Source organism: Nicotiana sylvestris, chromosome 7, assembly GCF_000393655.2.
Source record: "Nicotiana sylvestris chromosome 7, ASM39365v2, whole genome shotgun sequence".
NCBI classification, from domain to species: Eukaryota; Viridiplantae; Streptophyta; class Magnoliopsida; order Solanales; family Solanaceae; genus Nicotiana; species Nicotiana sylvestris.
Window position 1 is genome coordinate 172,129,813 of NC_091063.1, and position 72,089 is coordinate 172,201,901.

Below are 72,089 nucleotides of genomic sequence, written 5' to 3' on the forward strand. Positions count from 1 at the left end.
TCAATTTTTGCTGTAGCAGCATTTTCTATAGAAAGCGTCTCTTTGGGTCCAGCAGAAGCATATGTTGAAAATGCTTCCCTCACAGCACAAACATAGCGAGTGGCTCTAGAATCAATCCACCACTCCTTAGGATTTCCTACCAGGTTGCATTCAGAAAGCATAGCACATAAGTCATCAATATCTTCGTGCTTTTCAACCATGTTTGCTTGACCCTTCTTCTTGTCTTTCTTTGGAGCACGACACTTTACAGATCTGTGTCCATCTTTTCCACAGTTGTAGCAATTTCCATTGAACCGCTTCTTGCTTGGGTTATTTCTTGGCCCAGAAGCCTGCTTCCTCTTTCTCTTAATTTGAGAATTATCCTCAACAATATTTGCTCCCATTATTGTTGAGTTTCCACGGCCTTTCTTTTCAGCTGCTTTGTTGTCCTCTTCGATTCTCAACCGAACAATGAGATCTTCAGGGACATCTCCTTTCGTTTGTGTTTCAAGTAGTTCTTAAAATCCTTCCACAAAGGAGGCAGCTTCTCAATAATTGCTGCAACTTGGAATGCTTCATTGATAACAAGACCTTCAATGAAAATTCCGTTAGTAAAAATACTAAAAATTTTACTTTCAACATCAGTATTCATTTTATATATACCTTCAGCAAGTAGATCATGAATAATCACTTGCAATTTCTGGACTTGGGTAATAACAGACTTGCTATCTACCATTTTGTAGTCCAAAAATTTTGCGGCAACGAATTTCTTCATCCCGGCATCTTCAGGTTTGTATTTTCTTTCAAGCGTAATCCACAGTTCTTTTGACGTCTCCACATTACTGTAGACGTTATACAAATTATCCTCCAGTCCGCTAAGAATATAATTTTTGCATAAAAAGTCAGAATGCTTCCACGCCTCAAGAACGAGAAAGCGTTCATTCTCTGGAGTTTCATCGGGCAGATCAGGAACATCTTCCTTGATGAACTTCGGTAGACATAACCTAGTCAAGTAGAAGAAAATCTTCTGCCGCCAGCGCTTGAAATCAATCCCAGAAAATTTTTTGGGTTTTTCTGCCGGTGTTCGGCTTGTCGATGCGTTGGCAGTCACCATCGGAACAGCTCGGTTTCCGTTGTCATTTGCCATTTTTTGTGTAAAAGAATAACACAAACAAACGGTTAAACTTGGAGTAAAAAAAATCACGTAGATTTTAATCTCCAACAAACTGCCACGAAGGCTTTAAAACTGGAGTAAAAAATCACGTAGATTTTAATCTTCAACAAAACGCCACGAAGGCTTTAATGTCCAAAACGGAGGTAGACAAAACCACAAAGATTTTAGTCTTTAGAATTGTAAGTATATCACAAATACAGAAATAAAGATTAAATTCCTTATGCTTGTTGGTTGTATCTTCTTACTTGCTGTATTTGTAAATAATAATTCTGGAGAAAATAAAATTAGCGAATAAACGTAAATATAAACGAAACAGTAATTAATTCGAGCCCACTGAATTCACAGTGTCCTTAAGGAATTTAATTCCCTCCTAGTACCCAAGGTTATGGATTATTTTCTCCCAGGATAGAACGAATTACACACTGGTGTAGCGGTTCTTCAAACCCCAGTGTTTCAACGAACACAAAGTTCGGTAGCAAATTACACTTACGGTTACTTTGGTTGTAGTTAAAAACAATGCAGAACAAATGAGGAGAACTCAGAAGTCGAATGGAAATTCCGAGAGGAAGTACTGCAATTTATAGCCAAACGTTGAGTGTAAAATGAAGAGAAGGCAGATTGCTCTTTTTTTTCTGTTCGTTTTTCCAACAAGCTGCTACACATATTTATTGTGCAACCAGCTGATGAAATGTCATTCATTTGCTCATGGTGGAGCATGCACTAGGCTGCTATTGGAGCAATCACTTGCTATTATGGAGCAAACACTTGGCCATGGTGGGAGAAGCACTAGGCTGCTGGAACACTTGGATTCTATCCACAGATTGGAAAACATTCGTTACAAAAACGGATAATATTTACTATTAACAAATAAATTTGGTCCAAAAAATTAATCAATCGATCGTTTGACCGAATCCGAATCCGTAGTCGTAGCCAAGTCGAGCGAGCGACGACGACTACGACGGCGCGAGGCTTACCTTCTTCTTAACTCTTTAAGAGCTACAAGAAGAGCAATTGTATGTATACCCACCAAAATCCCCTCTTCCAATATGGGACAATGTCTCATTGTCAAGGAAGGGAATCTTAAAATTTTACTCAAAAATTTCATTTTCCCTCCATTTCCCATTCACCCTCTTTTTAAGACTTTTTCATCTTAAAAAGAAACTCAACAAACATTGTCAACAAAAATTTTGGTCCTGAGACAATGTTCAGTACCAAGGATAAAACATTAAGGCTTTTTAATGATTTCTAAATTTGATACAGGGTATATCAAATAGTGTATCTACGTGATGACACGTTTAGGAATCACCTATGTAAGTGTGAAGTGTTAGCCGCTTCAAGGAGAATTTTGCAAGGCCAATTCTCTATGCACTAATGAAACCAGGCGGTGTTCATGGCTGAAACGAACACAACAATGAGAACCAAAGACGGTTAAGGGTTGATTGTGTGACTTATGGTTGTCTAGGTATACACTAAAGTTCGACGGTTCAAAGATATCAAATCTACCGATCGACCGAGTATATCCGACATAAGTTCACTACGGAAAGTTCAGAGGGAAACCTACTTATCCAGATGCAATTAATCCTTGCTTGCGAATCACACAAGTTTTTCATGCATACTTCCGTGATATAGCCATTCCCCGTTCATGTGGGGGATTGTTGAATTTCTTTTTAAGATGAAAAAGTCTTAAAAAGAGGGTGAATGAGAAATGGAGGGAAAATGAAATTTTTGAGTAAAATTTTAAGATTCCCTTCCTTGACAACGAGACATTGTCCCATATTGGAAGAGGAAAAGGATTTTGGTGGGTATATATACAATTGCTCTTCTTGTAGCTCTTAAAGAGTTAAGAAGAAGGCTAGCCTGGCGGCGTTGTTGCTCGGCTCGGCTTCGCGGATTCAGATTTGGATTTGGTCAAATGATCGATCGATTGATTAATTTTTGGGACCAAATTTATTTGTTAATGTAAATATTAATGTAATATTATCCGGTTTTGTAACGGATGTTTTCCAATCCGTGGATAAAATCCAAGTGTTCCGGCAGCCTAGTGCTTCTCCCACCATGGCCAAGTGCTTGCTCCATAATAGCAAGTGTTCCAAGTGATTGCTCCAATAGCAGCCTAGTGCATGCTCCACCATGAGCAAATGAATGACATTTCATCAGCTGGTTGCACTATAAATATATGCAGCAGCTTGTTGGAAAAACGCACAGAAAACAGAAACGAGCAATTTGCCTTCTCTTCAGTTTACACTTAATGTTTGGCTATAAATTGCAGTCCTTCCTCTCAGAATTTCCATTCGACTTCTGAGTTCTCCTCCTTTGTTCTGCATTGTTTTTAAACTTCAAAAAACAAAGCAACCGTAAGTGTGATTTGCTACCGAACTTTGTGTTCGCTGAAACACTGGGGTTTGAAGTACCGCTACACCAGTGTGTAATTCGTTCTATCATGGGAGGAAATAATCCATAACCTTGGGTACTAGGAGGGGATTAAATTCCTTAAGGAAATACTGTAAATTCAGTGGACTCGAATTAATTACTGTTTCATTTATATTTACGTTTATACGCTAACTTTTTTTTCTCCAGAATTATTATTTACAAATAAAGCAAGTAAGAAGATACAACCAACACACTTTACCTTAGTATTACGTCTTCATAGTGTTCTTGTTGATATATGATTGTACCTTCGTATTTTTTGTCCCCGAGGACAAGTATGTTCATCTAGGATGATGACTTACATGCTACAAAGAGTTGACAAGTAATGTCACGTATATGGGTAATAATCCACAGACTAAAAAGAATGAAAGGTGAGGTTTAATTAGGGAAAAAAGAAGGGAGAGTGCTCCAGCAACTATTTGGAATATTTTCTTCAATGAAATGCAACTGCTTTTCTTTCAAAACATTTGGAATTCCTATCCTTCCATATTGTCCATATTAAGCAGAGGTTTCAAAAGGAACCTCTTTGTATATGTGTGAGTTTTTTCTGTCGGCTTGTGTATATTTCCATTCTAATTGTCAGTTAGGATATGTATTATCTCTTATGTAGCTCTTAAACTAAATACTTAGATTTTTCTGGAAGCCAGGACCCATCTTGGTTTTGCATAATCAGGGTCCATTCGTCCATGAGCAAATCATTGATGTCTAAAATTTTATGCAAAGTTTCATTTACCAGCAACTTCTTTTTATATTCTCGATCTGATATGTTTTTCGGATCTTTCAGATTCAGTGGGGTAAATCTCACCTTTACAGTGTTTATGGCATCAGATTGGATCATATGGTAAGTATCAGATCTTCATTAGATAAATTATTATGCATGAGACAAAGCTCTGCATGTGTTTGTTATCAAGTTCTGCTCTTTTATGATTCGCAGATCGAGAAATGGTGACTGATTGCTGAAATGCAATTTTATGTTTAAAACAGTGGCAAGCTGTCGTCTTTCCTCTTACATTGACTTCCTTAATGTACGCTGGCACCTTGATCCTCAAGCTGTTATTGTTGCTAGACTCTGGCCAAGAAGATCGGGAAAATGGAAGAAGCTTGTCACTTGACAGTATTAAAAATATTGTTTGTGAATTTATTGAATCGACCTTTTCACTGGCTTCTGATATTTCAGCATGGCGTAATTATCTTGTGGTCAGTAACTTTAACGTTAAGCTTGTTACCTTCTCTGTTCACTATGTTAATGCAGTTGCCTATCTGATTTTCGTTTCAGGATCAAGATTTATTCTAGTCCTTCTATTTCATGATCGCGAGATCAATAATTATTGTACCCTCAAACTTCTATTCTTACTAGCTTAGTTTTCTTGTAGCTTTTGTACCAAAATTTCCTGCATATTTGGTATATAGATATAGATGCATTTTCGTATATAGTGTGTGGTAACATCAAACTAGAAATATATCGAGTCTTTTGTTTCTTTTTATTTTCGGGGTGGTGGGGGCTAAGTTGCTCGGACTCTTCACTTTTGGTACCGCACCCGTGTCGACACGACGTGAGTGCGGGTGTGGGATCCGTACTGGAGTCAATCGACCTTTGGTACTTTGACCAAAAAGGAAAATTTGGGACATATATAATGATTTCTGAAATCAAAACAAAAGCTAGGTGAAATTAAAGAAAATGGAATACCTTGTATATAGAAATTTCTATGTCAGTCCTTTTCCTTTTGTCTTCTTTTGGGATTCTCCTCTTGATCAATATTTCAGTTATTTCTAAACGAATCGCCGCACCTGTATTCATACTCGGATCCGTACCCCCGAATCTTAAAATTTAGATCATGAAGGATCAGACCTCTAGATCCGCACTCATATTCTGACATCCGCACCCGAGTCCAAGTAACTTAGAGTGGTTGGGGGGGGGGGGGGTAAAGATCAGGTCTTCTTTATAGTAATCTCTTTGAAGCAAATATTACGTACTCCATCAACTCCATTTTAGTTTGTCTGATTCTTTTTATGAAGTTAGGGGATTTCATTAACGGATGCAGAAATTAGAAAAGAGTGGCTCCATTACAAGAGTGCAGACAAACAGAATAAAGGAGCCAGCAAAATCAAGGAGTTGTTTTAATATTAGTGACATGTTGTAAATTGCTCCAGAGAAAAAGGTTTAAGAGACACCTAGCACTTAGAGAGTGTTTAGGATTTGAAGTTCCATCAAAACATTTGCTATTTCTCTTTGTCCAGATACACCAGAAAATGCAAGCAGGCATTGATTGCCAAATCTGGGGAAGTGGTTTTCAAGGGAGAGTTGCCTATCCGGCTTCCTAACTCCTAGACCACCTTGTAATTTTAGCGACATAACTCTCTCTCATTTTAGCAGTTAGTAGTATTTATGCTGCGAGCTATTCCCTTCCGATAGGAAATTTTTCCTGATTCTGTCTAGCCGCTTGAGGACTTTGCTGGGGATGGTAAAGTGACATGAAGTATGTGGAAATATTGTCCAGTATGCTGATGAATAATGTCGACCTGCCTCCCATTGACAAATATTGTTTTTGCAAGTATCTAACCTTTTCTCAAAACTGTCTATGACGCATCAGCATATAGGAGGTGTGATACAGTGACTATATCTCAATTTCTGTTGCCTACACTAAAGCCCTTAAGCCATTGACTTTGCACTGCCTCAGCAAGAGGCATGCTTAAATCTTGAATGGGTTATCATGTCAGAATTGGGATACTTAAGGATCTCTCTAAAGAGCTTCCTGTTTGTTTCGTCCTTATGTCAAATTTATGTTCAAATAAACTAAATACGTGTTGTCTGAATGCACTCTTTTCCAGTCCTTTCGAAGGGGATGTGCTTGACATGCAGCCCAAGATGTTTTGGTATTAAACTTCTTTAATGTCATCTTGTAGATTCTCCTGTCACATAAACAAAATAGATAAAACATGACTTATTTTTATTGTAGGACAAAAAGAATATCTAGAAGTGGTGCTGCAGGATAAAACAAGATACTTTATTAAGAGTTAGACCAATTTTAAACATTAAGATTCATGATGGTATTTAGTATTTTCTAATGTAGCTTATATGTCCAAGTCTCCCATTATAATAATTTTTATTTTGAGAGTTTAGCTTTAACTTTTAAGAAGATTAGTACTATTGTAATTTAATTGCAGCGAATGCCGATAACTATAAATATGTGGATCTTGATCTCCATTTCTTAGGTGCAACCAAATAATCCAACATGTTTTGAGAAATTGCTTCTAGTATGTGAATATCTTTTCGAAGTTATTGATACATGGTGTGTACTTTTCCTTATCTTTCTTTCAAGAAAAAAATAAATAAAAAAGAATCACATGGTGTGCATTTTCTGCGTTATTCATGTCAAAGCAAAATCTCACAGAGCAACAATTTATAAACATGAAAATATATTGTGTGCTTAATTCTTGTTTGGACAATTTTCTTTTTTAACAGGCCCCACTTACAGAAGAGCTGGTTTTTAGAGCTTGTATGATACCTTTGCTTCTTTGTGGAGGATTCAGCACCTATACAGTGGTGTTTCTTTGTCCTATATTTTTCAGTTTAGGTAAGTATAAGGATTTTCCATTTATTCACTGATTCTTGTGATGTTATTTTCATGGTTTTTATTGATGGTACTGATATAGTGTCTCTTTTCGTCTTCTTGAGCCGAGGGTCTATCGGAAACAGCCTCTCTACCCCGATGGGGTAGAGGTAAGGTCTGCGTACACACTACCCTCCCCAGACCCCACTTGTGGGACTATACTGGGTCGTCGTTGTTGTTGTATAAGGATTTCATTTTCAGATAAAACTTTCAAGAAACACCAGACATTACTTGCATATATTATTAGGATTTAAGAGTTAAGGTATATGTCTTCTGGGAATTAATACCACATGTCTCGTCAATTTTTATTCTTATATTTCCTGCTAAGAAAGAAACTAAATTTTTTGAATCGTAGTTGTTATTCTCCTGTGTATTGATCTAAATAGTGGCTAACTGGCTCACTCATACATGGAATGTATAATTAGAACATCAAGCTAAGCTAATCTCCTATTTTCGCATGGAGACAATGCAACGACACAGACACTATTCAACATAGTGAATGGCAAATATTTTCATAAAAATAAGGACATTACATTGTTATATCTAGTCCTATGAAACAGAGTGATTCCTCAGATGAATTCTAATTTATTTATATTCACATTAAAGAGGTATTTGAAAAATTAAATAAAAAGAAGAAGTTATTCATTGTTTGTTTTATAGTATTTGCTAACTTTTATTCTTGAGGATGAAGTATGTTAGTTTAATTGAAACTGTGGATGGTTTTTCATTACCTCATTTGGTGCAACTATTTGTGTTATCTGCTTGCAGCTCATTTAAATCATTTGTTAGAATATGCTCAACGAAGTGGCAGCTGGCCCAAAGCTTTTGCGGTTGTAGGTATGATCTTTGTCTCTATGTTAAATGTTTGCATGTCAGAAGTCTAAGATCTCAAAGTAGTAGTAGTAGTGTGAACTGAGTAAATGAGATAGATCATCACATTTTTGTGTCTTGTATGAATGGACCATTATGATTCTTTGTTGGGAATAATGTCACCCCAAAAAATTCCATGCCTAGCCTTTAATGCTTCTTCCTTCTGCTCTCCAACACCTGTTACATATACAAATGTATATGCTTGCTTAGTTTTTGGTGCAACATGTCAGTTCCAAATGTGTGCGAAGCCTTGCTAGACTTTGCCTGTGCATTACACTCTCTGTGATGTTCTTACTACTTTATGGATGTAATTTTTTCCGGCCTTTAGCTGACATATATCAATAAACTTGCTTCAACAAAAAAAATAAAGTTCGTCTGTTCACCACATATTTCTTTCTCCATATTTGGATGGATTAAGAAGTTTTGCCTTTTTACTACATAGGGAAAAGTGATATTTAGTTTGCGTTCGGACTTGGCTTTTATGTTTCTTATGTTTTCAGGCTTCCAGCTCGGCTACACGGTCATCTTTGGATCATATGCTTCTTTTCTCTTTGTTCGAACAGGTTAGCAATGCTTACGCTGTGATTTATTCATATGTAGAATCTCCTCTCTTCTTTTATTCGTTATTTCTTTCATCTCCTCTTTCTCATGGGGGTCAGGGGTGGAGTCGGCTTCATTTTTATTGGGCTTTTAAGAATGAGCTCTAGCTTAACATATCTTGGGCTTGAAAAGGCAGCTTTTCAAATGCTTTGTAACATCCTATTAACAGAAAAGCAATAAGAAATCAAGACTTCAAATGGTTTTCCTTTGGTCCCTCTGTTACGGTTCCAAAGCTCTTCCCTGTAGGCTCCATGCTCCGCTACCATGGCACTTTCCAATTCAATCGACCCTTCTTCTCACTGAGCTGCCCCTTGATTGCCACGTAGGCAGAAGATGACACCTTGTTTAGTTCCCCGTTTTCATAATAACCTTTGTGGTTTTCAAGTCAATTTCATAGTTCCTCTGTGGCTCTTTTTAACTTTTTCCTTGATTTTTTCTGCTAAATCAAATCTATTTCTTGTTCGAGTTACTACATTTAAATCTGTAATTTTAGGGGCTAAAATTGCCTACACAAAAAAAATGCACATTTTTCTTCCGATAAGAGCGTGCTAATGTTTAGTAATTGCTTTATTGAAGTCCTTAGACTCTAGTTTTACATATTTTCCCGATTATTTCCTGTTAAAGTATTTTCCACATCATAATCCACATTTGAAGGGGATCCTTGGAGCTACAGTAAAGTTGTCTTCGTGTGACCTATATAGGTCACGGGTTCGAGCCGTGGAATCAGCCAGTAGGTTGCCTACATCACACCCTTGGTGTGCGCCCCTTCCCTGGATCCTGCGTGAATACGGGATGCTTCGTGCACCGGGCCACCGTTTTCTTTTTTATAATCCACATCTTACTTGGACCTCCAATGTACGAAGTTTGAATGCATTGAGTTAGTATGGGAGGTGAATCCCCTGTTTTGTCACAATGGCAGCCCTTGCTAATGTTTTTCTCTCTTCTTTCTTTTGTTGGTTTATTTTTCCTATAATATTCTTTACATTTGATGCTTTTGTATAATACACTGTACATATATCAACTGCAGGACATCTTACCGCTCCACTAGTTGCTCATATTTTTTGCAACTATTTGGGCATACCTATAATAATTTCGCGGAGGACAGGTATGTTATTCTTTTCACTATACATATATCAACAGCAGGTATGTCATTCTTTTCACTAGCAAAGGTTCTTGTGCATGATAAGAATAAATATAGTAGGAGAAGTTAAAAATGTCGAAGTACAAGGCAATCAGTTCTTTGGTTCCACTAGCTCCGATTTCTTACCTTTGTCCGAGCGTGTTTGGCAAGGCTACAATACAACTTTTCGATTGGGATTTCGCACATAATAGAGGAGATTGCATGATTAGGCATATGGTCTCAATCAGACAAATAAAGCAGTTTTATCTTTCTTTAGGAGAAATATTGTGCCTGCTTCAAGAGAATATAATGTTGGATTAAAATGAGCTTAAATAAGGCAAATTGGACTATGAGGATTCATATAGTCTAACCCAATTTGCTGGTAATTGAGGCGTAGCAGTAGATGTTGTTCAAGAGAATATAATAGATTGTGACCCGATGATAGAAGTATAATTGTCAACAAGAACTAAAATGCATGAATATGCATAGGTGCCACTTCGTTCCTAAAATTCATTCGGTATCAAGCATCTTTATCGCACAACCAAGCATGTTAAGTTACATATCAGTCCTTGCACCCAAGGCTGAGGTAAATGAAGTGGGTGAAAGAAAACCATGGGAGATCGGGGTTCAAATTCCAGTAAAGATAAAAAATCGTTAGGTGATTTATTCTCATCTACGTAAGCTTGGTTGGCAGAGTTAAACTGTTTTTGTGTTGGTCGGGAGGTATCAGGCGGATTCAGGATTTTAATTTTAAGGGTTCAGGACTCATGTTTCAACTGTTGAACCTATTATCTTATTTGAGTTATGGGTTCATCGTTCGATATTTTCAACAATTCAGTGGGTTTTACACAAATAAATCCCTGTCTTGACTAAAAGTTATGCGTTCAAATGAACCTACACCTTGGCTACTAGATCCTCCCTTGGTATCTGGTATTCCATATAATTGTCGAGGTACACACGAACTGGCCTGAAAACCATTATATTATAAAAATGAAAAAAAGTCAGTTGCATATCAGTCTCTCAATCAGATCACCAGTGTGTACATTTTGGCCTACTTTCCTTTAATGGCTTCATTTGTTGCTTGGTATGGGAATTTTGATATTTAGGAATGTTCTTCCTAAGAATACTAATGTTAGTTTTTGTTTCCTCTTTTATGGTGGCTTAGGGATGGTAACAGTGGCATCTGTAGCTGGGTTGCTAGGTTTCATCTGGCTTCTTTTTCCACTCACCAGTCCTCATTTGTACAATGCCAGAACAGATAATTGCATGTGTTGGCATAGATATTGTAGTTGGAGCTAATTTTCTGACTTCCCAGAAAATCGTCGAGAGTAAAAAATAACTCAAATAATATGGAAATTTCTGTTCCTTTTTCCATTGTATTGGTGAAGCGAGGCCTTGAAGCAACAATAAGTTAGCTCAATGTGACATATATAGGTCATGGATTCAAGCCTTGGAATTGGCCACTAACCTCGTGTTAGGGTAGGCTGCATACGTCACACCCTTTGGGGTGAGTCCTTCCCTGTACTCTACGTGAACGTGAGACGCTTCATGCTTCGGGCGGCCTTTTTCTTTCCCATTCTATTTGTATTTAATTTTTCCTTTTTCTTTTAACCCTTTATTTAGCAATCATTGTCACGTATTCTGAAAAATCTGAAGGGAACTTTATCATGAGTTTACTATTGAAACATTTGCTTGAAATATCGTTGGTTCTTTTCTTTCTTGGCTAAAAGAAGTTAAAGTTATTTCAAAAGACAGTTTATGAAAGCACTATAACCTCAATTTTAGGGGTGTCAATGGTTCGGTTCGAACGGTTATTTTGTAAATTTTGTACCATACCAATTTTTCGGTTATTCTATTATATATAACCAAATTAGATTTTTCGAAACCGTCCTAATCATATCGGTTTCTCTTCGGTATCGGTACGGTTCGGTTAATTTTCGGTATTTTTTTTATATGTCATGTAAAAGTCACTAGTAGAAGTAGAATGGAATAACATACGTACTTTTATAGGACTTAGCAAAACTTTCTAGATATTTTTACATTTTAAAGGGTGATGAATTAAGAAAATATGAAAGATGACTAGAATATAGATTCATCAACTACTCTACAACAACGTAAAAGAAATTAAATAAATTAATATAAAGAAAATATAAATCACTCGAGTGGAAAGATATTAACCAAGCTGGGACTGAGACTCAAGAATAAAGTCTATAGAAGATTAAATATTTAAAAAGATAAATCTAAATTATACGAAAGAAAACATAGTCAATACATCGTAGTTTGCTACTCATAATTGCTACAAATATCTTATGTCTTGCTGGTGAATATACTGGAAATAATTTAGTTTCAATGGGATAGCATAATAGGTTTGGGAATTATAATTTTGATTTTATTACTTTTTGGCTTGTAGTTGTTTTCATAATTCTAAGACACAAGGAAAATTTAATAACTTATTATTTTTAAACTCAATATATGATCAGTCCGAGAGTGCTGGAGAGAAGAGAAAGCGGTAAAAACCTCTCTTATTCGGTCACCGAGAAGTCGGACGACTCTTCAGTAACCCAGGGTGATCCGACCCCTTCGACGCTTTTTTCGCTGTATACCCCCTCCATCCTTCGGAAGTGGAAGAAAGGGTACTCTAATTTGAATACATAGTAGGGCCCCAGAACGCTAAAAGGTGGGGGAACTAGAGTTGTCACGATAGAAAAGATAAATAAATAAATGACTATAAGGAACCAACGACTCTCTCTTCTTAAACAACCTATATCCTCCACACTTAATCAGCATTTGATAGATTATCCAACCCCGAGCAATCTTAGTTATTGGTGGGGGTTCGGTTCGTTAGCTGGTATTTGTTTAGTCATTCAGATAGTGACTGGCGTTTTTTTAGCTATGCATTACACACCTCATGTGGATCTAGCTTTCAACAGCGTAGAACACATTATGAGAGATGTTGAAGTATTTTGAATTAGTTTTAAAAGATGAAATCATAGAAAGAAATATTTTTCTATCTTTGATATGATTGTTATTTATAAATCTAAGTTGATTTATTTCGTAATTCAGTTAAAGATTAGGCTTTTAACATATTTGGCCGATCGGCTGAAAATAATTACAATTGCTAGTCAAATATACACTAATTAAAACGAATACAGATAAAGCTCATTTGCTTATCACTCTCTTAATTTCGTTTTATATGATAGTCATATTTAACTTATGTGTTATAGTAGTGGTAATGAGATAGTAAAAGAACATTAGTGAAGTGGTTAAAAAGTTAAATTTATTAATAAAACATCAAAATAAGTCTAATATTTGAATAGTTACATTTGAATTTTTCAAAGTTTGAAAAATTCTGTAGAATAATATAACTAATAGAATGGTGTCAAACATTTTAGAACGCCCCAATATGGAAAGAGCATTATATTGTAAATACACTAAATTTAATTGGTCTTGACCTTATACTAACTATAATTACAAATTCTTTACAAATGCCGTATCATTTTAATAATTCATCTCAATCATAGTTCAACAAATTTGTAAATATTTTCCAACTTAACCACTTTGAAACAACAATAAAATTATCTTCATGCGACCCATAGGTCACGGGTTCGAGCCGTGAAATTAATCATTGATTTTCGCATCAGCGTAGAATGCCTACATTATCTTAAAATACGGTTCTTTCCCCAATCCTTCACGAATGCGGAATGCTTCGTGTACCGTGCTGCCCTGCCCTGTTGTCCAACTTAACCACTTTGAATGATAAAACAAAATGAAAAAGAAGAACAATGATTATATTGGAAAAAACAAATGGAGGGGAGAATGGGGAGTACATGTTGAAGTGATGGAGAAATATTACTTAATTTCAGCTTGACTTTTTTAACAAGATCATCCCATTCCAATGAAAATCCATTCAACAAAATAATCAATGAGTATTCATAAATTGAAAGAAGAAAAAAAAAGTTTTCCCTCATAATTATTAGGTGTATGCGTGTAAGACTATTGTTATAAATGTGTAGATTTCATTTCTTGATGTTTTTGAAAGGATGTTTTTAGAAGAGAAAGAAATGATGTCTTTTAGATATAGGTTCTGATAACCAAGATCTTCAATAGTATATTCTCATCAACCAAAGATGACCTAAGTCTTTTACAAGTGAAATTTTAAATAATTAAATACCCAAAAATATATATTTAAAATGGAGTGTTGAAATTAGAAATTGAAATTGCCATCATTTCTGAGTGATGGGAATGGATTTATATAATTTATTGGAAGATTTTGGCAGCTTGTTATAAGGACATTTTTTACAGTAATCATAGCCTATATGAGGCTTCTGTCTTTAGCTTCTATAGTTTGACTTGTGTTCAAAAATTTTGTTACTAGTTGGGATTTTACTGGAGTGACCTGCAAACCCTAGATATTCAGCTTATAATGATGAAGAAGAAGATCAATATAATATGAAATCTCTTGGAAGAAATGAAGAAAATTGACTATAGGATATGATGGCCAAAATTAAATCATTTCCTTTGGTTGCATATATATATAGAGAGAACATTAGAACAGACAGATATAAGTTACCTGATAAAAGAGAAGTAATAAATAGAATACAAGGAAAAAGGATATTCAGTAAGTTTGATTGTAAATCACGATCCTAGCAAGTAAAAATGCATGAAGAAAGTATAGAATGGATAGCATTTACTTGTTCTGAGGGCATTTCGAATGATTATATATATATATATATATATATATATATATATATATATATATATATATATAAATACACACTTTTTTAGTGATACTCTTATCAAGGGATGAGGGAAGTGTGGAGTAAGGAAAAAGTGATGGTAGAGGCGGACCTATGTTCGGAATAAAGGGGTTACCGATTCAGGTAATTTTGCCAAATTGTTTATATATATGTGTTGAGAATGATCGTATATTTTATTTGGAACCCTTAAGCTCAAAAGTCAGATTACGATATTGTTTGAATAGTTCGCTCATATTCCCCAACAATCTTCAAATTCTAGGTACGCCTCTAGGAAATAAATGGTTAAATGAAAATTGAATTAATTACCTCTAGAGTGCAAAGTAGAAATTTTCTCACTAATTTTCCACAAAAAAAAAAAAATAATAATAATAATCTTGGTTATATATGCAGAGTAACTTTGTTGTACTTAAAAAAAAGTGACTTTATTAAGTAAATTTGTCAATATGAATAATCGTTTAAGAAATTAACACTAAAACTTGTGGTGCTTCATTTTCATCGAATCATAAATTAAGAAGTTATATGCAGCGACTCTTCAAAGATCCAGTATATTTTTTTTGTTTCTTACTCGATGTCCGGTACTCGTATTGGAGACTAACTAAATTCGGATTCGCACCGGCAAATCCCGCGACGGAAAAACCTCTTACTCATTCCCTTATTGAGCATTTCACGTATTTTTACTTGAAAGTTATGTTGGATAATGTTTTGAACATGGGTTCTTAAATCAATAAGAGAAAATTACCTCAAAAAAAATCAATAAGAGAAATATAAAAGAAAGGAAAAAGCTGCGCACGTATATTAGAATTATGGAGCTCTTTGTTTAATTATACCTAGTGACAATGTGCATTGCAGATTTATAATACACAATAAATTAATTTTATTAACCTTAGTCCACATATCATAATAATATTTGCGGAACCATTTTTTTTTCACCCGCTATTCGGTATCTGCATTGGGGCCCGACTAAATCCAAATTCGCGCCGGAAAGTCTCACATTGGGTGGGGGAGGGGGAGGGGAGTAAAGTGCTCCCTAACAAAGGCGACTCCATACCCAGGGCTCGAAACCGAGACCTCTAGTTAAGGAAGAAAGAGTACTTACCATTTCACCACAACCATCGTTGCGGAACCATGTTGAATGTATTTTCATTGTAATATTCTACGAAAATTCCCTTCTTTAAGAATGGCATGATCACTATTTCAATTTTGTCTTAAATATAAGGATATAATCACACAAGTCCAATATTTAAAAATATTTGTTAGAATAATTTTAACATTCTAGTTTCGACACATGCATGATATTGGAGATCTCTTTTTTTTTTTTTTTTTTTGAGCAAAGATATTGGAGATCACGTATGCAAGGGAATAAAGAAATAACCATGAAAAACTCTCACGTATTATAATTGTTTAAAGAGTATAAATTATATACGTAGAGAGTACAATAAAAATTTAAGAACTTTATTGCATGTCCCAATAAAGTTTGTTTTATTAAAAATAAGATAAGTTACCTAACAACATGCATTGCATCACCAAATTTAAATAAGGATTCGCGTCGTGAAGTTTCACATCGAAAAGTCCTACACTAGGGAGTAGAGGTGTACGTAGGCCGGGTTGGTTCGGATTGTCTAAGTATCAAACCAGTTCAATTGTATATCGCGTTATTAAATCTAAAAACCAAACCAAACCAATATATATCGGGTTTTTAAATCTCGATTCTTCTCGGGTTTTAGAATTTTCGGATTTTTTCAGGGTTTTTTTCCATAAAGTCTTCGTAGCACAAAACATAGAATTTATACTCCAAATATTTCTTTAATCCTAGTAAGAAGGAACCATATAAAGAGTTTTTCAATAAAATAATATAAATATGAGATCGATTCATGGCATTGTACTAAAATATTCAACAATAAAGATAATAAAATCGCATAAAATAAATATTATTAATAAGCCATAATGAAAATAAACATAATTTAAAATGACTAATAAGTTGCTAAAATAAGTACGACTAATAAGTACTATTATTTACATGATTAAATACTAAAAGAAAAATAAGTTATGCATTTTATCTAAACCATGGAAAAACTAAAAATAGATAGCCAACACTACTTTTATTCATAATACAATTAAATTGAATGTCTTTTATTAGCATTAGTACTGATTTGATTTTGGTTTAGGATTTATTTGAGTTACTAACATTTATGGACTATAAAACTTATTGGAGCATCCAAAAATTATAAGTCCAAGCTTGAAATAATACTTTAAAAGATAAAACTACAAAAAAGTTTAAGAAATATTTATAAACTACATTACAATAAATATTTTTATGTATTAAATATATTTAAAACTTCTATACATATAATGTTAAGTTGGTTTAATTTCGATTTGACTTTTTTTTAGTTAAAACCAAACCAAACCAAATATCATCGGGTTTTTTTATCCAACACCAAACCAAATCAAATCAAACCATAGTCGGTTTTTTTTCTCGGTTTGGCTCGGATCATCGGGTTGGTACGATTTCTCGATTTCATTTGTACACCCCTATCAGGGAGTAAAGTACTCCCTAACTTTTATTTTTTGTTTCCCATCTGGTGTTTGGCACCCTGTATTGGGACTCGATTAAATATGGATTCGCGTCGTGAAGTTTCACATTATGGGTAAAAGGCTCCCTAACAAGTAGGGTTGTTCATTCGGATCGGTTATCCGAAATTCGAACCGATCCATTTAATTTTGAATTTCGGATTTTGGATTGGATCGGATTTCGGATTATGTTTATTAAAATTTCGGATTTCGGATTGGTATATTTTAATCTATTCCAATCCGAAATCCGAAATTATTAGGACATGTATAAATACTACACTTTAATTTACATCAATCTCCAAGTTATTACCTTTAAAATTGCTAGATTTAGCTATATTGGCACCATAGTACTCTCATAATTGCATAAACATGAATTTTTCTTAATGTATTGCCTCTTTTACAAAGAAAATATACATATTAGTTTAACTTTGAGGCATAATAATACGATCCGATATCCGATCCGATCCAAACTTTAAAATCCGATCCGATCCGATATAATTCGGATTGCATTTTTTAGAATTCGAAATCCGAAATTCGAATCCGAAATATGCTAAATCCGATCCGATCCGTGCACAGCCCTACTAACAAGAGCAACTTCATAATAAAAAGGTTCAAACCCGAAATCTCTAGATAATAATGAAGGAGTGCTTATTACACCACTATACCCGTGTTTGGTATTTAAATTCTACTCTATTTGAATAACCTATAATGTGTACTAGTTTGAGGATGGTCAACCTGAGGTGGATGGCATCAGCAAATGACAAGACGCCATGTCATATCCAAAAGGGATTTGAAGATATGGTGGGTCCTACTTACTAATAGTAAAAACCTAAGTACTAAAATCCTCATTGACTTTATAACATATTCTTAAATCTTTTCTATGACGTTTCCTCTGATTGGATTTCCCCTCACAGAATCTCTTTGATTTGCCTATTTTTTCATATTTTTTCCCTTTTCTCTGTTTGCATAGACTGTTTTTTTTTTTTTTAATAATAATTTGATATCTAGAATTTACAAGTTCGAGAGAAAAGTAAAATTTTCCGATAAACGTAAAATTTTAAAAAAAAAAAAAAAGACAGCATAGTGCATTAAGTTTTTACTATGCGCGGGGTTCGTAGAAGGGCCGGACCACAAAGGTCTATTTTACGCAGCATTACCATACATTCTATAAACAGAGGCGGAGCTAGGGTTTGCACCTTATGTGTTCGGAATTGTAATCCTTTTAAGTTACTAGGTTCTAAATTAATAAGTTATACACATTCAATGGATTTCTTAAGACAAATACATGGTTTGAACAAAAGCTACTGGGTTCAGCCGAACCCACATCCCGCACTCTACCTCCGCTCCTGTCTGCAAGAGGCTGTTTCTGGAGGATTGCATATAGGTGTTTGTAACACGCAGCGGAAGACAATAACAATCTTAGGCAGATTTTTTCGTGTTTAAAATTTATTTACATGTCAAAGATGGAATTTAAGATGTACCCGGTGAAGAGAGTTTCGTTTCAAAATTTCTTCGATAGTGTGAAGACTCTATGCGTATCCACGCCGAGACCGATCCTTGCTATCAACTCTTTGATCAATGAAACCTACGAACAAATTAAACGAAAAACTTATGTTGTAATTGTATTTTTTTCTCTTGGCTTTGTATTGCACTCACTTTCACAAAGTGTTTTTCTTCTCATGAATTAATCATACGGCAAATTTTCTTCATCAACATTTATATAACATCACCTATAAATTATTTTCCTATTTGGTTGAGGTGATGATTTACTTAGGGTAAAAGTTTAATTCCAAAATTAAACTTAATTTAATTTTTATGAAAAATTTTACAATCCCATTATAATGGAAGATGCCGCAACATCCTTAGGACTTTCAGGTAATGTCCTTATGGACTTTAACGTAACGTCCTTAAGGACTTTGTGTCAATCCAATTTCAATTAGAATTCATAACTCTTTATGAATATTATATTTTATATACATCTCTTATATAAAATAAATTAATTATATATATCACATATGTATATTTCAATCAAGAGATATAATTTAATTTCTATTTCAAATAGAAACTTTAATTTGTTCACAATATTAATTATATTCTTTGTGCTAGCAAAGAATACGATAATATTTCATTTGGACTAATAACTCTATTTGACTAATTAAATTCTTTAATTTAATTATCAAATAATAAAGTAACTAATCCTTTAGCAAAGATCAGAATACTCTTTAGTGTGCGAACCCATAGGTTCAATACTAAGCCGATAATAAATTGATCATAATCAATATACTAATCATGGGTGGTGTCTAGCAACACTCCTTAATGATCGGATAGCATGAAGTATACAATTTACTTTCAAGAACCCGTAGAAGAATAATGTAGTATTTCCTTCTGTCCTTATAGCTCTGGTCACCCTAGGATATGGTTCAACTGTCAAATCCTAATAGGCGACCAACTATGTATTCATGTCAAATATAATCGACCATTGCATGACCTAAGAAACTATTTTCTTCTTTCATTCAATTGCCCTGGCCAAGGTCTTAGTTTAGTCGTTTTTAATTCATGACAACATGGAGCTTAAACTCATTACCAAGAGTTGACAGATTTCATCTTGATCAATCACTAATCCTACAAGTATTTAATCGTACCCAATATCCTTTCAACTATAACCCTAGGGCCATATGTGTCTAGTATCAAAGCACAATAAATAACTTGTCAATTACTATGACGATCTCAAGTCAAAGGAAACTCTTACATCACATTCTTCAAGATAATATCCTACCAACAGTTTATGGTAATTCTAACCATTAGGAATTATCCAATGAGTCGGTTCAATGATCATATCTCTATAAATCGTCTATCTATGTGATTTAGTTGATGAGATCAACTAATCTTTATCCCATAAAGACAATCACATAAATATTGATCTAACCGGATTACTAATGTCCAAATTAATAATCCTACGATCAACAACAAATTTAGATTAAATTATAAGAAACTTAACTCTCATTATCATGATCTCCATCACAATGTCAAGTCTCAAAATTTAATCAAGGGCCTTATCAAATTAATCAAACAATTAATAACAATGATAAAAGAATATCAAATGATATATAGTATATTTTATATCAAATAACGTTCACAAAAATATGTTCAAATTATCAAATATGAGACTGGATCTAGGGCATATCTACTATATCTCTAACAATTTCTACGGCTCGAACCCGTAACCTCCTGGTCATATGACAACAACTTTACCAGTTTTGTCAAGGCTCCCTTCAAAACAAAAAAATGTTATCGAAAAATGTTAGTACTCAAAAATTACCTTTATATTTATTTTATTGTGTGTGACCTCAAACTAAACTACTTTTTCCAGCAAAGATCTGTTAAAGAGATTAAAGTGTTAGAAACTAAAATAACATCACCTAAATACTTGACTTGATATTAATTAGTTACATCAATTAAGTCCTCTCCTATTTGTTTTTATTTTGAACTGGATTAATTAATCCATCCAATCTTTTCTTCGAGAATTTGTACAATATCCCCATCAGCAAAAAATTGAGAAACTTATTTGAAGTGTCAGAATAGTTATGAGGTTAAATATGCAACGAAATTATTAAATCACTGAAGCATTTACTTGGTCCAAATTAAAGGCTATTAATGCAATATCCCTAAATAATGAAGTTGGATCTAGTACTCTAAATTTCCCTAGTATAACTACTTACTATGCTAAATTTGGAACATATTCCCAAATAATCTTGTATGGAAAAACAGAGCAAAAACCTGTAATATATATTGTTTAAAAGAGATTAGAATAATTCAATTAATTAGAAATTACATGTTATATAGAATGGCAATTTGACAGGCAGCGAAGCTCATCTCGCTTTTCGTTCATTTTCACCACGAAAACATAGCCGTCATAATAAAAAGCAGGCGAAGCAGCTAGAAGTACTCGCTTCACGCCCTTGAATTATTATTCACGAATGAATTGGGAAAGCCAACAGAAAGATTCGATTCTGACTTCGTTGAGCCGGTGTTGTTGTTGCCTGCGTGTAGGGTCGTATCCCACTCCCGTCAGGGGCGGACCCAAGTGGTGGGAAGTGGGTTCAGTTGAACCCGCTTCATCAAAACATAATACTGCGTATCTGTATAAATTATGCCTAAAGCAAGGTAAATTTTGTACAGAAATTATTTTTGAACCCGCTTATACGGCTTATACCACTTATGTTAGTTATGGACTTCTCCAACTGAACCCGCTTACACAAAATCCTGGGTCCGCCACTGACTCCCGTCCCGAGGCACTAAGGGGCTTTTGTTTTTGGAACAGAACATATTACATGTATGATATGTGTGGAAGCCTATTCTTTTTAATTAAGATTGGGGGGAGGTAATGTGAAGGGGATATTACGTTTTTGATGGGTTTTAATTAAAATTTATTTACCATACATTAAAAATAGGAGCTAAAATTTCCTTTTTCTTTTTATTACAACCTTACGTCAAACCTATCAGCCTATCAATTAGTATAGAAGAGAAAAGAGATTATTTTCAAAGTTCAACAGCCCAAAAATCTGTTATAATTTTTCTTTAATAGCTTTGTTTGGATTAACCTATTAGATGCACATTTAGAAAAACACCTAGCCAAGACTAAGAAAGGCAAATTACTAACTAATTATATAGTTCATTGTAATTCTATTTCAAGTAAATTATGCAAAAGACATTGTTATGACGCCAGTAGCCGAATAACGAAGCTAGGAATTTCGCAAAGAATATTAAAAATCTAATATTGATATATTATAAAAAGTAATTTTTGATTTTTGTACACAGTATAATTTTTTATATACAGTATAATTCAAGCACTACAAAGGAAAACTTAAATTAAATAAATAAGGCTGATCAATAAGGAAATTAAATAAAAGAGAGAAATATATAAAGGATGCATATGTTATATTTCTTTGTAGCTGATAGATTTGATTACAACTTCTGAGCTCCAAAAGAGAACTTCAAGTACCCAAATTACCCCCCCCCCCAAAGCCCCTACCCCCCCACCCCCACCCCCAACTAAAAAAAAATAACAAAAGATGTAAACAGAAAAACATATATTCCTTCCTCCTCCTACCTATTATACTACTACATATAACTAAAACTGCAAAAGACCAACATTCATAAATTCCAACTATTTGACTACTACTATAATACTACTAATATTTAATATTTAACAACCCCCAAAAATAACCTAAATACTAGTAGTTCAATGACTAGGTTGGACCCCATGATAATCTTTTTTTATTTTTTTTATTTTTATTTTTTGCTGGATTTTGAAGCAGATTTGGAGGAAGAACAATTGGTGAGATTAAGATCAGGAATATTGTTGTTATTTTTTCCTCCACTAGAACCAGCACCATTTGCTTTTGAAAGCCTATGCTTAAGTTCATTCAAAAGTTGTTGATTTTCTTGATTCAGAAGTTCAGCTTTTTTCCTTAGCCTCTCATTTTCAGCCATTATGTACACATTTTGCAAGTATAGCTTTGAGTTGAGTCTGTCCATTTCCTGAAAAAAAAAACACAAAAAATATAATATTATTTGATATTTATCATAATCTAAACAATGCAGCTATGACATTATGGAATAAAAAATAAATAAATGAATGAAATGATGAAAAAGAGAGGAAATTAAAGGAAATGATGAGATGCAGAGGGGTTTTTGCAGTGTAATTAATGGAATTGCCTAACCTTTGTATGGTAGGGAAAGTAGGGGAAATCATTACAATTCAGAGAGGGCAAGTGGGGATGAAGAAAACATAGAACATGTAGTGTTGATAGTACATACAACTAATATACTGCTAAATTTTTCTTGATAAAAATTAAGTAATAAAATTTTCTTGATAAAAATTAAGTAATGCTACTAAAAAGAAAGCAAATATAGAAGAAGAAAAACCTCCAAATCTTCATACTTTTAAGAATTGTTGCCTTTTTATTGTCCTCACTTGGAAGTCAAGAATAAAGTTTAGAGAGCAAGACAAACTTCTAATTTACAAACACAAAAAAAATAAAAAATATTGGAAATCAAGAAAAGGTAAGAAAAAAAAGGAAATTTGTAATATTCCCAAGTTGAACATGCATGAAATTGATCAAGATTACATAGATGGAGAGGAAAAACCTTGCAAATTTTCAAAAAAAACAGCAAAAGAGAAGAAAATAAGTGAATATAACAAACATTCCTAGGTTAACAATTTTTTAAAGTAAAGGAACATTCTTTTTCATTTACAAGTTACAACCTATGTACCTAAGGCATAAAAATATAGGAGTATCTAAGAAGTAACTAATCTCATTCCCACAAAAGAAAAAAGAAAGAAATAGTGAAGAAAAGAGACTCATATAACCTTTGAAAATATTAGTTTGTAGGAGAAAAAAGGAATAAACAAAAGAAAGTTCTAAATTTCAAAAATGAAGCAATGCAAAAAGCTTTTGTCTATCTTTGTTAGTGAAATATAAGCAAAACAATGAGACAAACAAAGAGTGTTGTGTTATGTGTGTGTTTGGGGGTGGGGTGGTGGTGGGGTGGTGGTGGGGTGGGGGTGTTTGGTGGGGGGGGGGGGGTCTTTATCTTTTCATAAAAGATTACCTTTTGTAAGGGCTTGGTTAGTTATAGATCAAGAAGAAGAAGAAGAACAACTAGTTCTTGGGCAGTAAAAATTGGTAGACAAATATTGGAGTGAAACAAAAGGGAGTGGCAAGTCAATATATATAGTGGCAAAAGTAGGAGAGAGGGAGAGAGATAAATCTTTATGGGGTTTGTTTCTCTGCACAATAATCATGCATGTGTAAGCATGGAAGGCGGCTTGTGTATAATTGTAATCTATAGCAAGCAAAGGATTTAACCCCGAGGCTGATCCGGGATTTTAGGTTTATGAGTTTCTATAGCGATATTAAGTTAATAGACAATAATAATCGAACGAACGAGCCAACGAATTAAATTCTGAACTAAATATTCTTATATATTTAATAAATGTATAATTTAGACAAAAATTACTAAATTTACGTGAACCTGTAACTTTTACACTAGATCCGCCTCTAATTTAACCTCCTCCTCTTCTTCTTCTATTCTACTATGATAATGATGATTATAGTGTTTTTTGATGGCGTCATGTGAATGATGGTCTTTTTTGCAGTAAAGGGTATTTATGTCTTTGAAGAAAGGGTGACTAAGGGTAATTTTGTCATTTTGTATAGAGATTTGGGCCTTAAGTTGGGGCATTTTGGGTAATTCATGAATTTGTCCAATGATGGTAGGGGCTTGGCCTTCCAAAGATTCGCAATGATGTTTTGGATTGGTTCGAACCAAGGCAGCTAGCCCATCATCACGTCCTCACCCCCCCCCTCTTGCCCACCCACCACACCTAATCGTAATTGGTAAAAATTTACTCGCATCGAGTATTTATATCTAATCGATAAATATAAAATATGTATAAAATGTAGACATATTTATCTTTTAATCATAGTTATTTGATATATATTTTCATCCGGCCGAATCCATAATGTCGGTTCGGAGTTCACATAAACCTAGTATTTTTTGCCGAGACTTTGTATATATGTTAAAAAATTCCTAAATATTTATATATTTGACTGTAAACTCAGTAATTATTTTATATATTAACTTGAATTTGTTATAGAAATTATAAACTTCAAATCTTGAATCAGTCTTAATTTTTTGTTTTTAGTTTTTAATTGCTTAGGTTATATTATTTAATTTAATGTAAACATCGTGTGTGGATAAATATTTACCATTCTAATTTATGGGTTTTTTTTATGGTTTGTCAAACAAAAAACTTGTTTCTCTTCTATGTTTATCCTTTTGCTTAATCTTTCTTTTGTCCTCTTTATAGAAATTCCTTAGAAATTTTCTTGTATTAGATTGACTAATTTGCCCATGTGAGTATTGTTAAGTCTCAAGTATTTCTCTAAACTATCACTTATTTTGTTTTCTAAATTACATTTAATGGCATTGAGTGGTAAATTTGTATTATTGAAACCATCATTACCTAAGTTTTATATTATTATTATTTATTTATTTATTTATTTCTGAGCAATATCAATCGCGATCATCAACTATATGAACAATTTTTGCCCTTTCAAATTTGAATTGACTATGGCATAATAGTATTTTGCTTTTACTTAGATAATGCTAATAATAATCATAATTATTTTCTGTCAAGTATCATAAGGTAAGCATTCTTTTTGCCATATTAAGTGTGAATAATTTGAAATTAATTATGAGAGTTTTTTTTAAAAAGGGACTAACCTCATGGGTTATGAGTGCATTAACGTGAAAGATGATAGTCATAAGCTCTTGACAGGTAATTAATGCTTTTGGATGTAAGTATCGTATTTATTTTCTCATTCATGTTAATATTGTGGTTTGTATATTAATTTGTAAAATCCTAAGGTTTTTTCTCGTGATTTTCTCTGAAATCCCCAATATTTCGCTTTAATTAATCATCAAGTTGGATATTAATTATGGTATCGTTTCATCTTTCTAGGCAATTTAACTATCAATGAACTTTTTACGTATTTGTCAAAAAAAAAAATTATTACCCTTTTTCTTAAAATATCATAAAGCCGCTAAAAAAATTTACCTAAGAGAATCATAAAAAGGAGGATTTTTTTTTATTAATATAAGTTTTCTATAGAATTAATTTGGGTAAATTCCACAATTTCCGCTTAAGTTTTTTGTTTGGGGACGTATTGTCAGCTTATATTTTAAAAAATTACTTCATTCGTTTAATGTAGAAATTTTTGGTTAATTTATTGATCATCCAAATTCTGATAGCATGTTAGCACATATTCGATTTTCTTAAAAATGCATTATGTTGGAAAATCAATAAATCTAGAAAAAACAATAGTTTTGCATTTGATTAATGCAGTAAAAACGATACTACTAGAAAATGTAGATAAAATAAACAGTAGATTATATTAAATAAATAACTAGATCAATTTGACATGCCATCTAGGGTAACTTTACTATTGGTTGTCACCAAAAAAAATAAAAAAAAAAATTAAACATATTATTAATAAATAATCGAACGTTTCCTTTTTCCCTTTTGTCCATTTATATACTTTGTAAGCTTTGTTCTATTTTATTTTTTATTTCTTGTGAAATAGTGAACTTTTATGATGAGGAAGGTAGAATCACCCCTGTATTTTACGGGGAAAAAAAAAATGAGAAATAGCCTTATTTACAATTATTAATTGAGATTTAATCATAGTTTCAAAAGTAATAGAAATTTAGCCACTTTTTTATGTGAAAATAAAATTCGAACAGAAATATATTTAAAATTCTGAAAAGTTCCAGCATAATATGCTGGAATTCGAACTATTTACATATGAGATTCGAGCATAATGTGCTTGAATTCATAATACAGTCAAACCTTTCTATAACAACATTGTTTGTTCCAAATATTTTTGGATATTATAGCGAAGTGCTGTTATAGAGAACATATATTATAACATAATATAAAAATTGGTTCCGAAAAAACTTGAATTTTATAGTGAAGTTTTGTTATATAGGGATACTGTTATAGAGAGGTCTGACTGTATATTGGAGTTCCAACATACTACGCTGGAATTTTATACGCAGGAATTCCATAATCCAATATATTATACTAAAACTTTCCGTATTTCAGTTAGGGTACTTTTCTCCAAATTTTATCGCTTTAAATAGAGGCTACTTTTCAAAATTTTGTAAACACCGGCTATTTTTTAATAACCACCCGTAAAAATGGCTATGCCATGCCATTTTGACATATTTTACCCATAAATAAATATATCAAGGAGTAAATTTTTTTTTTTCTAAATTCAAAATGATTGTTACCACCAAAATACCAAATTAACCAAAGGGAAAAAAGGAAAATTCCTTAACGTGCATAAAAGAGTAATCACTAGTTAGCCAAAACGTTTTTCTGTGTGTGTATGTGTGCTTTCTTTTTCTGCGCTTATTTATGGCAGTGTATTTATTCTGAAAATACTAATGATGACAAAACCTATAGCTAAAATAAATAATTATGGCATCTACTGTTTATTCTTCTTAATAATAAATAAACTCTGCTTTTTGTAGCTATTGAAATTTACTAGAAAGGAAAAAAAGAAGAGAGCCCATTTTTAATGATTTTGGTTACATAAATGAATGGTAATGACAGCAGTCATAGAAAAAGATTTGCATGGCCATAGATGTCAAAGGCATTCATTTTACTCCAATTGAGTACCCATCCATTTTCATCATCACTTTCCTACATTTGCCTATAACTACAATTATTCACTTAGCCCCTTACTTTCTTTTAGCCCTTCTTTTTACCCATTAAAGACCAAAAACACACAAGGGGTAAAGTATCCTCCCCCACCCTCCACCCTCTTAAGAAGCAGTGCGATACACGAAATATCTCGCATTCATGCAGAATTCGAGGAAGAATTGTATTCTGAGAAATATGATATTAATAGTCTGCGTTGATACAAGCATCAATGACTGATTCCTCAGCTCGAACTCGTGACTTATAGGTCACACGGAGACAAACACAGACAAGGCGTAAGGTATCCCCCTCCCCCCACCCCACCCTCTTAAGAAGCAACCCACTGCACGGAATATTTCGTGTTCATGCAGGGTTTGTGGAAGAATCATACCCTGAGAAATGTGATATCGACAATCTGCCTTGATACAATCAATGGCTGATTCCACAGCTCGAACTTGTGATCTATAGGTCACACGGTGACAAACACATACAAGGGGTAAGGTACCCCTCCACCCTCCTAAGAAACAGCTCGTTGCACGAAATATCTCGCATTTACGCAGCATGTCAACGGTCTGCCCTGATACAACCATAAATGGTTGATTCCACAACTTGAACTCGTGACCTATAAGCCATGCCGAGACAAACACACACAAGGGTTAAGGTATTCCCCCACCCACCCTCCTAAGAAGCAACCAGATATCAAATATTAATTTGATGGGTTTAACATTTAAATGTTTACCTATGAACCCATTATAACTTTGTAATTATGGGTTCAAACTATAATATTTTCTTAAGATTTTAGTGATTTTTAAAAATATATTTATATTATTTGACAAAAATGTACAAATATTTTTGAAGAATAAAAGTTTTGTTTGAAATATTTTTACTAGGTAATATTATTTTATCCGCTGATATTAATTCATTTTCCAAGAGTTAATATAGGACAAGATCTATCAGGGTCAACAAGTGGTAATAATAACTCACAAATTAAAGTTCTTTCTTCAAATATGAATGCTAAAAAGGATATTGTTGTGAGACTATGAAATTGCTTTACCCCAATCAAAGTGCACGAGTTTTTTTTTTTTTTTTTTGGCAATCCGCTAGGCAAACGCCTAGGGCTAGTTTTTATTAATAAAAGAAAAAAAATACAACAATTAGGAAATGTACAAATAAGGTGGACAATAGCATCGATTTTGTTACCCATATGCCTTGGCTATATAATTACTCATTTGCGCCTCACATTGCCTTATGATGGCAGTCTCATGTAGAAGATTCATGGGGTAGCTGCCGGCAAAGTCTCACGAGAGCATATAATCTCATAGCCGTGTGGATAATTTCCAAAGGCATAGGACCAAGGTAACACAAACTAGGCTAAACCTTACCTTACTATTCCTATTGAGTTCACGAGTTTGAGTTCTAAGAATGAAGAAAGTTCTGATGGGGAGCATTTCTTTCTTTGATGAATACTGCGCAATGCGAATCTGAATTAGTTGGGTTAGCGGACTCCTAATACCAAATGAATAAACATAAATTTAAACTTATTAATAATGAATATTACGATATCACCTTATTATCCTTGACAAGAGAAGGTTGCTCAAATGATCAGTACTCACCACCTATAACCCTAGGGTCGTGCGTTCGAGTCACCAAAACGAGCAATAGCTCCACCAAATATATCATTATCCTTTTACTTTCTTGGTTTTTGTGGGGGGGCGGGGGTTGTTTAAGGGGGTTCACTCGTGTGTAATCCTATTGGGAAATTATTGATACATGTGAAGACTTCTCATATTTTGGGGGTACAAATACATGTGAAGACTTTTAATGTCAATTGAAACTTCTCTTTTTGCTTTTTTAACCAAACATTTCTTCTTCCCCTTTGAAAATCCCATGTATGACCTCATCACAATTGCAGCCATTTAAAGTCCCCTCTCTACTCTCTACTTTTATGAGGTAATTCCTAATGATTTCACATAATACCATTTCCCTGCAACTCTAATGATGGAATTTTGCCATTATTTTTACTGCTGGTACATTGAACCCCACACGTGAGTGTTTATATTTGCTACTCATTTTTATTATTATTATTATTTCTTCTTGAGCCACTGATTTTGTGGGGCCTATTACTCTGTAAAATTTAGAGTTTTTATATGGATAGTGTGTAAGTTTTTTACACTAAATATATTCAGATATTTTGTAATAAGTAAAATTAATAACTTGAAATATCACAAAGAGTTGTAGATGGAATCAGAGACGGCCGAGGATGATCCAGAATTTTCGGAGAATGGGTTCACAATTATTTTGAAAAAAAAATATTGGTAGGGGATTTGATCCCCTGACCTTAAAGTTATTAGAAATAAGAGACCAAAACCAATATACCACTTCATCTCTTTTGACTATGGATTCCATCAAATGTATATATTTATTTTTGCTAAATTATGTACATCATATCTATACTTTAACCCGAGAACCACAGGTTCACGTAAATCATTTTTTAGACTGTAGATCCGCCTTTGAGAGACGGACCTATGCTATGCTATGCAAAGAGGGGTCACCGACGTCCGTTAAGCTCGGCAAAAATTTCATATATATAAGTATATATTTTTAGAGAATAGTGATAAGTAGTAGTGGGCACTATATATAAAATAAATTTTAGTTCAATCCAAAAGTATACCTCGACTTTTAAATTCTGGATCGGCCTCTGGATGGAATGAATAGGATTCTCTATCTTTATCCAATGGCCTCGGTCTAGCCTTGAAAATAAAAATAGTCTTAATAAGGAGAGTTTTTCTCTTTAATGGATCTTAATTCTTACATAATTAGTTGAAACCTAAAGCCGATATCGAACAACCATGGGACCAAAAAATAAAGTTATGCAGCAAGTTAACTTATACTAGTAGTGTTAAACTTTTAGGGATCGTTTGGTTCTCGAGATTAGGATACTAACTAGAATTTTAAGATTGTATTTATCACATATTTAAATACAGGTGTTAGCTAATATCAGTATAATTTTATATTAAAATCTTAGCATTAGCTATCCCATATTGTACGTGGGATAACAACCTAAAGTTTATAAATTCAGCTCAAGCTAATAATTCATCTATCCGTCATGGGATCTTATAACCCCCTTTGTACTTCAGAAATACCTGACTTAAAAATAAAAAAGAATTAAATTTTCTGCTAAAAGCTATATTTTCTTGGAATTGTAGTTCTATTGGTCATTATTAACCCTCTTTGAAAAATAAACCCTTATTAAATTGTAAATGAATATAAGTTAAATCCAAAAACTTAACCCAAGTTGTGTGGGCTGGTACCCACCCACATCAGCCATCAAATTCAAAACTAGATCTTTGATCTGATGGCTTAGATTTCAACATGGAAAGATCATGAAATTGTTTCTTTGTTCTTTTCTTCTTGTTATTTATTAAAAAAATTTATTATTATTTTGGAACTAGAGGAAAAGATTGAATTTGGTCCTTGAAAAGGAAGTGATAATGATGAGAAGAGTATCTCGAATACTGCAAAAGTTAAAAGTGGTATGGAAGACAGAATAAGATGTTGGTAATTATGTTAATATACTTGATTTGTTACATTACTGGTTCCACATAATTACCAACCTTTGTTAGCATGAACAGTATCCTATTAATCAATATTAATTAATCAATGAGTTAATGAATTGGATGGTAATCCATTAAAGTGGTACGTAAGCTGGGTTCAGAACGTCGTGAGACAGTTCAATCCATATCCATGGTGGGCGTTAAAGTATTAAAAGGACCTTTCCTTTGTAAGAGAGGACCGGGTCCAATCGACCACGACGACTAAAACAACGCAAAAAATCCAAACCTGTAAAGGAGAAAAGCCAGTGGGAGACATTTGGAAAAGTCGAGTCGATCGGGTGTCTTTATTCAAGCAACGGTATAGAGAAGAACGAAATGAAGTCAGGGGCTCGGGGAAAGTGAAAAGAGTCGAGTCGATCAGGCTCGACGATCGGGAGAAGCAAAACGAAATCAGGATTTGGCTTATTCAACTTTACCCCCTCAAAGCTAATACATTGGGACAAGCTACCCCTCAAACTCTAGAAAGGGACAATTTACCCCTCTTAATCATACATTTTTCAGCAAGTTTTGAGATTATTCCAACTTTAGTATTGAGTAAAGGATAAAAAAAGTTATCATCATAAAAACAAGTTAATGTTATAAAAGTATTAACTAAACATGATTCATGATTAGTGATGATATCAATTTTCCATATTTGGATTAGAATTTGCTTGAAGAAAAAAATTGTGAAGATTGATGGACCACAAATCTATTAAGGTAGTTAAAAGAGAAACTTAATTAATGTTTGGTCCACTTAATCTAAGTTGAACTACTTTATTAGAAGGAAATTAGATAGAGATGCTATTGGTGTCAAAGCCCTAATTAATCTTTATTTTAATGAACTTTTTGCCTGTCTTATGTCGACCTTTTCTCCAACATTTTTCATCATGTTTAATTATTTTTTACAGCACTGCTAGATTTCATTACAGTGATCACCAGTTAAATTCAGAATATGCATTTAGTTCCACCAACATCCATTTAAAAATCTATCTTAACGTAATACTATTTTTTGTTTTAAATTTTAGGATTTGAAGGTAATATGTATTTGCTTTTAGATGGTTTTGTTGGGTAAAACCAACCCAAGATATTATTAACAAGTGTTATTGTCCGCTTTAGAACAAGTTTATATTGTTTTTCTTAAAAGACCTATGCTATTAAAAAATCTCTATACTATGTAAGCTTCTAATCATTTAATTTTAGCTATTAATGCGGGACTTTGTTTACACCTAACATCTCCCCCTTGAACTATATAAGTTCCACATGGCTCACTATCACGATCCACATATCTCCCTCTGAACTAGCCCATTACTACGATCTACCATTTCAAGATTCATTGTGTGCCCCCACATTGTTAGAGTATTATGGCAACCGAAGCCTACAATTGGCTTTTTCTTGTTGCCGTCTCCAAGCTCGTAAGGGTAAGCAAATCGAGCCTCGCCCGCCATCGCCATAATGGCCTGCCGAATTTGGGCTCTGATATCAATTGTTTGGCTAAATCAGCCCAATAATACTCTTAACATAATGTAAAATTATCTGTGCAGGATCAATTTCGTACGATTTTCCTCAAAAGACTTCGTACCATCAAAATATTCTTACACTTTATATATAGACTCCCAATCTTTTCGGAAAAGAAATCATGTTGTGATACTGCTTTATATTACAATGAGAAATTTTTGATTCATTACGTGAAATCATCATAAAGTGCCAAAAGACAACTGCAACTCCTATGCTTGATCGATGTGGATATTAGGAAGAAAAAAAAATAGATATATGTTATCCTTCTTGTGCTTGAGATATACATGCCTAACCGCATTGCTACGTCGTATCACCTCTATAAAAAACCATAATACAAGATTTTGCCGAAGTTTCAAGGTATACATATATAAGATTTTTGTCGAAGTTTATAGGGTCCGATAACCCCTCAATATTCAACGTACATAGGTCCGCTTCTGAATATGATACTTGTTTGACTAAAAAGTGTTAAACCTTTTTATTAAACTAATTAAATAGGAAGATTTGAAGCAAATCCTAGCCAAAGATAATTTATCCTAAATCTGAGATAGAAGATAAAAAAAACAAGCATAGCTGAATATAAAATTTGATTATAGTTACGATTGAATCCCATAATGTAAGAAAAGGATGATGATTTCAATAATATTAAATGATAACGAAGAATACATAAATGAAAAGAGTCACCGTTCTTGAACAAGGCTGACCCCCATACATTTGATATAATTAAACTAATGATGAATACCGAGGTTCTAAGCTTCTTTTCTCCTTTCTTCTTGGCGAGGAGCCTGAGATGAAGATCTCTCTTCATCTTTAGAGATAAATCTATATATGTGTGAGTTCTTTTCAGCCCCCTTTCAGTTACTCTCTCCCACGATATTTATGCAAAAATACTTTCTTTACCCAACAGTCCTTAACCGGAGTACCTAAGTTTTTGGAATATCATGTGGAATATTCCTCTAAAATGTTTAAGTGTTGAACTAACCGTTCATGCCGAATTGAATGCTCGACCTCGACCGTAGCTGAATCACTCGTTGATGTATTGCTTCCCATACGTGACCTCGGCTTGATTGACTCTTGGTCGTCCTTCCTTAAGTAAGATTCTTCTGTTCATATTTTAACCTATACAGTTAGTCCCTCCGCTCTTCGGGGTTGCCTTTGGGCGAGCTTGGCGGCCGACTACGCTAGTTGCACTTTTTGAGAAATCTGAGAACGTAGGCCGAAGAATGATTCCCCTTTGTTGGCGAGGTGGTGAGGTGACGCTTCAAGAGCTGCACCTGACGGTTACGTCAGTTTGAAATGACACTTTCTTCATGCGTCATTATGGCGCATGTCCCCATATGTTACATCGTTTCCCTCGCTTATTCCGTTTCAAAATTAATGAGGCGGCGTTTGAGCTTTCTTTATTGGCACTCCTCATTTGAATTGTTGCATTTTGAGAGCCTTTGAAGCCCGAGTTCTTTTCTTCTTCGAGTTTTCACCTCCTTTGGTTTCCTTCTCCTTTCAGTATCTTTTGCTACTGCCATCTCCTTCATCTTTATATCTCTTTTTCACACAATCAGACAAATGTTCAGTGCTTCCTCTGACCCTGTGACGTTGGCTGCGGATGCGCCTCCTCATGAGGAAGGGGTGGCCATGGTGGAAGATGAAAACTTCCCCATCGTGGACGAGATAATCCCACGCTCTAGGAAGGCTAGGTCAGACTTCAAAAACCTACCTGAGGATGAACCTGAACCTATCATTTCTACGATGGATGCGGCGGTGATTACTGCATTTAGGACTAAGTGGCGAATCCCAGCCCATGTTGAAATCGTTCCCACTAGTAGTGATGTAGTACAGATACATTGCCCGGGGTACTGTGCATTTTATGCGTACCCATTTGTCGTCGGCTACACGCTTCCTCTTCCTTCCTTGGCAGAGGTTTTTTGTCGCTTTTACAACGTGTGCCCGGCTCAACTCTCTCCGTACATATACAATCTTTTCTTCATGCTTATCAAATACACGGAGTTGTCCAGTCGTGGTATTTCTCTACGCCATGTGCTTCATCTCTTCGCCCCAAGTTTTCACAGGGGCACGATAATTCATATGTGCCATCGGGGGACCAAGGGGTTGGTAGTGAAGATGGACTAAAAAACTAATCATCGTTTTTGGGAAAATTTCTTCTACGTGAAGACAACACACGTGGTGTCGAATCCCGACGGATTCCCTGAGGAGTGGAACTTTGCTCGTAAGTGTTTCCCTTCCAAAATGACCGCTATTTATTTTGGGTTAACTGACCGTTCTCTTTCTACCTTTGCAGCCGAAAGGGACCCTCCTTTACCAGTTGTTGACATTCGCGACTGGGTGAGTCATGTCTTGCCCCATACTGTGGGTATTCGCGAGTGGTCACATGTCAATGAGAGGTTCGGGTGTAGACCTGTGGCCGGTGATTCACCTTTGGCTTTACTTGTTGACTTTTATACCATTATTTCCATCCTCGTATCTCTCTTCTTTGTTTACAAGTCGGAGGACAACAAAGAGGACGAGGGCTCCTATTCATGCTTTTCGCCAGTTGGGTATCTCAGCCGAGCTCGTACTCATTGTGGCCACAAGTGAGCCTGCTCAGGCTGCCACTGTCTCGCAGTCTACGACTTCGCGTGGGCTTGGCCGCCCAGATGCTGCTCCCCTAGGGGGGTTCCGGCTCCCATAGTTCATTTAGTGGATGAGTCGTTGGAGGGCAAAGACGAAGAGGCTTCATTAAAGAGGTGGAGGATAGTGGCTGAGGCCGAGTGGCCTTCGAGGGGTGAACCCGAATTGGCGGTGTCGAACCGAGCGGGGGTATTAGTTTGGGCATGGAAACTGTGCTTCCTCCGATCGTGGAGATGGCTTCTTTGGAAGGGGCAGAGCTCGGAGGCTGCTGCGATCATTCCGAGTGGTCCGTCGACTTCGCAACAGGCCCGTACTCCCTCGTCGTCCAGCGAGAGGGAAAAGAGCATAGTTGTAGATGACTATGAATCCGGTTCAGATATTGACCCCGAGGACATAAGAATATTTGAGGCGGGGTTTACTCAGGTTGAGGCGGGGACAGACAGTTCCTCCCACGTGATCGAGATTTCCCCAGATTGCGATTTGTTGGAGGACACAGTGATCCTGGTGCCCCAATTTGCCCTTCTTTGTTCTGCACTAAAAATAGAGCCCTTCAGGTGATCAGCGATGCTGGCCTGTCAAGGGGCATAGCCGGAATGGCTTTGAGGGTGAGTTTTTCACTACTTTGTTTTACGTCGCCTACTTTTGCTGACTTTTTGTTCGTTTTACGTCTTCTACTCTTGCTGACTTTTCTTCCTCCTCTTTTCTTTCTTCAAACTTTCATTTTGGAGACTGAGAGTATCTGTCGCGAGGAGAGGCAGGCTGCCGTTTTCCAGAAAATGGTTTCAAAGTGCTGTCGATATCGTGACAAGTGCCGCAAGATGCATGCACGAGTTAGGGAGGGCGGCAATCTTTAGTCCCTTGGGAAGGAATTGGAGCGAAAGGACGAGGACCTAGTGCGGTCCATTGGCATATGCAGCGAACTCAAGGGGTTGCTTCGGGCTAAAGAAGAGGAACTCGAGGTTGGCAAGGGGGTTACGGCTGAGTGCGTTAATCTTTAGGCTGAGTGTTGAATTGACAGAGAAGGTGACCGAGTTAGAAAGGAAGGCGGCCGAGCTGAAGAGGGCTGAGAGAGGCCGAGCAGCAGCCTTGGCGAGGGTCGCGACATTGGAATATTCTATCCACGTTCTTAGGTCTGAACGGGCAACTGAAATGGAAACGGCCGCTCTGAAGGAGGCGCGACTTGATGAGCGGATTGGTAGGCTTGAAAGAGATGTCTCGAGCATGGGTGATCAAATTGTCACTCTCGAGGCTGAGAGGGCATGATTGTTGGCTTCGACTCCTCCCGCGTCCGTTCCTCGCCATTTGTACGAGATGTGGATCCATGCTGAGGCTCAACGGTATATATGTAAAGGCTTGTTGGCTGCGGGGAATGTTCTGGAAGCCGTTTTTGAAGAAGTCTATGTTAAAGCGCGTGAGGCCCAGCTTTCCTCCGGCTATGACCCCCCGACACCGGAGGCTGATAGAGACGATGAGGCTGAGGACGGGCTTGCCTTAGATGATGAACATTCTGATGGAGAGGGTGATGGCGGAGGAAAAGTCGTTGAACCAAGTGGAGCGAGAGATGACGGCGTGGATGGGGATAATGCTAAGTGAAGCTTTTGTACTTTTGTACTTAATTTTTCCTTTTGTACTTAGTTTTTTGTACTTAGTTGGTTAGGGGGGGCCCCCTTTTGGCCCTTTGTAAGACGCTATTTTCCCTTTGAATGAAATAGTCGATTCGTCCTTGATCGTATATCTTTGGCCTTTTTTTCTTTTCTTTTTTTGAATTTCTTGAATCTTCTCGCGATAAGTCCATGACTTTTGGTAATTAATTCGAGTGGGGGCGAAATTGACCTGCTAATTCGAGCGAGGTCGAACTTGACTTGCTAATTCGAGTGCGGTTGAATCTAACTTGTTAACTCGAGCGAAGTCGAATTTGACTTGTTAATTCGAGCGAAGTTGAATTTTGATTTGTTAATTCAAGCGCGGTCGAATTTACCTTGCTAATTCGGTCGAGGTCGAATTTGACCCGCTAATTCGAGCAAGGTCGAATTTGACTTGCTAATTCGAGCGAAGTTGAATTTTGGTTTGTTAATTTGGGCGAGGTCGAATTGATTTGTTAATTCGGGCGAGGTCAAATTTATCTTACTAATTCGATCGAGGTCAAATTTGACCCGCTAATTTGAGCGAGGTCGAATTTGACTTGCTAATTCGAGCGAAGTCGAATTTGACTTGCTAATTCGAGCGAAGTCGAATTTTAATCTGTTAATTCGAGCGTGGTCGAATTTATCTTGCTAATTCGATCGAGGTCGAATTTGACTCGTTAATTCGAGCGAGATTGAATTTGGCGCGCTAATTAGAGCGAGGTCGAATTTGACTCGCTAATTAGAGCGAGGTCGAATTTGACTCTTAATGAATTTGATCAAGGTCGAATGTACGTTTTCTATGTTGGCGTGATGTGTAAACTTTGTAGAGTTACATAAGAATTCGGTATGCTGCTTTGCTTATTCATTGGAGAAGACTATATGTTGTTGTACGACACACACATACATTCGAGTCCCAGTCTCTCTAGTCCCTTCATCGCCCTGCCTGGAGAGGTAGTTGATAGACCAGGCGACGAATGTCTCGCCCAAGATTTGGGACGTCTTAATGTGTGCGAAATCAAAATTTAGCTAGTTGTGTCATCGCATAGTTACTTTGTCGAGCATGCGGGTGAGCTTCTCACACGTGTTCTATCTGCATGCTGGAGAGATTAGTATGTTTTTCGGGCTGGTGACCCAGTCTCAGTCTATACAGACTTTTCCCTCTATGGCGTTAAGTACCAACTTATTAGAGAGATTCGTATATTTTCTGGGCTGGTGACCTAGTCCCAGTCTATACAGACTTTTCCCTCTATGGCGTTTAGTACCAACTTGTTGGAGAGATTCGTATGTTTTCCGGGCTGGTGACCCAGTCCCAGTCTATACAGACTTTTCCCTTTATGGTGTTAAGTACTAACTTATGGATGGGTGGTTTCACTCGACCGTTGCCCGTAGGATGATATGGCGCAAAACGTTTTCTTGGTGTGTTGTTTTGATGGTGTTTGTTCATTGTTTGCGAATCTGGGTGGATGCTCCTGTTCTTATCCCTATTTAAAAGAAAGATAACAAGTTAAACCTAAATGAAATCGTTTGTTACCTCGACTTGATTGGTTGGCGAGGAGAGAGAGGCACTGTAGAACGACTCGTTTTGATCCGTACTCGAATGTTGGCTTTAGGTCTGATCTCGGCCTCGTGTTAAGCTTCGTCATTAGTCGAATCTAGGCATCTTATGGACTGACAACTTACTTCGCCCGTTGGGATCTCGAGCTCGAGTCCCGGTCCGATCCAGGGCAAACATACGGGCAAGGCAAGTTTGTTATTTCAAAGAATTACACAATAGGCTATCATTCCTTCCTGAGAGAGAGAGGGCAGTGTGTGTAAAGTATAGATTGGTATCTAATCGTTAATATAGCAATAAGATTGTGGACGTGCTTAGTGCGAAGTGGCCATAATCCTACTTTGACAACTCACGCTCATGATATACCAGACTCATCCCTACAACAAGACGTGACTTTCGTGTAGATATCAAATATAATTGCGATTTCGTGTAAAGATCCAACCTTGGTTGGTCCGGCTATTTCAAGAGCTTGCCTACAAATTTCTCAAGTTGGTGTTTGTAAAGAGAGGGCGAAACTACGATAAACGGGAAGTGGAACTCTGACTGACTAGATCTAGAGGAAACAAAAACTTTGGCTAGAAAGTCCCCACAGACGGCGCCAAATTGTTTGACTAAAAAGTGTTAAACCTTTTTGTTAAACTAATTAAATAGGAAGATTTAAGGTAAATCCTAGCCAAAAATAATTTATCCTAGATCTGAGATAGAAGATAAGAATAAAATAGCATAGCTGGACATAAAATTTGATTATAGTTATGATTGAATCCTATAATGTAAGAAAAGGATAATGATTTCAATAATATTAAATGATAACGAAGAATACATAAATGAAAAGAGTCATCGTTCTTGAACAAGGCTGACCCCCATATATTTGATATTTAATTAAATTAATGATGAATATCGAGGTTCTAAGCTTCTTTTCTCCTTTCTTCTTGGCGAGAAGCCTGAGATGAAGATCCCTCTTCATCTTTAGAGATATGTCTATATATGTGTGAGTTCTTTTCAGCTCCCTTTCAGTTATGCTCTCCCATGATATTTATAGAAAAACACTTTCTTTATCCAACGTTCCTTAACTGGAGTTCCTAAGTTTTTGGAATATCATGTGGAATATTCCTCTAAAATGTCAAAGTGTTGAACTAGCCGTTCAGGCCGAATTGAATGCTCGACCTCGACCGTAGCTGAATCACTCGTTGGTGTATTGCTTCCCATACGTGACCTCGACTTGGTTGACTCTTGGTCGTCCTTCCTTAAGTAAGATTCTTCTGTTCAGATTTTGACCTATACAATACTGATGGTGTTTAAACTCTGTTTCAAAAAAGAACTTAGTAGTTAAGTAGAGAATAGTAAAGGCACAAGCCCAATTATTCACCGAGTTTCTGAACATGTGCCAGCTGGCAGAGGCGTACCTGGTGTAGAGGCTATGGGTTCATCTGAACCCATAGTTTTCGCTCATATTCTGTATTTTTGCCCAAAAATATATTAAATATATACAAATAATAAATTTGAAACCCATTAAATTAGATATACTATGGTAGAATTGCGAATCTGAACCCATAAAGTTCAAATCCTGAATCCGGCTCTGCTAGCTGGCTCCCTAGAATTTCTCAATTCTCAAAATAATCATATGAGACCAATTTCCCTGTCTTAAACTACATATAACCAAAACAAGTTGCCTTCCAGAAAAACAACAACAACAACATATCAGTATAATCCCATATATGTATTTGAGGAGGGTAGAGTGGACGTGGACCTTACAACTATACAAGGTAAAAAGGTTATTTCCGATAGACCCTCACCTTCCTGAACAAGTATTGTCATTATTTAAGGTAATTAATATGGAAAGCAATATGAAAAATCAGTAGAACAATGAAAAGGGATCAAGCTGTCTATTTCTTTATTCCTTTTCACTGTGGAATAATGTTATGCAAACATTTTGTTGGCCAAATTGAAAAAGGTCCATTTACATTAGCTTTGCTGCTAATTTACAGGGCCACAGCTTAACGTATGTCAACCATATACTCCATGATTTGATCAAAATGAATGTAGCTACACAGGGATTGGATGAAGGATCTAATTTGACTTACATTGACATTGTCACGAAATTAAAGGAAACTGCTGGAATTTTAAGAGACGTATAAGTGTAGTATACTGGATTATCTACAGGCAAAAGCATAATGAAACAGTAGAATAATCTCATTAAAGAAAAATGAAAACATTGCAGCATGAGCTTAGCTTGTAGCTCGTCTTAGTTAATAAGTTCGCAATTAAACATCCGAATACAATTTTAATTTGATACAGTATTAGGGGTCTTTTGGTTAGTAGGATAAGGGATAATCAATTCGGGAACAAAATAGAAAATTATTTTATCCAGCATTTGAGTGTGGGTATTAATTATCAATCTCGGAACCATTTTGTATTAAAATGATGGAATTAGCTATCCCATATAGAAGATGGGATAACTAATCTCATGGGATATCGTTATCTGTCCCATTCTGGTAATGAAACGACCTTTTAAAGAAGAATAGAGATCCATCATTCTTTTCTTTGTTTTATAATTGAACTAAAGGGCAGACAATGCACTAAGTTGCTATGTGCGGGATCCCGGGGAAGGATCGGATTATAAGGGTCTATTGTACACAGTCTTACCTTGCATTTCTGCAACATGTTGTTTCCACAGCTCGAACCCTCGACCTCCTGGTCACATCGCAACAACTTTACCAGTTACCAAGGCTCCCGTTTAACAGTTCAGTTATTTTATAATTGAACTATTTAGGTATAAAGAAAATAACAAAAAGCCAACTTCATAGCAAAGTTTGAAACTGAGCTGGTCCTTTTTCCATGGACATGAAACTAGAATTATACTATCATCATTGTTGAATTTCAAATTCTTTTCTAAGTCTACAATCTCACAAGTATTTTTTCATTACTCTCTCTCTCTCTCTCCTTTTTTTTTTTTGGTTTCAGTTTGAATATTGCCTTTATATTTTACAAGGGGAATTAGAAACCAGATTTGTTATCCAAATAGTATCAGCAACAACAGCTTCATCATCATCATTTCTATGCCATGTCCATTTTGCATGAGTTACATTTACCACATCAATTTCTCCATGTCCAAAACTTGCCTCCCTGAATAGTGAAATTTTTGGTTGTGGATCTATGTACCTATATTAATTGATCAATAAAAAAAGTCAATATATTTCAAAAAGTGAAATAAGAAATTAAACGCGGAATACTTTGTGGGTCAAACTTACTTGCTAGCGAGACCTTCCCTATTACCACCATCTCCAATTGTGATGTATATTGGACCACAATTATTAGCTTTGTCTTTGTAAACTCGAGTCTATATCACAAATTAAAACACAAGAAAGAATTAATTGTCAGGAAATAATCTCACATTTACTTTTGTGATGAAATTGATAGTCATTTCAAGATTTTCCACATATTAGAGGTGATTATTTTGTCAAGAAACTATCCCCGTGATCATCATCAACAACAATAGATTCAGTGGAATTCCACAAGTGGAATCTGGAGTGGATAGTGTGTACACAGACCTTACTCTATCTGGGAAGACAGAGAGGTTGTTTCCGATGGACTCTCAACATCCTAGTGATCATCATCAACAACAACAAGAACAACCCAATGGAATCCCACAAGTGGAGTATGGGGCGGATAATGTGTACACAGACCTTACCCTACCCTGGAAAGGTAGAGAGCTGTTTCTGATAGACTCTCGACATCCTAGTGATCATCCTCAATAACAACAATAACAAACTCAGTGGAATCCCATTAGTGGGTATGAGAGGATAGTGTGTACGCAGACCTTACCCCTACCCTGGGAAGGTAGATATGCTGTTTCCGATAGACCTTCGGCATGCTAATGATCATCGAGAAAGAAAAATAAAGAGATCTAAGAATGAAAAAAAAGCTTACGAATCTCTCGTAGGCATGAACGTGCCCGGCAAACACGATATCAACACGAGCCTCGTAGAGTAAATCCTCCATAGATGATTTCATACCATAAGATTCAAGCTCTCCTTGATGAGCAGTGTTAGAATTGTACCATGGTGCATGCAAAAGAACAACCAACCATGGAGTTTTTGTTCTATCAACTTTCTTCAAATCGGTAACGAGCCAGTTGTATTGGGCCGAGTCAGGCCCAAAATCAGTGTAGGAGCCCAACATAATGACATGAACTCCAGCAACTTCAAAGGAATAGTATAAGTTTGAAGTTGAACCACTTTGCTCAAATGGCATGAGCCATCTTGCATTATAGGCAGTAAAGGGTTGGCTATGAACCACTGGAAATTTCTCAACCTCATGGTTGCCTTGAGTCACCATCCATGGCCGTTGGCTCGCGAGCGGCTCCACCAACCGGCCAAACGAGTCCCATCGCGGCTGGATCATGTCCGCGTACGATAAGTCCCCGGGCAATAACAAAACGTCGTAGTTTGATTTTGCAATATGATCAAGAGTTGATGTTGTCCATTCAGTTTGCCCTAAGTCACCTGTAATTCACATATATTTACTTATTAGTCTAACTGTAAAATTTTGATACACTCGAACATAAGCATGAAAAGAGGCAATGCATATCATATTATACAGCTTCCTCCGTCCCATTTTGAGTTATTTATGTTGACAGTATAAAGAATTCTTATACAATCAAGTGTAAACTGATAAAGCGGATAATACAGTATGTTATATGCTACAATTAAAACTAAATATAAATATTTGTTAAAGAGGGTAAAAATGAGAAGAATTAACCTAAATAGTCGTCCACCCGACCGCTTAAACTAAAAGTAGTCGAAATATGTATAATATATGTATAATTGTGTATAATCAGGATATAATCTATTTATGTATACCGTCTAGGACAAATAAACAGCGGATTCAGCCAGCTATTTGTGTTAGGATCGCTAAAAATAATTGAAGAATTAACCTAAATAGCCACCCATTTAATTTCTTAAACTAAAAATAGTCGGCGGATGTATAATATATATAACTGTGTATAATCAATATATAATCTATGTATACCGGCTAGAAAAAGTAAATTTTAAATTTAGCCGGCTATTTATGTAACAATCTCAAAATAATTCAGGTAGGGCTAGTACCTATAACTGCAAACTTGATAGGAAATCCAGCTGGAGGAGTTTTGAAACTGAACTCAGGGCTTGAATCTGGGCCACAACGGTAGTAATAGATGGTATTGGGCTTCAAAGGCCCAATAACAACATTATGAATTTCGCCAGACTTGTACAAAATATATTTGTATGATGTAGTGTCCCCATTTGCTGAAAATGGGTAGCTTCCCGGAGTTGTACCGTACTGTACCGTCGCCGGCGTGCCGGAATCTTCGGTAATCCATGAAATCCTCATCTTGTCTTCACCAACCATGGAAATATGCACCTGAAAGTGTGAGATGGCTAAATTTGTAATACTAACCGTACATTTTAAAGCTTAAACTATAAGATAATATATCAGAGCGTTTTGTCTTAGGGATTTATATTAGGTTTCTATTAAGAGAAATTTACCATGAATACAACGATCGAAAGAGTTATTTATAAGAAATACAACAACTTTTAAAAAATCACTTTATATACAATTTAGTACAATTTTTTAACTTTATAATTAAATTAGATACAACTTTTAATATGCCTAAAATATCTCATTATGGGACTTGAAAATAGGGATTATGCCAACTAACACATAATCCCTTAAATTCAAAATAATCTTCATTTAGTATAGTTTGGAGAAAAATTCTTTTAATTTAAATATATATTAATTATGTAAAATAGAGATAATGATGTTGTATAATATGTAAATCAATAGCCAGTTGCAAATGATGAAATATACTTTCTATAAAGTTGTAGTTATGTAAACTTCACTTCTATTAATCTCAAACCCATGTGCTGAGTTGTTTTTTCTTTTCACATGTTAAGAACATGAAAGTAGCCTATTAATTACGGGTTCGAGCCGTGGAATAACACACTGATTCTTGCATCAGGGTATGTTGCCTCTAAGTTGCTCGGACACGAGTGCGGATGTCCCACACGGGTGCGAATCCTTCGATATGTAAATTCTAATATTTGGGAGACCCTAGTATGGATACAGGTGCGAGTATCCGGTTAAAAATAGCTCAAAAAAAATAAAAATATAAAACACCTCTATATTATGAAGAATTTTGAGCAATACTTACGTATAACTTATAAAGTGTTGATTTCTTTTTTATTCTCATGTTATAAATAAGTAAATGATTGATTTCCTACATAAGGTATGTTATTTTCTTCCCTAGTTTTGGTTATTGTAATTCGTATCGAATTTTTTCATCTGGCATGGTCAAAGTACCCAAAATCATATGACCATATCTGATACGGATCCCATACCCACACCCATACTAGTGTTGTGTCGATACGGGTGCAACATCTGAACTGACATGTCGGAGCAACTTAGGGCTACCTATATCACACCCTTTGGGTGAGGCTCTTTTCCGGATCTTGCATGAATACAAAAAATTTCGTGCACCGGGCTACTCTTTAAGAACATGAGTCCCGATGAGACTTAAGAGCTTTTGTTTCACTAATATCAGGTTGAATTGTGTGAATCTAACTCACTAAAACTTTATATCTATATATATATTAAAGCAAGAAAGTTACCATATATAATTGACATTATGGTTAAGCCAAGTGACAAGCTAATAAATGTCAATAGTATATGGCAACTTTATTCTATATTTGACTATTTTAGTTAAAAATAAATTATATATATATATATATATATATATATATATAAAATCTAAAATTAAAAGATAAGTTTGAATTTATAGATAAAGTTTTAAAATTTGAATTTAAATTAAAAATAAAATTTATTTATTTTATCATGTTATCATACTTAATTCGGTTAATGATCATATGCAATCATATTAGGAACTTTTGTTATTTTTTCTAATTATTTAAATATTACTTCGCCTCTAGCCAAAAAAAAAAAAACTACCCCATATAACTATAAAACTCTTTCACATTTAAAATTCTATAAGTATAGTTCTTTGAAACACTATAGCTAGATTTGAATAAAACAAAATTCTTTTAAAATAAATGTAATATATAGGGTAGACGTCTATATTTATCTAAATAACAAAAAAGAGTTTACAGAACCTAATAAAAGTTTACCTACATATATAATAAAGTAAACATACATGATGGAGAAAGAAACATCACAAAATCAGTTAATATTAAAAAAAGTTGTTTCTTTTTTCTTCTTGAAGAATATTTGTTTGAAGAGTCAATTTGCATAAATGGACATCAAACAAATAACAAAACTTTGACTATACAATTGCTATCATTAATTTCAATTTAGCACATTCAATGAATTGAAGGGTATAAGCTAAAACCCCTTCATTTAGTTGTAGTTAAGCCAATATTGCAAGGGCATAATATTTTTTTCGTTAAAGAATATTAGTTTTGAATCATTAGGTTATGTGAAAGGTTTTTTTTTTCAAACTCAACAAAAGATAAATTTGTTTCTAATTGATAGTTTCTATAGTGACTTTTAAGTGTAACAAAGAGTATATATAAAGAAAAAATTGGTGTGACGTGAAATATATATTTTTTAAATGTAAACAAATTATTTCGAAAAAACTCTTTATTTTTTTAATTCAAAGAAAATAAAAATATAAAATATTTTTGAACAATAGTAGAGAGTTTTACTATTATTATAATAGAATTTATATCATGGATAAACTCAAAAAATCGAAATGTTATGGAATATTTACATAATATCCGGCCATATTTACTGTTTACTTTTTATAGCTAATATAACTAGATGATATACTGACAACATACGATTATACCCATATTATATATGGATTATATATAAATTACACATCATTCAATTTTTTAATTTAAGTGGTTGGGTGAGCACCTATTTAGGCTGATTAGATAAGCCAAAAGAAAAATATGAAATAATTTCAACCAAAGACTAAAAATATAATTAAAGTTCATATGTAGAAAGTTTTTATTAAAACTCATCCTTTTATAGTGAAATAAATTAATTTTTTGTAACAAAAGAAATAATGACATGAAAAATAAGATAAAAGAAAATCAATATTGAAAAAAAATGTTAGACAGATCTAAAAACGAGAAATAAAAGATGACAACAAGTTCCTTCTTATGTTTCATCTTGGTTGAATATAAAAATTTGAAAGTTAATCTCATCGATTTCATATATATTTTTTTCAACTCAAATACATAGATTATAAGATAAGGATATCTTAGATTTTTTTTTTAATTTACATTGTGTGTCGTTTTTAAAAAATCATTATTACTAACAAACTGATATGATATATGAATTTGAATTGGAATGCAATTTGAGTAGTTTACATTAAGGTTATGCCAAGTATGGTGTCGAAAAATAAACTACTTGATAATTTTAAGACAATATATGCAATGTTTTATAATAATAATCAACTAATGTAACATTTAATGATTCAAAGAACAATTTTTTTTTTGTATATATAGGTAATTAAAAATTCAAATTCTAGGGCTAGAGACATCGATAAATTTAAATGGAGTCATACTGAAAGAAATCCGGCCAAAGAATCATTTAAATTTTTAGATAGACCATTAAAGTAAATTTTAAATTAAGGAAATATCTTCACTTGCATCATTATAAAGATAATCATTATTATAATATATATAAGGTTTTAGAAATTGAAATTTTAAAATAGAAATATTTTTTGAAAGATAAAATCATACCAAATAAGAGTGCAAGTCGTAGTATAAGAGTCACGTCGTAATCAAAGAATCATTTATATTGTGTCAACCTTTGTGCTTTGCCATAAATATGAGTTATTATTTCACTTTGTGGCTATTTTTAGGTTCCAATGACACCTATGAGAATAGTGCAAAAATAAAATTATCACTACGAGAATTGAGAAAATGTTAGTCTTTTTTCATGTAGTGTTTCTTAATTAATATCTGACGATTATCTATAATTATTTAGAAGGTTTAAATATTAAGGTTATTTACATATAATTCAAATAACTCAGATATTTAACATGGTTAATGTCAAATATCAAAATGGAGTAAAAAAAATTCACTAGCTAAAGAATTTTTTATATTTTTAGATAGACAAATAAAATGAGTTTTGAATTATGAATAATATTTTCAATTACATTCTTATAAAAATAATTATTATAGAAAAATAATGTTTTAGAAACTGAAATTTTAAGAAAAAAATATTTTTTAAGAGATCTCAACACACCAAATAAGAGTTCAAGTAGTAGTAAAAGAGTTAAGTCTTATCCAAAGAGTCATTTATAGTCTCAACATTTGATTATTTTACCATAAATATGAGTTATTATTTTGCTTCCTAACTATTTTTAGGATCCAATGACACCGGCAAGAATGGTATCAAAAAAGAAAAATAGAAGAAATGGTTAGTTTTTTTTCATGTGGTTAATATCCAATGATTATCTATATTTACTGAGAAAATATAAATTTTAAGATTACTTAAATACAATCCAAATAACTTAAATATTTGACATGATTAGTGTTCACGCATCCGCGCCTAATACTAGTTGTTAAGAAAGTATACCAATTTACTTATATTTACAATAGAAAATATTGATAATGCAATATACAATTAGTTTCAAATATTCGTTTTTGTTGAATTAAGAGTCATTGTTCTAGTTGCTGTTTAAAATGGAAAGGACTTAAAATTTTGTAATTTTGTGTCATTGGACCGGTATAAAAGTAGGGTTATGAATTTGTTCCTAACAGTATACCATTAAATAAATCCAGATTAAATTGCTTTGCTATTTGTTTTATTCATTTTCAAACATACTTAGTGGTGGCCTACTATCTCGTTGACCAAACTTAAGAATAAATTGTACCAAGGACAATTGAAAAGAAATAAGAAGGAAAAACACACACACATCGTCAATATTAACATAGAAATAAAATATCCCCACTAAAAGATAGAAATTAGCGACGAACAAATTCTGTAGTTAAATAGGAAAATTCATCGCTAATTTAATTTAGTTATAAATTAATAATAAATTATCAAAAAATTCTATTAACTATGACCGATTTAATAATAAATTAGCGATAAAGTTGTCGATAATGCCAGTTTTTTTAAGTGATCATGTTAGGCTAGACGGTGAATATGATATAAATTATTTAGCTCAACCTCCTCAATTATACCCACCGCCAATGACTAATTACAGATAGTAAATTAAATACACTGACAACAAATTCTTGTAACTTTCGATGAAGCCAATGTAAGTGTACTACTTTCGTCCTTTTTATGTGTTCCTTAATAAATAAAATATATTCCAAAATATTTGTCATTTAAAATACTTCAAGAAAGTATTTAGTAATTAATAACTCATTTAAGGAAGAGATACATATAATCTACTCAAATATACTCTTTTTATGATTAATGTTATTAAATACTTCTCTTAATAACTATGTCAATATCTCAAACGACATATAGAAGTACCGAAATAATTAACAATTACTACGAACAGACGGTCCGATGCATAAAATATCTCGCACTCACGCAAGGTTAGGAGATGTAAACAATCTACCCTAATGCAGACATTAGTAGTTATTTTTACGGCTCGAACCCATTACTTATAGCTCACACGGAAACAACTTTACCGTTGCTCTAAGTTTCTCTTCTACTAAATTAAAATAAATTTTTTAAAAAAAACAAGATGTTGATAATTACATACAAAAACACATATCTTAGGGAGTGAGAATATAATAATAATGGAACTGAAATGAGGGTTTAATACTAATTACCTGTTGAGGAGAAGAAGAATCAAGATCATCAGATAAAGATAGAAAGATGGAGTTTCTTGCTTTTGGTCTATCATATGAAAGTGAAGAATCAATGGCGCTTATCGCCAATATAAATAGGACGACCACCTTAACAGCAGTCATGGAAATAAGTTTGGGTGGGGGGTGGGGGGGTAGGGTATTGTAGAAGAAGATATATAGAATTTTCTACGAGAATATGAATGAAAATGCCAATAATAAGTGTATTTATATATGGATCACTGTTTGTGGGTTTTTGGTTGGGGGTGTGGGGGTGGGGGTGGGGGTGGGGTGGGTGGGGGTGGGTGGGGGTGGGGGGTTATGAAGGTGAATTTCTAGGATTTCACGATTACGAAAATCTTATTCAACTCTCATAATAGGCAGTTTCTCTAACTAAGTTTCATGTTTTGACTAAGTTGTAGTAATTTTACGAATTTATGATTTAAATTTGATAATATAATATTTTATATTTATTGAAGTTTAATAAGTAATTTTTTACATAAATATCTAATGATGAAACCAAAAATTTATACAAAAAGAGATTCTGAAGAGATATTAGAATGTCATATGTTGTCATTTGAACTTGTAAACAAAAACACTTTTGAATCCCCTGTACAGCTATTTGAGAATATTTCTTCGTGTCAAGGATACGGGTGTGCATTCGATTTATCGATTCGATTTTGACCCTTATCGATAATTATTTATCGATTATCGATTTGTACATATGTTTATCGTTATCGTTTCAATAAGGTTTCGATTTTTTCGATTTTTTCGATTTCGATTTATCGATTTTTGGGGCTTATCGATTCGGTTATCGATTACACCAATAAGAAAATTTGCGTGATTCCACGGAAAGTATATCGCTATAAATACGCCTAACTAATATGGACAAAAAGAAGCTAAAATAAGACGAACACCATTTATAACATAAAAATAGTGTCAACAAGCACATGCTACGAAACTAAAGTAAGGGATCAAATGTATGACACCAACACTCCAACGGTATAAACTCATTCCCCCTTATCGGTATAAAAATTGTCTTTTTAGTATATCTTATCGGTTTATTGATAAACCGATAACCGAAGAGGACAAAATCGAAATCGAAATCGATAACTCGATAAGGAAAATTTCAAAATCGAAATCGATAAACCGATAAACCGATAACAAATAATCGATTCGATTTATCGATAAACCGATTCAAATGCACACCCATAGTCAAGGAGATTCATCAGTTCTTCCTATCCAAAAAGCATCATTTGGTGTATAAAATAATCCGTGTTCACATAGAGTTTGGGGAGAGGTCGTCTCTTAAGAGGTATGAAATAAATAGCTTACTATAATGTAACGAACTCGTGACTTATAGATACACGAAGGCAATTTTATCGTTGGTCCAAAAGTCCCCTTCTCCGCTCTCTTTGTATATAACAAAAACTATCATTTTTGTTCTATTTGTATAGAGTAGTTTACTAACGAAGGTGAATTCCTCTTAATTAGCTTCGTCCCCATAGACATGCAGTATATTATGCATAAAAAATATTGGGTTTAGTTGAACCCAGTTAAGGGATGGGATAGAAGAATTGAAGGGGAAAAAAATCAGAAATAGCTAGATTTACAATTGATAATTGAAAAATAGCCACAATTTTAAAAGTAATTAAAATTTAGTTACTTTTTCATATAAAAATAAAATTTGAACAAAAATACTCTTAAAAATTCGAAAAAATTCCAGCATAATATGCTGGAGCTTGAATTTCTTACGTATGAGATTCCAGCATAATGTGTTAGAATTTCATAATGTGCTGGAGTTCCAGCATAATATGCTAAAAGTTTATACGCAGGAGCTCCATAATCTAGTATATTATGCTGGAACTTTCCGTATGCTGAAGTTCCAACATAATATGCTGAAAATCTATACACATAAACTCTATAATCTAGTATATTATACTGAAACTTTTCGTATTCTAGCAAAATAATAACTATTTTTAATGGTTTTATAAATATTGATATTTCAAGAATTCACAACTCTCATGGGTTGTTCCTATGTTGCATGTTTTGTCAAATTTGTCTTTTAGGACGGATGTCATAATCACACGTGGCTAACTTAGAAAGGTGACACCTAAAACATTGAAATGAATCTGCTGGATATGCTTTGGGAATGACGCTTTTGGAAATAATATCAATGAATTTCACTCATCTTTGTTTATGGTAAATATATATATATTTATATATATATATATATATATCAAAAAAGGTTTATAATCGCAGTTCAAGATACTGTTTAATGAGTCCGATTAATAAATACCAGTAGCAGATATGAATTTATAAATGATAGGCAAATATCATGATAAATTAAAATTTGTACTTCAGTATTCCTTGTTAAAAATTGGAAAGCTACATTAATTATCCTTTGAAAAATCCAATCAATTCAAAACTAAATCTTAAATTCAGAATGGTAATTAAGATAAAGAAAAAGTCCAACTTATTCTCTAATATAAGATGGTAAAACCTAATAAATGACATATTCTCAATTTACAACTGGAATTTAGATAGTAATTATTTTTCCCGGCTACAAATATTAACTTTCTTATTTTACAAAATATTGACAGTTTAGAAAGAAAAAAGGGAAATCATTTACTATTTTTTCACCTCTACCATTATCGTCTCAATTACTGAAATATAAATTAAATAGAAAGAATTACGGCCCTCGTCACTTGGCCTAACAGCTCAATCGAAAATGGCCCAGATTTGAAGCTCTTACCCTATTTAGCCCATGTTGTACATAACTTGAAAGAAATTTTTTAGCCTTTAGCCCATTATTAAAGACACACTTTTAGGGTTTTTATTATTTTCTTCTTTCTTCATTCCCAGCACACCAAATCTCTCTCACTGCCTCTCGCTTATTTCTTTCTAACCCACATAGATCCCTCATCCTCTCTTAACCCAGTCCCCACTATTCCCCCTCCTCTACCCCCTACGCAGTTTTGCCATCAATGGCTCGAAGAAGGCTCCGGCTCCTACTCTGTCGTCCATGGCGGCAAGCAGAAGAATATTGAAGATTTTTGACAGAAAAATAAAAATACACACAAATCTGAAAATAAATAGCTCTCAAACTTGATTTGCACCAAAAATAACCACTAATTTGGAAGATTTTGAAGTTCTGGTCATTATTATTATGACCTTGAAGTCTCGAATCTAAAATTGGGTGTATCTTATCTGTGTGTTGAATTTCGAATCGTTGGCGCAAAATTTGTAACCTCTTGACGAGTTGAATCATCCAATACCTTCTACTACAACTCGAGGCTTGGATAAAAAATCATAACTATGTAACAGTTTGTATCAACACTGTATAATAGTGTATAATTGTGTATATGGATATACAAACACCTCTTATACACTATTATACATGTTTATACAAGTTAATACATTATTTATAGTAAGTGTAGTGTTGGACATTCTATATTTTCTATTGGAAATATTGTATAAGTGGTGTTTATATACACTTATATAGTACTGTATAATTGTGTATATTTGTGTATGATGTTGTATAATTATATATTTTTTCAGTTTATAAGGATGTTGTGACGATCCAAAGGGGTCATTACCTATTTTCTTATCCATCTTGTGCTTTCGAGGCCTTGAAAACCTCATTTAGAGTCACCTCGATTTGCGTGCGCAGTCCGGACGCGTAGCCGGAAAGCTTAAATATGAAATTTTGTGAAAAATGCTAAGTTTTGATGTTAAAATAAATAAGTTTGACTTTGGTCAATATTTTGGGCAAACGGACCCGGACCCGTAATTTGACAGTCCCGGAGGGTCCGTAGGAAAATATGGGACGTAAGCGTATGTCCGGAATCGAATTCCGAGGTCCCAAGCCCGAGAAATGAATTTTTAAGTAAAAATTGTTTTTTGAAATTGTTAAGGAAAATTGAAATGAAATTTGATTAAAACATGTTGGTATCTGGCCCGTATTTTGGTTCCGGCGCCCGGTACAGGTCTTATATATGATCTAAGATGTTTCTGTAAAGTTTGGTTAAAATCGGACGTCGTTTGACGTGTTTCGGACTTGAAATCTTAAATTAGAACTTGATGAAGTTTTTGAAAAAAAAAAACTCTTGATTTTGAGGTTTGATTCATTGTTTTTGAGGTTAGTTTGGCGATTTGATCGCATGGATAAGTTCGTATGATGCTGTTGAGTTAGTACGTGTGTTTGGTTAGGAGCCCTGAGGGCTCGGGAGTATTTCGGAATGGTTTTAGCCTTGTAAAAGTTGCAGGTTTTCTGCAGTCAGTGCACATGGAATTTGTTCTTCGCGTTCGCGTGGTCCCACTCGCGAATGCGTAAGGCAAAGATCCCAGGTGCCCAGTTTCTTCATCGCGAACGCGAGCTTTGGGACGCGAACGCGTAGCTGAGGGGGGAAACCCTTCGCGAACGCGGCCCTACATTCGCGGACGCGTAGGGTTTAGGGGAGGGCCACCCAATTTGTTCATCGCGAACGCGTTCGTTTGCACGCGGACGCGAGGGCTCGAGAAGCTATAACTTTGCGATCGCGAGCCCCTTGACGCGAACGCGAAGGCCAAAAGGCTTGACCCATCGCGAACGCGTAGCTTTAAATCACCCAGTTATTTTAAGTTTTAAAAACAGAATGCAAACGGGATTTCTCAAAATTTTACAAAACTTCTTCTCCAAAGCTCCAAGACGATCCTTGAAGCACTTTTTCACAAAACTTCTTGGGTAAGTAATCTCCAACTTATTTTCTTCCATTTTCCTCAACATCTAATGAATTTCTAGGCCTAAAACATCTGATTAAGGGTAGAAAATTAGGGATTTGGGTAGAGTTAGGGTTTTTTAATTTTTCTTGATTTAGACCTCGTTTTGGGGTCGAATTTGAAAACAAATTTATATTCGGGCTCGTGGGTGAATAGGTGATTTGATTTTGGTCCGAACCTCGTGTTTTGACCAAGCGGACCCGGGATCGATTTTTGAGATTTTGGGAAGAATGCTTGGAAAGCTATAAGTAGGCATTGGGTTCGCATTGTTTAGCATTTATTGATGTATTGAAGTCATTATTGTATAGATACAATCGATTTGGAGCCAAATTCTAGAGGAAAAGTCGTAATTGAGGATTGATTTGGCCGTGAAAGTTTGAGGTAAATGTTTGGTCTAACCTTAGCTTAAGGGATTAGGAGTTGAGTCCTATTTGCTATATGATACTTGTTGAGTACGACGTATAGGCATGGTGACGAGTATCTATAAGTTGGTGTCTAGCATGACCGTGGGTCTTTATATTGTGAATATTCTGATTTTTGTGGTATCTTTCATACCTTGATGATAATTTCTATATGTTGTGAAAGGCTTGTCAAAGAAATTGTGACCTTTGAACTTCAAGGAGCATTGACTCGAGTTATACTACGAATTGTGAAAGTATATGAGATGATTGAACCCTTTGGGACTCAAGTGGTAAAGTGAGTTACGAAGTAAAATGTGAAAGAAAGAGAATGAGTTACTGAATTATTCCCTTGCCAGAATGTTTGTTGCTTTGTTGATTATCTCCCTTGCCGGGATGTTGAGATTTATTGATATTGTTCCCTTGCCGGGATTTAACTGTTTAGTTGTGTTCCCTTGCCAAGATTTCTATTATTATTTGTTTACTCCCTTACCCCTTTGTTTGTGATTGTTGTTTGGGTGAGGAAGAGCGTTAATCCACGAAGGGTGATGTCGTGCATTGTTTGCTATTATGAGGAAAGAGTGAAAAGCACGAAGGGTGATGCTGTGCCGTACGATGTACCATTCCGTACCGATTATCATTGACTATATGGTGAGGACAGAGAGTAAAAGCACGAAGCGTGATGTCGTGCACACTTTTGTTATAAAATATTATTTGGTGAGGGCGAGAGTAAAAGCACGAAGGGTGATGCCGTGCACATTGTTATTATATGATTGATTTAGTAAGGACGAGAGTAAAAGTACGAAGGGTGATGCCGTGCAAATTGTTGATTTCCGATTCTTGTTGATATTCTAGTTTTGTTGCTTCTTTCCTTACCTGATGTTTTCTATTCGGAACTGTTACCTCCCCCACAACATGTTTCCCCTTCCCACATTGACTGGTTATTTTCTGTATTTCTTTTCCGCTGTAAATATATATTTGAACTGCACAGGTTATTTGATAGCCTGGTCTTAGCATCATCACTACTTCGCCGAGGTTAGACTAGGAACTTACCAGTACATGGGGTCGGTTGTGCTGATACTACACTCTGTGTTCTTTTGCACAGATCCAGGTATTGGACATTAGTAGTAGCACGGGAGCCAGCCTTCAGTCTACCGAGACATCGAGGTAGCCTTGCAGGCGTCCGCAGGCCCGACGTCTCCTCTATCTTATATTTCATTCTATTATCTCATGTATTCGAGACAAACAATGTTATATTTTTTTCAAACGGTTGTATTTAGTACTCTTAGTAGTTCGTGAGTGATGTGACACCAGTTCTTGGGTAGAGACATATGTTGATTTCCGCATTATTGTTCAACTTATTTAATTTAAGTCTTCCGCTTTAATTCCATATTTTCGTTGTTATTTAAATATTTAACGCCTGATGTTATGCTTGATAAAAAGAATTTAAAATAAAGGAGTTTGTAGTTTATAATTTATGGCTTGCCTAGCTTCTACGAGTAGGCGCCATCACGACTCCCGAGGGTGGAAATTTCGGGTCGTGACAAGTTGGTATCAGAGCTTTAGGCTATATAGGTCTCACAACTCACGAACAAGCTCAGTAGAGTCTGAGGGATCGATACGGAGACGTCTGTATTTATCCCTGTCACACCTCCTTTTTCCTACACCCCCGTAAATGAGAATATAAGGGAGTTTTTTCCAACTTAAAGTGACAATCGAAATGGGATTATTTATTTAAAAAATTTAGAGTCGCCACTTGGGATAATTTATGGTGTCCCAAGTCACCGGTTCAAATCCCGAATCGAGTAAAAGATTGACTCTGTATCACAGTCCGCGAAACACAGAAATCCAGGTAAGGAATTCTGTTAACCCGGGAGAAGGTGTTAGGCATTTCCAAGTTCCGTGGTTATAGCACGGTCGCTCAACTGTCATAATTGGCCTATTATCTGGTTTAATGACACATTTTAAACCTACGTTCCCTTTTAACTTTTTAGCCGCTTTTAATATTTCAGGAAGATTCAACGTCATCTAAAACACGTCTTGAACCACGTCACATAAATGCACCCGCGGTCTACGGTACATCTTATTTAACATTGTTGGGATTTGGATTTGGGTCACATAAATACACACCCGAATTTTAGAAATTAAGTGTCTAGACGACATCACGGGAACCGTACTCATAGCTATGACAATTATTTAATTAAACGCGCCTAAAGCAAACTGCGAGAGTTCAAGGTATTTTCTAAAATAATTTATTTATGTGAAGGCCATATGTTATGGAAATTATTGTTGTAACGAGTAGTTGCAAAGTCATTGATTCACATAACAAATTAGCAATTATTTCCCTGCCTAACATCGGGTGAATTTTTCACATGTAGGTTAGTTTTTCATGATTTTTCCAATAATATTTACTAGTCAATTTCTAATAACTTGACTAAATTTGGTATATTAAAAGGCTAGAGATATAAATACATTGTAATATCAATCTATGAGAAGGTAAGCATTTGACATAATCATTATGATTAAACCTGACTATAAACTAAAGCGCATTTCATAGATATAAAGTTTGAGTGCAGTCTAATTGATCATATATACACTTACTACTCAAAAAAGGTTCAAGAATTATATAAAAAAGAAAAAACCTAATAAACTTAATTACACAACACACCATTTTCGTAACCCCAACAAAGTACCAAACCAGAAACAACAAATAATCAAATGGCCAATATGAAGGAATAATTTATTGTCGCACACAAAATAACATCGCGAATAATAGGGAAGAGAGCAGAGTATACCCGTTAAGAAAATGTTTTCTCTAACAAAAATCAGCAATTACAAGGCTTTGAATCCAGAAGTCAAAGGAGGAAATAGCGACAAGAATCGGACAGGAATCGCGAACCCGGACCGGAAAACTCGAACGATGACCGGCCATAACGGCGAGTTTGAAACACCCTTGTCTCAATCAAATTTCATGTTTGAAACCCAAATCAAATAAGAATAAGAAACTCAAAATATTTTGGTATTTTTCTGTTAAAATTCGAACACCCACTATCTTAATAAGAGAGGTATCATTTTATATGTCTCTGCTTTTTCTGAAATTTCCAAAGAAACGGAGGAATTAAAGAAGAAGATCCAATCTCCAAAGGGGGGGAAGGCGTTGATGAGGTCTAAGGTTGGAGGAGTTCGGCGGTGGACAGGAATGGGGGTGGTGTGACGACGAGGAAAGGCGGTGAAAGCCGGCGATAGCTGTTTCGCTGGTGAGTTTGGGCTAATTCGCTGGCGACCGAAGCTGGTTTTCGCTAGGGTGGACTCGTTGGAAATTCAAAGGGTGCTGCTCTGCTTATTTTTTGAGAGGTGGGGTGTGTGGGGAAGACGATCTTCCAGGGGGATAGGGTCTCGTCTGCGGCTGTCACCTTTGTCTGCAGCTGTCAGTTTTTTTATTTCAGCTTCTTAGGCGTTTTTTTTCATGGTGAGAACAACGGAAGATGGGTTTTTTTAGGTATGTTTATTTTAGGGGTTAGGTACTATTATATAGGGGTGGGGATTAGGTTAGAGGTATGTGTCTAGAAATTATGGGCTTGAAACTTGGGCCTTTACAACTAGCTTTGCTTAAAACTAGCCTAATTAACTAAAAATCTATCCACATAGAAATATTATCAAAATATTAATTAGCCCTACATAAGTAAAAATAATTATTAAAATAAGACTGACTGATAAAACAAAACTATTTTTTTGGCTTTTTTCAAGATTAAAAATGACTACAAAACATTAACGGAACTATTTTTTGTAATTTTTATTTTCTTGTAATAAAACAAAGTAAATGAGTCAAAATTAGTTGAAATAACGATATTAGGCCTAAATTAAATATTTTCGTGCTAAAATATGAAAATCTTGTGGAGTGTCAAAAATCACATGTCTACAGCTGCCCCTCTTTGACTGGAAATACGAAGAGTTTTCAGACAAAGAACGACTGGACATGTTTTTGACCCGACCCTTATTTGGAGAGACTAAAACTAAGAGAAAAAGGGAATGTAACCGAGCCCTGGTATCTGAGTTGCCTACATATCCTTGGCTATAAAGGAATCAGGCCACGTGTAGTTCAGAAGTGAGTGAGATGATGGAGTATGCCGAGGTGGAGAGCCGGTCGAGGTGCCGTTCCTCTGAGGTTTCGGTCCGCGGTCCCGTTATTAACATCAAAATCAAAAATGAAAAAGACTAACTAAGCCTATCAGCTACGAGTTACAAGATTCCTATCTATGAGTCTTCTGAAGCTTGATCTTGAGTCTTGGTTGGTTCTTCATGCGGACCCTGATCTGAATCTTGATGCTTGTTAGCCGCAGGTGTTGGTTCAATCTTCTTCAGCTTTTCAAACCAAGATGGAACATGCAGAGCTTGTGATCTCAGCCCTGTCTTGAGCAACTCACATCTTTCATTAACTTCTGCATTTGGATTCACTTTTTGTTTTTCTTTTTGTTTTTTTTTTCTTTTCTTTTTATTCTGGATTGTGACTAACTTCTATTGATCATCTTGGACTGCTGACTCGCATTCTTGATGCGAGCTTCTTTTGTTGTTGACCTGAATTTCATTCTGAATTGAATTCCCTTTTTTTTCCAGGTGGGCGCCTGATTGCTGAACTTGAACCGTCTTCTCTTATTACTTGACACTATTTTCCCTTGCACCTTGAACCATTTTCCCTTGAAACTTGAAATTCTTCCTTCGAAATTGCTTTCCCTTGAAACTTGAGTTGTCTTCCCTCGAAACTGTTTTCCCTTGAAACTTGAGTTGTCTTCCTTCGAAACCGCTTTCCCTTGAAACTTGAGTTGTCTTCCTTCGAAACTATTTTCCCTTGAAACTTGAGTTGTCTTCCCTTTGAAACTGCTTTTCCTTGAAACTTGAACTACCTTCCCTTGTTTTCCATGTGGGCACCTGCTACTACAACAAAACAGACAAAATAAAAGAAACGTTTCTGCCCCAGTTTGGTATCGGGAACATCTGTGAGTGTTAACAAAACTATAAATCACCTGCGTTGCTGATGAAGGATGCAATGATGAGAGTAAATTAATGACTCGACTAGGATGTTCGTCTCCCAAAAGTGATTGAGCTTGCGGAAAACTGTAAACTAAGCTTGACTAAAGTACAGACTAATCATATTCTCCAGGCGGTGTCCCTGATTTCAAGAAAACTAAACATAGATTACTTAAGAAAACTAAAAATTGACCCTTTTTTTTCAAATCCAGACTTTGTTTTTTTTTTCAAATTATCCTAGGAGAAAATTCGTCGGACTAGATTTTCTATCTTAGGAGAAAGATTCATCAGAGTAAGACGTTTATCATAGGAGAAAATTCATCAGACTAGGTCCTTTTTTTTTCTCTCTTTTTTTTTGCTTTTGTTTTTGGTATCTTAGGAGAAAGATTCATCCGATTAAGACGTTTATCCTAGGAGAAAATTCATCATACTAGGTTTTCTATATTAGGAGAAAAATTCATCAGACTAAAATTTTGATTTTGTATCTTAGGAGAAAGATTCATCAGACTAAGATGTTTATCCTAGGAGAAAGTTCATCAGATTAGGTTTTCTATCTTAGGAGAAAGGTTCATCAGACTAAGACATTTATTTTTGTATCTTAGGAGAAAGATTCATCAAACTAAGATGTTTATCCTAGGAGAAAGTTCATCAGACTAGGTTTTCTATATTAGGAGAAAAATTCATCAGAATAAAATTTTGATCTTGGGAGAAAATTCATCAGACTAGGTCCATTTTTGTTATCTTAGGAGAAAAATTCATCAGACTAAGACATTTATCCTAGGGGAAAATTCATCAAACTATGACTTTTTATCCCAGGAGGAAAAATGTGAAGATCAATGGCAAGATTTTATGCACAATAGCAAGACAAACAAAGGCAAAGATTTGAGAAACTTCCCTTTGTAGTCTCTTCTCTTCTTTTCTTTTCCTTCTCTTTTTTGTTTTTTTTTTCTTTTCTTTTTTTTTCTTTTTTTTTGAACCACTTTCCTTGCACTGCTTTGTTCATGTTTCACACAAAGAAAAATTGGTCAGTTTTGAAAGTGGTGGTCAATTCGTGGCCTTGAGTCCTTGGGCAGCTTGACTTTTGCTCAATCAGCTTGAGTTAGTTTCAAGAGACTTTTGTTCTGCACCAACTCTGATTTTTTCACACCCAGTACCATTAGTATTTGCGGCTCAATCAGCCTTATCCCAACTGGAGATCTTTGCTTAGGTGACCTTTTCTAACATCTTAATGACTTCCTGCTTTTTGAGCAATTTGTCTATCAGAGAGAATCACCCATTATATTTCTTGCGCCAAGTAGGCTGACAAGAGTCTTTTTGGGGAAGCCTTTGCATGAATCCTCAAGGTATGTTGACAGTAACAACTGAGTGCTGGCCAAGTTTACTTTATGCAATTGAAAAACTGGTAGCAGATTTTGAAATCTTTTCTTGCTTGTTTTGACAAGGACTGACTCAGAGTGAAGGACAAAATGATGCAAAGAAACAAGTATTAACAAGAAATGCCCCGGTCGGAAGGACAGAAGGAAGAATTTTTTTTCTTCAATAACTAGCCCTAATGATCATGACATGCATTTTGGACTTAACGATCGATCTACCAAACTAATCCAATCTTCCTTTTTACCATTTTTATAACCTTTGAAGTCGGGCTTGTTCATGTCAATTCTTTGTATCAACTTCACAACTCACTTTCGACTAGGGGTGCCCCGAGGGATTTTTACCTACAAGCCTCTCTCATTTATTTATATCTGCTTACCTTCGCCTTACAGTGCCCGTGAGGGTTTTCACTAGTAATACTCTCTCATTTTTCTTTTTCTTTTCCTTACTTTTTGTGAGTAACTTGACAGTGTTCTATGTCGCGTGACAGCCGTTGCTCATTGCATGCTTCTCTTGGCATTCTTGAAGGAATATTGGGAGGTCTTTATTTGGACGATTTTGAATAGGGTTGGACAGAAGGATCAACATAAAGGCTTAATGTAGACTCAAAATAAAGGGGGGGAGGGGGGTGTACACTTACAACTCTTGGAATTGACTCTTTCAAAAGTAAAATAAAATCTTTGCCCCAATTCCAGATACTGGGGATTTTTTTTGAATTTTTTTTCTTCTCTGAATTCTTATTTGGTTGGACCGAACCGTGACGTTGCCTACGTATCCTTTTTTAAGGAATCAGGTCGAACGTAGTTCAAACAACTGACCTAACTAATTTTTTTCATTTTTCTTTCTGTTGTTTTGACTTTTTTCCTTTTCTTTTTCTTTTCTTTTCATTCTTTTTTTTTTCTTTTTTTTTATTTTTCTTTTTATTTTCAAAACAAGTTGCCCCAACTTCTATTTTTTGAGGGCATGGACTTGTGACAATTCTTTTCTTCTTCTTTTTTTTTCACTTGAACTTTCATAGAGCTGCCCCAGTTTGTACTATTGGGGCATGGACCTTTATTGTTTTTATTTTTTTTATTTTTTTTGACTTTTGACTCTAAACTTGATTCCAAAAGAGGGTGGTCAAATAAAATAACACAGGCTAAAAGGGGTGACAAAGGGTATAAAGTGTTTGGGTAGCAGAAAAAGGGCCTCCCAACCTCGAAAATGCCAAACATAGTATCTTTCATAATCACGACATTGATGGACCTGTTGCTTTCTGGGTCTTTTTCAGTGTAAAGCTGTATGAGCAATACTTTCCTTGCAGTGAATGCCCCTCGTCAATTCAAGTAACTTTTCTTGTATTTTGTCTTGATGAAGAAGATGCATTTTGCCACTAACTAATCCATTTTACGTTGTCTGGAATAGACCATCTTTTGAAAAATACTTTCTATCTCTTAGTACTAAACAAATTTTAACCCGTCCGATCATCCTTAAGCCCGATCTTCTCAAATGATTCAAAAAGTAGATATCCTGGGCTCATGTTTTTTCCCCAATTGTTTCATGTCTCTATTCATCTTCAAAAGTGTCTCTTTCTCACTTATCCAATTCAAGACTAAATAAGTTTTCTAAGATCTGGCGAAAAATTCCTCATACATGTCATGTCACCAAAAACTAGCATGAACAGAACTATGCACAAAATGACTGACTGCTTTTTATTGAATAAAGGATAGCAGGGTCCGATAATACAAAAGAAGAAAAAAAATGACAAAATAAGCTACCATGGCTAAAAGAGGAGTGACTTTCCAGTTACAAAGCAACATCTTAGCCACACATTCGCACATCAACATTACTACGACATTTAACCATTTCGATTGCCTTGGATTCAATACTCAAATTTTGATCATCCCGAGCATCCCATGTCCTATTGCTCAAATCTAATAAAGTCAACCCCACATTTGCCTCCATTTTTAATTTTTCACCGCCAACTTGCCTACTTGCCTTTTTGTGACCCTGAATCAACAACAATGGTGCTTGTGAGTATGTGATTTTTGCCATATGAGAACTACTCCCAAAAATTCAAAATAAAATGGTTTTGTGTTTGTAAGCACGTGATTTTTGCCCTATATGAGAAATACTCCCAGAAAATGCAAAATAAAATGATTTTTCTTGGTGTGCAATTTTGAGTAATTTTGTGATATTTTTGGATAATCATTTGTATTTGTCTGCATTTGCTTATTTGTTAAATTAATAAAAAATATAAAAATATGTCGCATTTTGCATGTAGGATTTCATTCTACAATTGTTAGTAATTAAATTAGTTTTACAAAAATTAAAAATTACAAAAATAGGCATCTTTTGCATTTTTAGCATTTAATGTCCAAATGAACAATTTTATGCTTAATTATTACTTAATTGTGCGTTAATTGTTATTGGGAGTTAATTTGCGCTTTTATAATTTAATTTAGTTCTTAATAATAACTTAAGTATTTTTATAATTTAGTTTTAGAAAATAAAAGAAGAAAAGAGAACAAAAATACAAATAAAAATCGGATTGGGCCACTTCTTCAATTTTCAACCCCAGGCCCAAACAATTGTCCACGACCCAGTCCACTTTACACGGGTCGACCCGGTCCGCCCCATTAACCCAATACCCAACCACTTTCTTCATTTTTTGGTCTAAACACAAAAACAAAACAAAAAATAACAAAACAAAAACCCTAAAACACTAACTCATCCGCCTCCTCTCTTCATCCTCTCAAAACTCCAAGCACACAACCATGGCTGCCCTTCACCCTCACCATGGACGACCCAGCTGCGTCTTCAGCTTCACCAACGTTCATGGCTCCTCCTCCTCCTTCGTTCATCGCTCAAACAACCAAGCGACACAACCACCCAATGATAGCCATGAACGAACAACCTCGTTGATGACCCACCCCGCTGCCTTCGGCTTCACCATCACCAAGGTCGCAGCTGCTTAGTCTTCGACCATGAGCAGCCCAGGCGACCACACGACTGTTTCTGTTTCATCCTCGTCATCCGGCGTCAAGATCGAGCTTGAGCTCGACGTCCATGGCTGCCTTCCTCCTCCCCGCGTAGCTGCTCTATTCTCATCTTCATCCGTGTCTGCTTATGCCTTCTGCTTCGTCTTCCCCATCAGAACGACCAGCTTTACTGCTTCGTCTTCGACTGCGAACAGTCCGAACAATGCTGTCTTCTTCATGTTTCGGTTGTTCCAGCTCGTTGTCCATGGCTGAGTTGCATCTTTTCCAGCTCTAGCTCGTTGCATCTTTTCCAGCTCGTTCATGTCTTCTTCGATGCGTTGTTGTTTCTGCTCCAGCTGCTGCTGCCGCGTCGATTGTTGTCTTGCTTCAGTTACTTCTTAATCGTGTTCGTCACTGTTGGTTCGAGCTTTGGTCGAGGCTCGTCAAGTTCGTTGTTTGTTTAGTCGTCCGTCGTTTCAATCCGGTTAGTAGATTTTTGAGTTTTATTTTGTCCATATTTGGTTTTGATATTTCTCGAACCTAAAATCAACAAATGTTTGTTTTGTTTATCGTTTGAATTAATTTTTTAGTTTGTTCATGTTGTTTGTTAAATTAATTTTTCAGATTCCAAATGAAAGATTAATTAATTGTTTTTCATGTTTATTTCATGTTCGTATTGTTGTTTAAATGAATGTTTGTTGTTGTTTAAATGAATATTTGTTAGTTTAATGCTTGTTAGATTCAAATTGAAATTTAATTAATTATTTCTTCAATTTGTTTCATGTTGTTATAAATTTTCCAGAAAATGTTAATGTTGTTTAAATCGTTAGAATCCGTCATGTTTGTTGCTTAAAAAACAGATTTAATTCATGTTCATCTTTGTTTGAAGTTCATGTTTAAATCCAGTGATTTAATGTGAGTTTATGTTTGTTTGTGATTTGTTGATTTAATTTGAATCATGCATATTGTTGTTGGTATTGTTGTATCTTTGTTCATCCATTGATGATCTAAATTAACCAGGATTGGTTCCCGATATGGTTGATTTATTTCCATTAATTTGGAGTTTGTGTTGTTCATGGTGTTCATATAATTGTTGTTGAAGATTGTTGAGAAATTGGTCATCTTGATCATATTTTGGTCAAGTTATGATTAATTGAGTGTTTAGAGCTGATGGGGGTAATTTGGTAAATTGCATTGCATTCGGGGGTAGATTTGTAATTGCAATAAGGTCGGAGGGGTAGTTTGGTAATTGAACATTATTTTGATTCTTTATGTTAAGCATGGGGGACAAATATAATGGGGTGGGGTTTTTGATGTACTTGTTTAATATAATGGGGGACAAGACAAAACATAATGGAGGGGAATATTGTATTTATTTATGTTAGGCATGGAAGACAAAACATAATGGGGAGGAATCTTGTACTTGTTTAATGTAGGCATGGGGGACATATTGTAATGGGTTGGTAATGTGGCATTTATTTAATGTAGGCATGGGGGACAAAGTTTTAAAATAAAGAAGACATTTGATAGTGGGACAAAGCATGCCATTAGGGGAATAATTTGGGTTTAGGAATTCAAGGCAAGGTCTTGCTATAAATATAGAGTCATTTCTTGACATTGAGGAGAAGACTAGAGAGTTTTAAGAAGGATTTTTGGGGGAGAGAAAAAGAGTTGAATATTATTGAGAGGATTTTTAGAGAGAGTTGACAGATTCTTTTACACTTGAGAGTTGACATACTTTTATACTTGAGAGAGTTTGTGATAGTAAAAGAGAAAGACAATTTGAACTTTCACTCGAACAATTCTGTTTGCTTTTCTTCGAGTGTTATTCAAAAGTCAGAAACTACTGCATCTCGTATCTTTTCTCTCTTCTGCTTTGACTGCGATTGTACTTTTGCACTGCTGAGTTTTCAATCTGTTACTGGGTTATTCTACTGGTTGTTACTGGTTTTGCGGTGTTGCTGAACCTGCTGTTGCCGCGTTATTACTGTTGCTGACTCCTACTTCTTTTGTTCTTGTACTGCTGTTTCCAGGTACACATTTGTACACTCTTGGCTTGAAGCGAAAAAATGAAATATTAATCAGGCTCCTGTTCCTGTTGAATTCTTTTGTTTGGATCTGTGTTTGAATATTAATTTTCCTCTCTTTGTATAAAAATGTAGTCGATTAATTAATGAGTAATGAGGCTGCATATGTATGATTTCTTCATCTAATAATGCTAGTTTAAATTACTTGAAGAATAGTTAATCGGCTTTGATATTATTGTGTATCCCTCTCATGTTCCAGCATTAGTAAATAATAGAGTATAAAAATGAAAGCAGTTTTTCTTTGTACAAACTCGATCGCAATTTTCCAATCGCATTAGCCGTAAACTAATAACTAATAGGTTACGTTTTCAGCATGTAAATAATTAAGAGATTTTCTTTTATTTTTAGAGACAAACTTAATAGAAAATATAGTCACTATAGGTTTATCCTTTAAAATAAAAATGAGACGAGCCTTGCCAAATAAATCACAAACCGCCGGGGTCCTCAATAAAATACATAACCATTGACTAGACTTTGGATTTGGTCGTTTAATGAACCTTCACGGCCTCTTCCTAAAATAACAATACGCTAGTTGCTTTAGGCGTACCTTTAATAATTTAACCTTCTTAAACTCGGGTGCACATTGATGTGACCCGAATCCAAGTCTCAACGGAGTCGAAATGTGTTAACAACTACGGGTGCATTGATTGTGACGTGGTTCGAGATGCATTTTTATGACGTTGCAATTCTATAAAAATAAATGATAATAATAAAAGCGGTTTTAAACTTAATAAAAGCACACAAGTCACAACATGTATTTAAATCCGATATTTAGCCATTATAACAATTTAAGCGACCGTGCTAGAACCACGGGATTCGAGGGTGCCTAACACCTTCCCCCGGGTCAATAGAATTCCTTACTTAGAATTTCTGGTTCGCAGACTTCATTTGGAAAAGTCGAAAATTTCCTCGATTTGGGATTCAAGATAAACCGGTGACTTGGGACACCAAAAGCCCAACCTTTCCCAAGTGGCGACTCTGAATTAAATAAATAATCCCATTTCGAATATTGTCACTTAAATTGGAAAAACTCCGCTCGCGCATCTACCCTTCGGGGCGGGCGCGCAAAAAGGAGGTGTGACAACTCTGGCGACTCTGCTGGGGAAAAAACCCAGAACCACTGGTTCAGGGTTCAAGAATTCGAGCTTAGAATAATTGTTATATTTGGCTTTATTATCTGATCTTTATTACATGTTTTTGCATAACGTGCTAAATGTTGTCTTTTACCGCTTTGATATTATCTGAACTGTATATAAACTGTGCCGAAACCCTTCTCTTCTTACCTCCGGGGAGAAGCTCGCTGGTCGAGACTCCCTATTCTGTTAGTGTCAATACCTGAAATAAGAAAGAGGTCGGACAAGTTACAAAGCCGGACGATCTCGCGGGTCCCCGGTACGTAGCCCCCTCCTCGACTCGAGTTGTCCGCTCGGGTACACAGTCTAGAACAAATACCCAGGTTACGAACCTAGAATAACTTGACTTCATGCCGGATCCCTAGTAGGAACGCTTATTTGCATCATGTTGCATTTGACTTAGGGGACTCAACACAGGGGTTGGGTCCGTCTAGGACTAGCAACCTGAAATGAAAAGACCATCCTGTTGCATCCTATTTGTTTCCGTGCATTTATTTGTCTCGGACATGCATGCTGCCTGACTTTGGAGTATTTGAAAAATATAAACAAAAAAAATAATAAAAAAAAATAACAGTGTATAAGGCTAATTTTCTACTTTGAATAGCAATGCCCAATTACTGTCAAAACTCTGCCGAAATTTTGCGATAATAAAAGGGGAAAATGTTTTATTTACTAAGAAAAAGAAAAACAAAAAGATAGAAAAATAGTCTTTTATTTTTGGGAAGTTGTTTGTTGAAAAATAAAAGGAAAGAATTTTGTTCTAAATTAATTCGGTTAATTTGACCGAACTACGCGGGTCTGACTCTCACCGGATGTGAGATACGTAGGCAAACCTCATCGGTTCCGGCCCCAATTTTTAAAAATCCAAAAAAATATATTTTTCTTTAGTTCTTTCTTTATAAATGTTTCTTTAGAAAATACAAAAAAAAAAGAAAATATAAAATAATATAGAAGTTTTCTTTAAACTCAAATAAAAAAAAATAAAAAAAAATAAATAGTCTCCTTCTTTCTGAAGTCTTTCATATGAAAAAATGAAATAAGAATTAAAAATCAGCAACAAAAATCCAAAAATACTCTTTTCTTTTTTTTTTAGTCTTTCTTTTGTAAAACGTCCATAAAAAATATTTGAAAAATTGAGTTCCAAAATATTAGGACTTTTCTTTAGAAGTGCTTTTGTAAATAAATAAAACTCAGAATTCTACATCATTTTCTTAAAAGTCCCTCTTTCAAAATTTAAGAGGCAACATCATATACATTCTTTCTTCCGTAGAAAAGGTAAAACAAACAAAAAAAAATCAACCAAACACATTTTCTTTTTGTTTAAAAAATAATAAAGAAAAAAAAAATATTTCCAAAGTTCAAGTCAAAAGCAAATAAATTTTTAGAAGTCTTTCTTTAAAAAAATAAAACAAAAATCAAAATAAACAAAATTTTCTTTCTTCTTTTAAAGCATTTCTTTCAAAAATTCCAAAAAAAAAGGGTTAGTCTAGTTACTCCATTTTCGATGCCCGAACTACGCGGGTTTGATTCTCACCGGATGTGAGATACGTAGGCAACCCTCATCGGGTTCAACCCCACCTTTTGCTAAAATAGCCAAAAATCAATAAATAAATAAAAACGTGTCAAATTTTAAATTTTGCCATAAATAAGTTGGGTGGTGTCCAACCTTCCCTTTTGCTAAAAATAGCCAAAAATATATGTCAAATTTTAAATCTGTCATAAATAAGTCAGGTGATGTTGTTTTGTCATAAATAGCCGAATGTTCCCGAAAGGGACGCCGGAAGGCTGACTTTGCATAAACAGCCACCTTTGGGTCATTTTTTAAGGTTTGGTCCAGTTGACCCACACAGCCTTAAAATCTTCGTCACCGAGGCGTTGAAAGGCCGTGTTGGCAATATTGAGTTTTCTAATTTGAAAAACGATAAAAAGAGTCATAAATAAGTCAGGTGATGCTGTTTTGTCATAAATAGCCGAATGTTCCCGAAAGAGACGCCGGAAGGCTGACTTTGCATAAACAGCCACCTTTGGGTCATTTTTTAAGGTTTGGTCCAGTTGACCCACACAGCCTTAAAATCTTCGTCACCGAGGTGTTGAAAGGCCGTGTTGGCAATATTGAGTTTTCTAATTTGAAAAACGATAAAAAGAGTCATAAATAAGTCAGGTGATGCTGTTTTGTCATAAATAGCTGAATGTTCCCGAAAGGGACGCCGGAAGGCTGACTTTGCATAAACAGCCACCTTTGGGTCATTTTTTAAGGTTTGGTCCAGTTGACCCATACAACCTTAAAATCTTCGTCACTGAGGTGTTGAAAGGTCGTGTTGGCAATATTGAGTTTTCTAATTTGAAAAAAAAACGATAAAAAGAGTCATAAATAAGTCAGGTGATGCTGTTTTGTCATAAATAGCCGAATGTTCCCGAAAGGGACGCCGGAAGGCTGACTTTGCATAAACAGCCACCTTTGGGTCTTGTTTAGTATTTTTTATCCAGTTGACCCACACAGCCTTAAAAATCTTCGTCCCCGAGGCGCTGAAGGGACCGTGTTTACAACACCAAGTCTTTTATTGTAATTTGGAAAAAATAAATCAAAGAGTCAGCGGTCAGGTGAATACCGTCTTTTGTTTTGGCAAACGGGGAAAGGAACTGGCCGTTTGTTTTGAGTTCGTAATTCTTTGATTCAAAAGTCTGTTAGTATGGTTAGTTTTTAAACTTTTGCAACCAAGTTTGTTTTAATTTGAAAGTTGAAAAATGTGTTTTAATTTGATAGTTTATCTTTTATTGGCACGAACTACGCAAGGTCTGATTCATGCGGGGTCATGATACGTAGGCAATCTCCATAAGATTCGACCACAACAAAAAAAATGAAAAATTGAAAAATGATGAAAAAGATATATTGACAATAATAAGGACCGACTGAGTCCATTCTAACATGTTCTGTTTTGAATTACAAAGAAAGTTGAGGTGGTCGGTTTGTGGTAAGCGGCCGACACAAGGTCCAAAGAAAAATGACAACTAACGTCGAAGCTGTTACAAGTGCTACAGAGACTCAGAGTCGGAGGGTTCCTCGTCATGAGTCACAATTCGCGATACAACAAGAGCAGTACCACTCTCCTGAGTACCACTCGTACTCGTTTGATCTTGCGGCGAAAACTGAAAAGCCTGCCCGAAAGACGGTACAGGAAGAAATGACCCAAAGAGTGAAAAGCTTAGAACAATGGTTGGAAAACATGCAAGGGCTGGCAGGCCAAAAGAGTGTTGCCTTCAAAGATCTATGTATGTTCCCCGATGTCCACTTGCCGCCTGGTTTCAAGACTCCCAAATTTGAAAAGTACGATGAACATGGAGATCCCATAGCCCACCTGAAAAGGTATTGCAATCAACTGAGAGGTACGGGAAGAAATGAAGAGTTGTTAATGGCTTATTTTGCAGAAAGCCTTACGGGAGTAGCCTCCGAATGGTTTATGGATCAAGACACGTCTCGCTGGCATGTCTGGGGTGACATGGCACAGGCCTTTGTCAGACAGTTCCAATACAACATCGACATTGCCCCAGACCGCATTTCCCTTTCAAACCTGAAGAAGAAACCAAGTGAAAGTTTCAGGGAATATGCCATCAAATGGAGGGAGCAAGCAACTCGAGTTAAGCCACCCATGGATGACCACGAGATAATTATTGTCTTCCTTCAAGCGCAAGAGCCAGATTACTTTCAAAACATGGTGTCCGCAGTTGGCAAAACCTTCTCGGAAGCAATCAAAATTGGAGAGATGGTAGAGAATGGTCTCAAGACAGGCAAAATTATAAGTCAAGCTGTTCTTAAAGCCGCAACTCAGGTTGTCCGGGTTGAGTCTGATAATCTTAGCGACACAAATGAGGAGATTGAAGAAATCATGATGACATCAGGGTCTAGAAGAGGTCCCAGGAGTACATCTCAAAGGTATGAGCAGCCTTCTCAGATGTTTCATGGCTCCCCTGAGCAGTATTATCCACCTCAGAACCCTCAATACTTTATCGCTCCACCTCAGTATGTTGTCCAGCCACCAAAACGCCCCAGGAGGCGAGCACGAGCATCACAAAATCTCCAAAAGTCTCCACAAAATTTTCAGGTGCCCTATAACCCACATCCAAGCCAGAGGTATAAAGGGGAACAAAGGTTGAAAGATAATTTTACACCAATAGGAGAGTCCTATGAAAGCTTATTTGAGAAGTTAAAGAATCATGACATGATTGCACCTATTCCTCCAAATCGTGTGGACCCACGTGCAAGAAGCTTTGACCCTTCTAAAAGGTGCGAATACCATTCCAATGCCCAGGGGCACAATGTGGGAAGCTGTCGGGATTTGAAAAGAGAAATAGAAAGAATGATCCAAGAAGGGCGGATTGTGATCAATAACAGTGACATGGAGCACTCGAGCCCTATCGAGAATTTGTTGACAGAGGTTGATGATGTTGAAGCTGGTAATGGTCTTGGCAGTATTGATGCAAAGCTCAGTGGCTAAGATGCCAGTTTTTGATGAAGTGGGAGGCCGCTCCATTCTTTGGTTAGCGAGAGAGACGCTGTTGGTGGCTTATTTTGTTGTCATTTCTGTTGTCCGGATTATTAAGGTTGTAATTTGGATTTTGTCCTGTGTCAAAACTTCTTATCTTTCCATTTTGTCCTAGCAGTTTGTTTAAATTTTGTCCAGTTTGTGTTAGGATTTTATTCTGGTTTGTTTGGTTTTCTCAATCCATTCCACCGGTAGTCTAAAGCAAATCCGGTCTTTTATTATTTCCAGTCATCTCTTTGTTTAATACTTTTATCATTTCGTTCACTGCCGATTCTAGGGACATGACATGCGCACCCAGTTTGGGCCTAATCTTTAAAGTTAATCATTAAACCCCGGAAAGGCGATCAGACCATTTAAAGAAAATAAGGACGGTTTGAGATTATTCAGAGCTCGAGTCATGTGGAACTGGGGCAAGTTAAGCACAAAGAAAACCGTTTAAAGCAAGATTCGCCAAATTGGCATGAAGGTCGGTCATGATAATGAGAGTGTCGCCCAATGGTGCTTAGAAATGACAAAGGAAAAATAAATGTTTAACATAATTGTCAAGTCCAGCACCATCGGAAGAGACTATAAATTTATGCTCAATTGTGTTGTTTGCACTTGGCATGTTTTGAAGACTGGAATGACGAAGGCATTTTGTTCTGCTACCTAAACACTTTATCCTTCGTTACCCCTTTTGAGCCTTATTTACTTTCTTTCATACCCCTCGTTCGGAA

At 35.2% G+C, this 72,089-nt stretch overlaps 2 protein-coding genes across 2 annotated transcripts in view; one reads left to right on the top strand and one right to left on the bottom strand.

The window, feature by feature from the left end:
* LOC104222669 (CAAX prenyl protease 2) overlaps positions 1 to 11,481 on the top strand; it is a 19,121-nt gene extending 7,640 nt beyond the window's left edge. The window contains exons 2-8 of the mRNA XM_070150937.1: positions 4,365 to 4,421; positions 4,565 to 4,777; positions 7,044 to 7,155; positions 7,960 to 8,028; positions 8,562 to 8,624; positions 9,689 to 9,766; positions 10,947 to 11,481. Coding sequence (XP_070007038.1) covers positions 4,365 to 4,421; positions 4,565 to 4,777; positions 7,044 to 7,155; positions 7,960 to 8,028; positions 8,562 to 8,624; positions 9,689 to 9,766; positions 10,947 to 11,080 — 726 coding nt within the window. The 3' untranslated portion in view covers positions 11,081 to 11,481. The remainder of the gene's footprint in view (positions 1 to 4,364; positions 4,422 to 4,564; positions 4,778 to 7,043; positions 7,156 to 7,959; positions 8,029 to 8,561; positions 8,625 to 9,688; positions 9,767 to 10,946) is intronic.
* A 29,587-nt stretch (positions 11,482 to 41,068) lies between these two features.
* Positions 41,069 to 49,302, bottom strand: LOC104225180 (probable purple acid phosphatase 20). Its single transcript, XM_009776948.2, has 5 exons — positions 49,083 to 49,302; positions 43,392 to 43,686; positions 42,214 to 42,788; positions 41,535 to 41,623; positions 41,069 to 41,445 (listed from the first exon to the last, which is right to left on the bottom strand). Exons 1-5 carry the CDS (start codon positions 49,221 to 49,223, stop codon positions 41,262 to 41,264), a joined length of 1,284 nt encoding a protein of 427 aa, XP_009775250.1. The 5' UTR covers positions 49,224 to 49,302; the 3' UTR covers positions 41,069 to 41,261.
* Positions 49,303 to 72,089: the final 22,787 nt, after the last annotated feature.

Bases quoted from the DNA above. Each gene is read 5' to 3' on its own strand.
- LOC104225180 (XM_009776948.2), bottom strand. From the start codon at position 49,223: ATGACTGCTGTTAAGGTGGTCGTCCTATTTATATTGGCGATAAGCGCC. The intron at 43,687-49,082 runs GTAATTAGTATT...TCACACTTTCAG, and splicing joins ATTCTTCTTCTCCTCAACAG to GTGCATATTTCCATGGTTGG. The intron at 41,446-41,534 runs GTAAGTTTGACC...CAATTAATATAG, and splicing joins AGGGAAGGTCTCGCTAGCAA to GTACATAGATCCACAACCAA.